A 72,089-nucleotide genomic window follows, 5' to 3' on the forward strand; every position below is an offset into this window, starting at 1 on the left:
ACTGCAATAAATGCTTTGTTTACATTTCAATTTGATTCGATGTCTTAGAAGGAGTGATAGAAAGTTTTAGGGGAAAGCTGAACACTTTTTAGCTTAAAGGCCTTTAAAAAACAGTCCTTCCCCATCTGCTGTTCCCAGCAGCCAATCCGGCTGGTGGGAGTGGAGACGTTGGGATGTGGATTTACCGTGTCTGGCGCTTGGTGATCCGGGATCCAGACAGTTCTGTGGGCTTGTTTTGTTTTCCAGTCTCCGGCCGTTTAGAACTGCTTGTTCTGTCCAGCACAGTCGACTGGTAATGTGAATCCCGACAAAGAAACCCTTTGCGATGGAACATCGTTGAAATTAAAGGCCATCTCTCCGCTATTTCAGTGAAGTAGACACTTAAATTAGAATCGGGATTAACGACCACTTTAATGTGTTTATCTTTAGAACATTTATTAAAATATTGCAACCTACACTAGGACTGCAAATCAAAACATCGGTTGGGTAGTTTCCATAAACCTTGTAATTTGGTTTTAATATGGTTTCATCCCAGTTAGTTCCCAATTTAATGACTTTATTTTTGCTGTCATTGGTTCATTGTGAGAGTATTCAGTAAACATTATGGTGAGACCTGACTGGGAGTGAACATCCACGAATTATTGTGCGAAACGCGTCTAGAACTCTCGTTGATGATAAGCATCATTGGTGACTTTGGTAAGGCTCTATAAATAAAATGGACACATTTTATGTTGCGGAGGCACTCTCCGCCTCCCATTGAAATACAGACCCAAACAAGCTTAACTTAACCGGAGGGACCCTTAATTTGTGCGTGGGAGGTTTTAATCTTCCAGTTTCTCACCACTGTAGAACTGGGTCCTTTTTTTGGACGGGGTACTGTTATAAAGGAAAATAAATTCTTATTTCTGTTTACAACTGACATGAAATCTAGTGTTTCTCTTTGAGTGCCGTGTTATTCGACAACATTGATGTATTTGAATGAAATGATTGGACATCTTCCCAGTAGAGTACATGGAAAATCATCCAGAAATGATTTGCTGTCATAAATGAGAATCTTTTCAAATGGATTTCAGAAACAAGTCAAAATTCGGTATAGATGGAGTACTTTGGATGTATCGGGATGGGGAAAGTAGCTATATCACAGCAAGGTTTAAGTGTTCCAACTACGTTTGTGTTTGTAACCCCTGATTTCTCCTACAAAAATAAGTTTCCAAGAGCTATGGGTCACAAGGCGTGGGTTAAGGGGCGTCCGGAGCAAATTTACAGGTGAGGGCCACAGTGAATGGGCCACTCTTCGTGGGATTATTGTGTGTGGTCACTAAGTGTGGGGTCATCGGGCGAGAGTTACTGGGTGGGCTCAGACTTGTGGATCACAGGACAGGGAGATGGGTGAAGGTCAGTAGGTGTGGAGACTAGCGAATGGTAGATCATTGGACGTGAATAGATATCAGCGATCTTGAAGCTTCTTGTGTATGGTAGTAAGTTCACTTGGAACAGAAATCGGTGAAAGTGAAATCGCGGAGTGTGGAGCCTACTGGATGTGGAAGTCAATGGGTTTGAAGGTCATTCAGTGTGGAGGTCTCTGGGTGCGAAGTCTAGCTCTGGAGGTCAATGGGTGTGATGACCTTTGGTGTGGAAGCCAATTAATGTGGAGGTCACTGCATGCAGTGGCCACTGCGTGTGGTCAGTGGTTGTGAGGTCAGTGGGTATGGAGGTCAATAGGTGTGGATGTCACTGTGTGTGGCCAGTGTGTCTGAGTGTGAAAGTCAGTGGCCGAGGTGATCACTGAGTGTGATCGGTGGGTGTTGAGATCAGCGGGAAGGAGATTGCTGGGTGTGAGGTTATGTAGATGTCAACGGGGGGGGGGGGGGGGGGTGGGGGGGTCAGTCAGCATGAGGTGATGGGGATTGAGTGGGGATTGAATCTGCTCTGGATTGATCCTAAATGGTGGGACATTGGAGAGCACTGACCAAGGGTCACTGAGTGAAGAGGTGACTGGGTCACTGTGACGTGAATACAGAAGACATTCGGTACCTAAACGGAGCTAACTGTAGGACTGGCTGGGAGGGTGGAGAGATGTCAATAGCTGGAGGGAGTCTTCGGGAGCGGGGTGGGCGAGTGCATTTATTAGGTGACAGTGTGATACTGCGGTCCACGAGAATGAATGGGGTTCGGAGGGGTGTAACTTGACTGGAAAAGGCACAGTGGAAGGTGAGGTTTGGGAGAGGGGCTGTTCTCCTGGTTGTAACTTTGATGCATTGTTAATTGGAGTGATTTCTGCACACGGTTAATTTTTGGTTGGGGTGAAGACGTCCCCGACTTTCCAGCAGCCCCCTCCCCACCTCAGTACAGGCGTATTGTGAGCCCGGGGGGGGGGGGGGTTGCTTGAAGTGGGGTGAACCCAAGAACATGAGTTACAGGAGCAGGAATCGGCCTTACCATTCCCGAGGCTGCTCTGTCGTTCAATAACACCCTGGCACATCTGATCTTGACCTCAGCTCTACTTTCGCCGCCTTCTCAAAGAAAAACTCTTGACTCCGCCATAAACCAACAACCTGCCTACCTCCACCTGGAACGTGTTCTTGTCTTGTTCTCCACTGCTCTGTAGAGTAGACGATCCTTATAAGATAAAACATTATCCCTCATCCCCACCTAAAGTGGGCGACCCCTCGGTTTATGCCCCTTCGTTCTAGACCCCCACCTGGGGAAAACATCCTCTCGGTGTCTACCATACCAAGCAACCCCCGACCCTCCACACACACAACCTCAGAATGTTTGTATGTTTGTGTAGAAACAACTTACGAGGATGTTGACAGGACAAGAGAGACTGAGTTACAGAGAGAGGTTGAGCAGGCTAGGAGTTTATTCATTGGAGACTGAGGGGTGACGTTATAGAGGTGTATAAAATCATGAGGGGTATAGATAGGGTGAATCAAGGACGAGAGAATATAGGTTTAAGGGGAGATGGGAGAGATTTAATAGGAGCCTGGGGTGCAACTTTTTCACCCAGAGGGTGGTCAGTATATGGAACGAGCTGCCTGAGAAAGTAATTGACGCAGGTATATTAACAACATTTGAAAGACGTTTGGATGGGTCGGTGGATAGGAAGGGTTCAGAGGGATATGGGCCAAATGCTGGCAAACGGGACTAGCTTAGATGGGAATCTGGATCGGCATGGACCTCCTTCCGTGCTGTACGACTCTATGACACTTCAGTAAGATCACAGCTCAGTTTTCTAAACTGCAATGAATGTAGACCCTCCATTTCAACCTTCTTCATAAGACAACCTCTTCAACCTTGGTCCCCGCTTATACAAAGACTAAGAATGCCACCGACCGAGTCATGGCTCCACTACATTCTTCACAACTGCCCCCCAGATAACTGCATCATACCAGAACAAGTGGCTGCTAATGTGCAGACTCTTGCTTTCCCTTACAAAACGTTTCCAAATCAGTGGAGACACAGGAGACTGCAGATGCTGGAATCTGGAGCAACCCACAATCTGCTGGAGGAACTTGGTGGGTGAGGCAGCATCTGTGGAGGGAGATGGACAGACGAAGGGTCTCGATCCGAAACGTCGACTGTCTATTTCCCTCCACAGATGCTGCCTGACCTGCTGAGTTCCTCCAACGCTTGGGGTGTATTTCCAAATCAGTAAACCCTTTGGGACGTTTCTGAGTAAGATCTGTTTTTCCTTAAGTGTTTTAATCTTAATATATGCCCCCTTCCCTCTCCTCCTAGCGCCTTCCGCGCATAAAGTATTATTTAGCAAATTGGGTCACACAGACATTTTTTCAAAACACAATCCTCATGCGTTAACCCTTCTCACCACAACCGTTTAACTCTGGATGAAAAACACGATGATGCTGGAGGAACTCAGCAGGCCGGGCAGCATCCGTGGAGAAAAGCAGGCGGTCAACGTTTCGGGTCAGGACCCTTCCTCAGGACTTTTCTCCACGGATGCTGCCTGGCCTGCTGAGTTCCTCCAGCATCATCGTGTTTTTCATCTAGATTCCAGCATCTGCAGTCCTTTGTTTCTCTCGTTTAACTCTGGAGCTGAGATAAGTTCAGATTTCATCAGTGAAACTATTGGGTCCACTTTTTATTTGGAGAAATTGATTGAGTGAGATGCCCAGGAACTGGTGAGTCTCTCCGGAAGTTTGCACAACCAATGGTATTCTAGAGATCTAAATGGATCTACAAACCCATCGAAAACAGTGAAAAGACAGATCCGATATGGCACCGGTCACTGTTTCGGGTTATGTTTATGGAACGTTTATACCGACAGATTGCCAGCTCCTTTAAGATCAGAAATTCCCAGCTCACAAACTTATCCCATCAACTCGTTCGCCTTTCTTCCAGATCCTGGAATTAATAAATGAAACAGTTCCCTCGCCCGGGTCATGGGATTGTCTGCAATGTGACGCCATTTCGTTTACATATTGTGCGAACAAGGAGGAATATAGATACCATGAATATATTTGCAAGTAGGTTAACAAAAACGAACAGATGAATTGATGCATACATTGGAATTAAGAACCTAATATTTAAACGTATTAATATTTTTAAAATATTAATGTGATACTGTGTGAAGTCTGTCTAAACCAGCATTTCTCGACCTGCTGTCTCAGTGGGATTGGTGGGATTACGGATCCTTCCGGCCTCTGTATAGATGGTGAAATCACCCAAAAAGATATTGAAGTAATTTGAACTCTCGCTTCCTGCCCAACCACTGACACACACCGGGGTTATCCGTTTGTTAGGGACTGTTAGTCTTGCTCTGTTATTAACAACTAGGATCTTTCTGAGTACTTCCTTTCGAAATAGTGACTAAAGATACGCATCCGACATTGAGTTTTCTTCCCAGAGGTAAAATGATTCCTTTAAAACCAAACTACCGGCTAAAGGATACAGTTTTATTTTCCGGGATTGGTTAAATCGGCCGTTGATTCCTGATTTTCTGTTTCAGAACAGACTTAGGACATGATCCGAAACAGGAAAATGATAAAAACAAGCGTCGTTTTGATATTTAAAAGATTGATACCCCGTGGATAAAACCAGCCCTTTATCCCTCCAGATCAGGAATGTGTGTAGCTCCTCTTTGAAGCATTCCGTGGAATGTGGCAGGATTATCCCAGAAATTTCCGGGAGGCGGCGGCGTCCCTTAATGCTTCACATCCACGCCCCAGGAAGAAGGTTGTTCTTTAATTAAAACATAATTCTTTAATACGTTTTTAAACAAAAGTGCAGATGCTGGAAATCTGCAATAGAACCAAAATGCTGGAAATATTCAGCAGGTCAGGCAGCATCTGTGGAGACTACATTTTCAGAAGAGTGAACTGTTTGGAAACATGAGTATGAACCCCAGCCCTGGAGCTGGAGAACTTTAATTAAAGTAAATCAGGGATTAAATTTTAAAAAAACAAATTCGGGAACAGTGACAGGGAACCCACTCCCTCCCCATCTGATTCACCCACATCCTCCAGAGAAGGGGATATATATCCATATTCCATCTTCTAGTCCTCCGACTCCACAATATGTGTTTTATTGTAGTACCCTTTCTCTTACCAGCGGGCTACAATTGTTGAAGACGGCTTCCCGACTTAGAAGGCGGGGTTAAGAAGGGCGTCTGTGAAAATTCCGGGCTCAGTTGGCAAATTGGTTTATTATTGTCACATGTACTGAGGTACAGTGAAAAACTTGTCTTGCATACAGATCAATTCATTACAACAGTGCATTGAGGTAAAACAATAACAGAATGCAGAATAAAGTGTTACAGTTGCAGAGAAAGTGCAGTGCAGGCAGACAATAAGGCGCAAGGTCACAACGAGGTCAAGAGCCCATCTTATCCTACTAGGAGACCGTTCAATAATCTTATAGCAGTGGGATAGAAGCTGTCGTTGAGCCTGGTGGTACGTGCTTTCAGGCTTTTGTATCTTCTGCCTGATGGGAGAGGGGAGAAGAGAGAATGTCCCGAGTGGGTTGCCCCTTCATTTGGACTGGGTCTCGGCCCCAAACGTCGACTATTTATTTCCCTCCACAGACTCTGCCTGACCTGCCGAGTTCCTCCAGCACTTTTTGTGTGTTGCTGCAGATTTCCAGCATCAGCAGTCTATTGTGTCAATATAAAAGTGAATGCGTGTGTGTGTGTGTAAACATACAAATAACATATATTCCACTTCATCGCTATCAGCACGAATAACCTCTCCATTCGCGCGCACATACATTCCATGCATACGTATGTGTGCTCGCACTTAAATAAGGGATATTATCGCATTGAGAGATCCACAGCTACAGGTTGCATGACCAATCGTCACCTCTGCAGAGAGTGTAGGTGTAGTTCGGGTGTCATGCATAAGGGTTTTTGGTGGTGGAAACTATCTGGTCCTCAGGAGCCGTGTGTAGGAAGACGGTAACTGCTTTAGAAGAGCTGATTAATCGACCGGGAGAAAAGCAATCCATGCCGTCTATTTCTTTTAAAAATATGAAGATTTATCAGCACTTTTCAAGACCTCGGTACAGACAATCGATTAACCACGTCAAGTTTAGTCAATGCTGTAAAGCAGACAATGCCTCGGCCAATCTGTGCACTGCAAGATCACACGCACAGCAATGTGATAAGGGTTAGACAATCCATTTTATTCAACGAGGCCCATTGAGGGATGACTATAGGCCGGGAGACCAAGAGGTTGTTCCCTGTAGAAGAGTGAAATGGGATTTATTTTTTACATTCACTCAAGTGGGCCGACGGGACGTAGGGATAATACGCTAAATCTGAGACCACACCCGGCGCTGTGTACCGGGTTAGACAAAAAATGTCCTTCAATATAGAGTGGGCTTGGAACCGCCTCCTTTAAACTGAAGGAGAAAAGTTTCTCTCTTCTTCTTAGACGGTCGTTGCAGTCGAAGTTGACTTGCTTCGCTCCATTTTTGTGGGTTGAGCGGCATATGAAGGGGTCCGTGCGGGGCCGCTGACTCAGCCCCAGGCGGGGCAGGCGGTGTGTCCTTGCAGACGCTGCGACCCGTTCACTACCATTTCCAGCCGTGTGTTCCCGTTGCAAAGCTTTCCCGCACTCTCCTTCTCCAATGTGAGGAGTCAAGGGCAGCAGATTCCCATGAGTCGGTGAGAATGTTATTTTTCAAGGACACTTTCGGAGTATCCTTGAAGCCATTTCCTCAGCCCTCTTGAAACTCTCCCGCTGTGACAAAGCGGGGGATAGAATTCCTGGTGCAGGAGTCAGAAACGGACTAAGCATAACTGTAGCCTCCATGTTGTGGATATTGGGTCCTGACCTACCAGTGCATTTGGAAGATTTTACCGTTTCTAGACTACTCCAAAAGCAGGTTAATTAGAAAGTTTGAAAATTAATAAAAATATTGAAAAAGAAAGAAAGTTTGAGTTCTATATGACGCAATATTGTTTCTATATGACGCAATGTGTCGATAGCAAGGGGTGGACCAGTAAGTAGAAGCAAGAAATGTGGGTTCCTTGCCAAGATGCTCCCAAGCCAACACCAGAAATCCGCAGCTGATCATGAAAACTGATCATGAGGTGCATCGAATGTTTACATCACAACGGCCAAGTCATCCGTGAGAATCAAACTAAAGTAGCCAAAAGTGAAACAGAGAGAGAGAGAGAGAGAGAGAGAGAGAGACTTGATGGCATTGTTCGTACAGATCAATTCATTACACAGTGCATTGAGGTAGTACAGAGTGTATAACAGAATGCAAAGTGTCACAGCTACAGGGAAGTGCAGTGCAGGTAGACAATAAGATGCCAGGTCTGATGGAAAGATCTACTGGCTCAGTCAGCTGAGTTCCACACGCTGACACAAAGACCGTCAGTGTTGCTCATTCCACGGTCTCTGTTAGCAATGACAATTGTCTATCGCTCTTGATTGTCAAGTGGGAAGAATAAAGGCGGATTGGAGGGGAAGTGGGGTGGTGAGGCTGGTGATAGGTGGGTTGGGGCGGAGGGGGGTGGAAATTGGAGGTAAGAAGCTTTCAGCCTATCCCACTCAACCTTACACAATGTGTCAACTTTCCGATTCTCATCCCTGTGTTCCAAAGCCTCAGTAGATTTTTGCACCGCCGCCCAAGTAGCTTCCCCTGCGTTCCCTGTTCTCCAGTTCTAACATCCTGACGGAACCATTCAGCGTGGCCGGGACTGAATCCTGGAACTCCCTCTGTGGGGGAGCCTCACCAAAACCACTGCAACGGCGGTGGGCTCACCACCACCATCGCAAGCGGCAAGTAGGGACAGGCAGTAAATGCCGACCTTGTCATCGACACCCGCATGCTGATCGTTAAGTCATTTTGCACTCACCCATTTCTTTCACCACACCATTGCCTGCACTGTTTTCCGTTCTCTAGGCCCTAACCCCTAGAATGCCATCCTAATTCCGCCCTCTATCTTCTGTTAAAAGGCGACTCATTTAAAACCCCACCCCAATCACCTGTTTAATAGGGAGATATTTTTGCCCAATTAAGGCCTTGCACAGGAGCCTGAAACTTTGAACGGCATTCACGCCTATAAAAACAAGTGTTGATATCCAACAATAAAAATGTGCATGCTAATAGCTAAACCAATACCCGCATTATCTGGTGCTCCATAAATGCACGGTATGCGTTTACCATTTCACTTGCTATATCAAGGCATTGCATTTCATCTTGCACAGTATTCAGAAGGACCTATAAAAATCGACGCTTTGTGATTTATTGGCTGAATTCTTCTTTAGTTAAGAAGGACTGCGTGCCTACTATTAAGAGGTGTATGCTTAAAATAACAGCAAACATTTTTGGCCCGAGGAGACCTTAACACACAATTATCGAGTACGGTTTCAGATTGTTTCTATAATCATCCGTTCGTGTTTCCCCAGCCGCTGTGATGACCATTAATTCCAACCTGTTGCAACTCTGAATTGGAAGTTAATGTTGTTTCTTCAACAAAAACGCGTGCGTTCTTCCCCGATAAATGTAAACGCGAGAGAACAAGAGATAGAAGGAAGTGCGGGAAATGGCATAAATCGGTTACACTAATAGGTAAGACATAAATCTCCAGCGTCGTTCTAGTCTTTCCTCCAATAAATTCTCGCGCGGTTAGGACGTAGAGGGAAATGACTGCAAATAGGCATGTGTTCTATTTACCCCCACCTCCACCCTTACAGGATATAAATCTAGCTCAGCCACAAATGATATGACCTAAATGTTTTGTGAAAGAGTGTCAGTGAATCTCAGTCTCCAAATCCCAGCCGGAATCAGCTTTCATGGGCTTCTGTAACCTGCCGGTTCCCGATGTGCCTGGTTGGGAGTTGGATTGAATGTGACCAGGGCAACGCAGCGGAATGATCCAAAACACTTCCCCAAACATACGGCAATAAAAGGACAGTCTGAACCCAACAAGGCCCCGAGCATTGGGGGCAATGTTAACACAGAAACCGCTTCAAAAGCTCAGAAGCATTGTTAATAATAATGAGGATTTTAAAGGTGTACCTGAGAAAGTAGCCAGTTAGTACCGTGACTAATTGTTCAAAAGCCTAACGGAAAATTGCTCTCCATGTATGTTAATAAACACAGATACGGTACCTAATTCGAACTAAACTCAAATATGCCAAGGAATTTTGGGAGTGTGAAGAGGATCAGAACAGATTAATTGCTGGTTCTAATACAAGCAAATAGGATTAGTGCAGACGGGCAAAAAGGTCAGCATGAAGGTGATGGGCCGAAGGCCCCATTTCTATGCTGTACCACTCTGGGACTCCAATTACAACCCATCCACTGCAGCACTTGATCATTCCGAATTATCCAGTCCTTGCTGGATTTACAATATTTCTTGGAGTCTATTTGTTAAGTGAGGCCTCTGAACTGGACCATCATAATTCGATTGCAATCGTTTTACACTTGAGCATTTTATTTCCATCACACTTTCGTTGTTAAATAATTGTTTTTAGTTAACGACTACCTGTGGAAGGGCTGCGTTACTCTACGGTCTGACATTAAAGAAGAACACTTTAAGTGAACTTTTGTCCCCCGCATGTTAAACCGGCACTGAAATAGGAGCAAGAGGAATTTCTGCTTAAGTTCGTAAACAACAGCGGAAAATGTGTGTGTTTAATGGATGACTATAACTACTAATTAATGCTTTGAATTAAGATTAGATCAAGTGCATGGCTGAAGGTCAATAGAGCATTAAACAAATCTTGTGATCGCAAAAGACGGGTAAACCGGGCCTGTAACATCAACATACACGAAATGCTGGAGGAACTTAGGTTTCTGTTTCCAGAAACTTAACAGTTGACAAAAAAAAAATGCTTTAAAATATTAATCTCTGTCATAGATAAAAAAAGGTAACGTTGGGCTCTATGGTTACCTATATAGGGAGAAATCTTCATGTAATTTTTGCATCAGTCTAAAAATGATAATAATTTCCTGTGTATTTTCTAACCATCTTTAAATTAAATATGTGTTAATATTCGCGCTGTTACTCTGCGCGGTGATGCCAGTGCAAACGGATTTTACAAATGTTCTCACGCGTAAAATATAAAGATAGATTAAGTTGTTGTTAGGACGAACTGTACAACATACTGACCACACCCACCATTAAAAACACATTTTAGAATGCATTTCCAAACACGATCTTTTACCACAGCTGCTGCAGAAGTCATTGAATGCAATTGCCGATAAATCTCTGGCACAGTAAAAAGCCTGTGGCATTTCTGCAGGTTAAAACATAATCAAAAGAGATTTGATCTGGCGTTCTTTATTCGAGATCAAAAATGCAGACCGATTGCAGATGCAAAAAAAAGTTCTAAACTGACTAAACAGTCCGAATTGCCTCAAGTTTTGTCATTCAATTTTCTCCAGTTTGTGTGCTGATGTGCATAGTGTCCATTCACCTTGCATTCCTGTAGAACATAAATAGTGGTATTCATAAATACAGAGGACAGGGGCCTTCTGCCTAAAATATATGAGCAATGTCTCCTTGATTTCTTTCCTCGTGAATCCGGTTTGAATCCCATTTAAAGTTACAACTCTTGCAATCAGGTTGTTGTTTCTCTTGGAGTCTGTGCAACCGACCTGTTGCTAGTGTTGTCTTTGTACTGTGGGTGCCTTCATTAAAGGGGTCGCCCATTGCCTACAGTTTTACTGGGTGCCATTTCATTAATTGACTGTAATAGTCAATTATTTTAATATATAAACAGGATTGTTTTTTAATTGGAGCTCCTGCAATTTTCCTACTGGAATTACAGTCAGTGTTTTCTTAACGAATATTAGTCATTAACAGAATAAATAAGGGAATTTAAAATAGTTAATTACACCAGTTATAGAATTAAAAACCAACTCTGAAACCTGAGAGCCAGAAATATCTCAAAACGTTTTCCAATACATATCCATCGACCGCCGACTCCTTCATAATTCAATTATCTTCACTAATCATTTTAATAGGTAATACAATTCATTTTGTAGAGAACTTTCTTCGTTTATTAAATGAATATAATGAAGCATTTTAGATATGAAAGTTATTTTCATACTGTGCACTATTAAAAATTAAAGCATCCTGTTTATTGCACCCGCATTATTTAGCAATCTATTTGAAATGTAACAGTTAAACTAATGTTTTGGGGTGATCCGGCAAAATACATTTAATTTATCACACACACACATATACACAACACACACTCACACACACTCACTCTCTCACACACTCACACACACACACACACCCTAACGGTTAGTTACATATAACCCGAGATCAGATGTTATATTTGTTATTTAGTTCGTAAGAAAGATCATTTATCCAGCTACATGTCCGTGTATTCTTGCTTGCTGTTGTATATTGAAGTAGATACATGGCAATTAAACGGCTCTAACGCAAATACAAATGTTAAAACACTGGATTCGCCTCCTTTGTTCCTTTTGACAATACATTACAATTAAAGAGAGGAATAAATCCCTCCACAGCGCACCAAGTGAAATGTTAACTGTAGCTGTGTTAATAGGCAAAATCAATCATTAAATATACAATAAAGAATAAAGTGATAGAACGCGAGGTATTCCAAGGTGGAGACACAGCGACTGATACTGTAATTGGTTCACAAAAGCTAATATAAAAAAACCTCACTCATTGAGACAGGATACGGCACAAGAAGAAAAAAAATACCATTCATGGATTTCAAGAGCGCCAGAGAAGCCGAAGGAAATTTTAAACTCTCAAGGACCACCAGTAACCTTTCCTACTGCTCATTTTATATTTCCAGGTGACTTGAAGTTGAAAGACACAGTGAATAGCTATAAAAGATCCCTTCCATTTCCAGCAGAATGTCCCTTTAAAAGATCCCACCGGTCTTTTGTACTCCGAAAAAAAAGGCGCGGTGAATTAACATCCTAACCTGTTAGGTGAGATATAGTGGAGCGGGTTAGATACAGGCGAGGAAAGATTTACCTCAACGGAGCTTTCTTCATTCCCCACCAAGTGTCTCGCTTCTGTTGATTTAGCGATTGAGTGGAGGTTTTCAAAAGGCATGATTACAAGCCAGACATTACACTCGCGCTAAGTGTGACTCTGTACGAAATATCGTATCAACAAAACACTACTTAATCAGATTGCCAATTAGGCGAATTCATTTGAGCGCGCAGGTTTTCCCCACCCCTTTGTTGACTGTCCTCTTTATGCCGCACTTGGAGTTAGATTGAGTTTGTTTTAGGCCGGGCGACCTTTCTGATGCCCGTTATCTGCTTGAACTATCGGCCTCCTCAGGAAACCTGCAGTCTCATGAATCACTCTTGATAGTAGACACGTGAATGGCAAAGAAAAGTTTGGAGTAATGCTGTTGATTAGCCTATTAAAACGTTAAAGCACAACAAACACTTAATACAGGGCGCATTAACTGCAGCAAATCGCGTGTATCTACACACCTGCTAATTAGGAAGTGCGACTCAATGGCGAAATCTTCACCGCCGAGAATAGGCTATTTTTTTAACCTAGGCACCCTCAACAGATACACAATGGGAGAGAAAACAAAGACCAGTCCCGGTGCCAGGTCTTTGTTTGTGAGAAGGAATGTGAGGCAATGAATAATTGCGTTGGCTGCAGGATGTCTATCTTTTGGGAGAATTGTTATGAGTCCTTTTACCTTCGCAAGCAAAAATAATAGAGCGCTTGGCTAATTATCGAAATGGCGATAGCATCAGTCTTTGCTGAGGAAAAAATTCCACTCATTGAATTGAAGCAGTTCTAATTTTAATAGCGTTATTGTGAGGCTGTCACTACAACACTGAGCTAATGGCTTTTCCTCTGTGCGGTAGGAGTTTACCAATACAATAATCTCGTGCCCGCCACGAGCAGAACATTTATAAAACAACACAGTGAAAGATCATGGTACTAAAGGTGCCATCTTTCTCTCTAACCTGCTGAGTCCTCCCAGCATGATCAAATTTTATGTCAGTGTTTTAATGTCTGCAGTACGTTGTTTATTAAGTAAATAGTAAGCCTGAATCTCAGTGTTAATATCTTATCCATTTGAGTATGAAGTTTGACCGGACTGGCTTTCTGTTTGGGGATGTTAGTTTTGTATGTGAAACAGACGTGGGAGTTTGCAGGATGTGTGTGTGTGTGTGTGTGTGTGTGTGTGTGTGTGTGTGTGTGTGTGTGTGTGTGTGTGTGTGTGTGTGTAGGGGCGGGGTGGAGAAGCAAAGGAACAGGGCAAATATTTACCATCTTACACACACACACAGGCTCTAAACGTGTTCTGTTTTGTTGGTGTGGTCTCAATGTGACCGTAGACCATCCTGTTTTGTCAGACTTGCAAAGGCAACGGCGAATAAACCCCACGGCAGGACTTTCGAAACAACCCAACCTCGGGGATGTTATTTTGAATGATGACAAATTCTCCCAGTTAATCGTGGGAGGTCCCTGTTTTCTCTATCGCCTCCCTGATATACGGAGTCGGTGTAAGCGTGCATGGCCAGTGTTAGAAACAATGTTTTTTATTTGACTGCGTTACTTTCAGTTTAAGGACATTAACTGCTCTGATGTTGTGAGGTGCATTTTTAACAGAAAGCAAAATCCAAATTAGAGATCACCAAATCGGTTCCACCGATTATTAGCAGAAAAGAGAGCAAAGTAAAAGTGTTTTAGCTTGTTGGTGCTGATGTATATATAGTGTTGCCCCTTTTTTTGTTCGAAACGCTAAGAGTATTTGTAAAGAAATGCCGACGTTAATATAAGTTTGGAAACCAAGAGTGAATTAAAACAGCAGAGTGGCGACGTTAGGCACATTAGGTTTTGCCTCTCTCTCTGAGTTGTGTTAACAATACTAGAACCGCCTTAACACAGAACGTTTTTGTACGCAGTGCATCATCTCTAAATATATATTCATGTTGCAATTATACACAGCCAGGAGTAATGAGAAAGTGTGGATGGAAGGGGGTGACGGATATGCCTGTCAAGTGCTTGGTATGGTCTCCTTACAATCCCGTATAAAGCAAAGTTCTCCAGAAACAATAATCGGTTCCGATTTTATTTTTCATTGCTGCACGCCTTAATTTAAAGGCTGTTGATATTTAATACTAGTTTAAGCATTTTCCCGTGCCCTCCTACGTCGCACCTCCTGCATCAGAGAGATGCATGCGCCGCTCGGACACCTGGCCTGGAGTCGGGACTGTTCCGATTTCACACTGGGATTCGTGAAGTGCGGTAAATGAACGAGTTGGATGATTCATGTGCCCAGCAGTTATCTGTAAAGCCTACTCTCCACCTCCCGCCCCCCCCCCCCCCCAATAACCTTCTCCCCCCCCCCCCCCCCCCCATGGGCAGGGAGATAGGTAAACACGTCAGCTGCACTACCTGTCAGCGCTGTCTGTCGCTCCATTCTACATGTGTTAGATTGTTATCAGGTAGCCTCTGACCGCCTTACATCTGCCATAATGTATTTAGTGTCAGAATAAATGACATATATTTAGCGCCTTGTTACGTTTCCTGCGTTAAATTCGCTATGGAAATCGATGTTGTTGTTGCTATCTTAGTCTCAAAGTACCAAGACTACACTCACGTATATGGCAAATACACAATGCAGTTCCATTAAAATGCTGTCCAGCCATTCGGGGGGACACTGAAGAGCGATATTACGTAGAAAATCGATGTATTAAAATCTATACTCATCAAGATCTCATAATGAAAAGGTCTGTCTGCCTGCACTACACTTCCTCTGTAACTGTGACACTATTCTGCATTCTGTTATTGTTTTCCCTTGTACTACCTCAATGCACTGTGTAATGAATTGATCTGTATAAACAGTATGCAAGACAGGTTTTCCACTGTACCTCGGTACATGTGACAATAATAAACCAATTTACCAATGATGTGCAGTTCATGACATACCCCTCTGAATTACGACATTTTACAATTTCTCTCCTCCCCCTGCTTTCACACACCAACACACACCAACTCACACCATCACACACCATCACACACAAACGCAGAGACACTGTTAGACTTAAAGCTCTGGAAATGTTCCTTTGGTGTGAGATTATCACCCGCCTCAGTTGAGACTCTTTGCGTGACAGTTTGGGCGCTGTCTGGAAGGGGAAAATTTAGTGTGAAGAAATGTCAGCGAGCGACATATTCTCAGGAAGTACTCTTACCAAACCTGCAGAGACATTTTTCCTCGTTGATGCAAGGATCACCCAGGGGAAGTGTAACGTGTATTGACAGAATATTTGAGAGGACTGTTTTAAAGTGTGTATTGGGACCAATTCATCTTTTTGTCGTTCGTTCTCTCATTTCCTTGCCCTCTGTTTTGGAAACCTCGAACCAGTTATTTTTTTTAAAAAAAAGCACAGGTTGAATTGAGAATTATCAAACTTGCTAAGTAATCGAATGTGACGGAGAACAATAAGGTAAATTGGCTCTTGCTGTGTACATTTGGGCAGTCGTTGAGTGTTCCCAGCAGTCTGTGGGATAAGCACGGATCCATGCCACCTATTATCCTTCTCTTACCCCTCTATTAAACACTTCCGTCCTTCTAGGATGTGTAGGCGGTCTTACATTGTACCGTCCGCCTCCTGAACCAGAGCAGACTTTGTCGTTAGCCGTACTTCTCACGATTGTTTTATCTATAGTCAGCCGCCTATATGTACATTGGGGTTCCCTAAGAGATGGGGGGGGGGACTGACTGTCCTTGACAGGAGAGGGTAGATATAACAATTAGGCCGTAAAATGTTACGGCGACTGTGATCAAGGTAAACTCAAACACTTAGCACGGGCACCCAGCGGCAAAGGAACGCGGGCAGAAAGGTACCTGCAAAACCTGGAGAGTGAGGGGGGAGGGGGAGGGGAGGAGAGGGGAGGGGGAGGACAAATTGCAAACATTTGCCTATTTTCATGTCTGTTATCTGGAGTTAAGATTGTCCCAGTCACCGCGTCAAAGTTAACAGCAATCCTCAGGACAGTAATGCAAGCTTTCACTTTTTATTTAACCTAGAGAGTTGGTGCCCACGGACATGTCGCCAGAGAAGAAGAAGGGAAATACTAACGTCCCTGAACTGGACGTTTAATTCCCTCTCTGCACTTCGAGTGAGGTGTCAGTGTGTGAGAGAGAGAGGGGGCGGGGAGGGAGGAGTGGGCGTAACATGGTCCGCAGTCCACATCTGAATTTACAGCTGGGAGATCCTACCCGGAGAACTTGCAGAACTTGAAGAAACGTCCCGAAATGGCGTGAAAACAGAAAGAGGTTGACACTGGTAATCAGTCATATGTTCACTGAAAGCAAAAGGGATCCTTTTCATAAACTTTACATGCGGAAAGCACATGTCCAGTTCTTAACCATTCACGTAAGTATCACATTCGGTGAATTTTCCTCTTGTCTAAGCTCGTGCTGAAATTACAAAGCAGTTGGGTATCTCCTGACATTATTTAAATCCTGTTGCTCTGATATACTGCCCGGTAGATTGCGGCTGTTCGATCCGAAAGGATGGCGCGAGAAATCAGTCCAACCTGAAACGATCAAACGTTGTTGGGTAGGGTTGTGGCGGGCTAGGGCGAGGTGGTTCGGGGCTAAGGGAAGTAGGTGACTGTAAGCGATCGGAGATCACACGCCGACTTGGAACACGCAGTCACTCAACACTCGGTCAAGTTGGCACTCCCTGTGTTTCAATACATAGCAACCACGGGCAAGCCCGGAGTTAAACTAACCCCCTGGTTATCGTCCACGGTGACTCACTTTCATTTGCATTTGAAGTTCATTAAGGGGTCGAGCTAAATTTCTGCGCGTATTTACAAGAGAGGTAGAATTGGCGATTCCAATTTGTGCTCAGACTTGCCTGTGAGTTTGAATGTAAACCTTAAAAATCTCTGCACCACTTTTTTGAACGGCAATTGAGTCAGGCAGAGCGGCGAGCCTGCGAGGGGTTGTCAGTGAATTGCCGATTTGACAGATATTCGTTAAAAAGCCAGTATAGGCTTGACCAGACCGTTCTGCGTATTCCTGACGCGAGTAGGCTGAGAGCAAACCTCTGAGAGTGGAGTTTTAACTGAGGGATAGTTCTATTAAAGACCCCCACAAACTGCATTAGAACGATAACAAAATTCGGAGAAATAATCCCAGCGTCCCAACGGCAGTTCTCCACCTCCCCGCCCCTCAATAATTTGGGCAAATCTCCTCCGTTATAAATGAACGCCCCACAGTCACTTTTCACAATAAGGCCTCACTTTATTAGAGAGCTCCCGGTTCCAACAAGGTAATGTTTTTTTAAAAAAAGACATTGGCCCATTAATCAAGCTCGGCTTTCAGTTTAAAGAATTCATCTATAAAGGCCCCGTGTCAACATTGGGAGTTCCATTCGGTGTATGCGTTTGGAGACAGAACAGGGTTCACATTAAGGCAAATTTAGACAGATTGGATATACGCTGTGAAGGAAGGCCACGCGTTTAACAATGTCGCGTTAACGTATAATGCACTTAGAATCTCAATAGCAGCTTAATAATGGACCTTAAATTTAAACTTCAGAATACACATTAAGTGTCTTTTTAGTGCGTTACTTCTGCAACATTAGCTTATTTTGCGTTATAGTGGGAAAGTGTAAGAATTAGACTGTAACCCACAATACCATTAAACTGATCGTTAATGGGTCAGTTCAAACGTTGCGCTGAAGCTAAAATTAATGCGTCACCGGAGGCGAACGCATAGTCTGCAGATGCAACACTTTAAGGATACTTGGAGTGCAAACATTGAACAGGAGAGATTGGAACAAAATCTGTCCCAGCAGAACTATTTATAGATCTCCAATTGCAATGTAAGTAACGCTTATTGCTTTCAGCAAGGCAACTGTGTCTGAATTAAGGGTCTCATTAATAATCATTTCCGTGCATTGAGGCGGTGTTAGAATATATTTCACAGTATTCTCTTCTAAAAGAGATTGCCAAAGAGAGAGCTTGTATTTAAAGACCTTGTCTTTTGTTTTTGCATGGAGTTTCCTCGGGAGATCCTCGGTCACCAAATCACTCTGTACAGAAAAAGATTGAGCGCAGAGAGTAAGCACAAAAAGAATTAAAACTAGTCAGAAGTGCAGGGTGACTGTAAATTTTAAATGCACCCTTTATTGTGTCTAGTCCCTGACCATGTGTACTTGTCGATTCGGATTTTTGGCCATCCGGCCCCAACCTGTGGCAGCTCTCTAACCGGTCGGAGTTCCCTGGGGTAATCCAGCAAAAAGACTGGTTAAACAGCTCCTCTTTACCCAGGCGATGCATTTTATCTTTTAACGCCTGCAGAGTCGGAGAAAAAATGACACTTCCGACACGGCAATGATTAAAAGCGTCGGCCTTGGCTCGTACATTAGACAGACAGAACATGAATCACCTTGTCTTTCTTATCTGTGGAGTTTTGCTTTCAGCTACTTTAAGGAGCAAAAAAGTGCGGATTTAATTTCCTTTTAAATCAGAATAAATCCCCATGATGTTATAATGGGCAGAGAGAGAGCCGTAATTTTATTCCACCCGCCCTGACCCCCCCCCCCCCTTCAGAAGCCGACCTGAAAGTATATCAACTTTATTCCCTGCTTCCAGACCCAGGACAACGAGAATCCGGTGACACGGAGATTTTCGACCATGGAAGGAAATCATCTGCCGTCCTTTTAAACCATTGCAACCGCAGACTCAATGTCCCAGTCCGTAGTAACTGTCGAGCACACTACAACAGCAGCCGAGAGCTGGACATGTTTAATACTCTAATCTATGCTTAAAATGATTACGATCTCTTTTTCTGAAAATATATAAATTAAAATAAACGTGGTTACAAAACTTTATAAGCATTAAGATCTCTATTAAATAAAGTCATCTTGATACGGCCAGACAGCAGTCTAGCTCTTGATAGGCAACTGGCTACATTTGTATAATGCAAAACTCAAGGACAAAAAAGCGCCTCCTAAATACAAATTTAAATGAGTCATTTTATTCTGACTGAAAGCTTAGAACATATCCTCAAATTCAGGACGATTTCTCCGTCCTCTCTTCTGTATGATGAGTCCAGTAACGAGTCCTGCCCGCTCTCCAAAAGTAAATGACGGGAGCATTATAGAACTTGAAGTGGTCGCTATCTTTCGGACAAAGCTGAAAAATTATTTTTATATACATTTCCAGATCAAACACGACCCCCATTTACAGGCCAAATGCTTAATAAGTATCAAAGCTAACGTTTATCGATATTTTTAGATCGTGTTAACTTGTTAATGGAACGGGAATGTGGATTGAAATTCGCCCACTGAGTCAGTGTAAACAGTGGAAATGGCGAAAGAGAGTAAACACCAGGAGGTCGAGGGTGTGAAATCTCTCAGCTCTGCTATTTAAACTGAGAGACCCTCTATTTAAACTGAGAGGCGATCTATTGCTGTCCGTTGTACACATGGTCATAACGCTATAGGCAAAGGGAAATAGAAGGCAATTTTAAATAGGGCCAAAAATCTCCAACACTGAGCTGAATTCAGATCCTTGAGACTGCATTAGGGGAGGGGATGGGTGGAGATCGGGGTAACAGGCAGGATCTGGGACCATTCCTGGTATGCGCCCTCCTTCGGTACCACCGATTGCATGCCGACCTTGTTTATCTCTACAACTCAGCGTGAGTCGAAACTCCCACCAGGAATCGCCCGAGCCAGGGCTGTGTGAAAAACATGTCGGATTTGGGCAGTTTTATTACTTTGCTTAAATAGGAATTCAGGGGAGATGGACTCACAATGACCTATTAACGGATTTCTTATTGGGGAATGGATTGGTATGAAAGAATAAATGTATGTGTTAGTTACAATGTTCTGCGTAAGTGTACGTACTATATATAGTATTATATATACAGAACTATATATAGACAGAGATATATATATACACACATAAATACATACACACACACACACACACACATATACGTACTGTATAGTGCTCCACACAGGCAAATGCATGTAGTATTTGTAGTGTTCGACGCTAGTAAGATTATATACTAGTTATAGTGCTCCACACCAGTATGTGTAGGTACTGATTACAGTACTTAACACAGTAAGTTTATGTATTGGCTGCAGTGTTCTACAGAGTAGGTGTATGTACAGGTTACAGTGTTCTGCACATTTAGTGTATGTACAGATTACAGTGTTCTACACAGTTAGTATATGTACTGGTTACAGTGTTCTACACAGTGCATGCACAGGTTACAGTGTTCTACACAAATAGTGTATGTACAGGTTACAGTGTTCTACACAGTAAGTGTATGTACTGGTTACAGTGTTCGACATAGTTAGTGTATATACTGGTTACAGTGTTCTTCACAGTTGCTGTATGTACAGGTTAGAGTGTTCTACATAGTTAGTGTATGTACAGGTTACAGTATTCTACACAGTTAGTGTATGTACTAGTTACAGTGTTCAACACTGTTAGTGTATACATTGGTTAGTGTTCTACACAGTTAGTGTATGTACAGGTTATGGTGATCTACACAGTTAGTGTATGTACTGGTTACAGTGTTCTACGCAGTTAGTGCATGTACAGGTTACAATGTTCTATGCTGTTAGTGTATGTACTGGTTACAGTGTTCTACACAGTTAGTGTGTCTACTGGTTACAGTGTTTTACACATATAGTGTATGTACTGGTTACAGTGTTCTATGCAGTTGGTGTATGTAATGGTTACAGTGTTCTACACATTTAGTCGATGTACAGGTTACAATGTTCTACACAGTTAGTATATGTTCTGGTTACAGTGTTCTACACAAATAGTGTATGTACAGGTTACAGTGTTCTACACAGTGTGTTTACTGGTTACAGTGTTCTACACAGTTGGTGTATGTACAGGTTACAGTGTTCTACATAGTGTATGTACTGGTTAAAGTGTTCTACACAGTTAGTGTATGTACTGGTTACAGTGTTCTACGCAGTAAGTGTATGTTCTGGTTACAGTGTTCTACACAGTTAGTGTGTCTACTGGTTACAGTGTTCTACACCACTCTCTGTCTGTGCCGGTTACAATGTTCCACATCAATCTGTACTGGTTGGAATGCAGTTGTAAATATGTGAATTTTAAAACGAGCTCACGTGTACAGAGGAGCGGTTTTGATTATCGCTCGACTAACTTGCCCTCTATTCTTATATCCTTGCCCGTTAAACATTACGAATTATTTAAGTTTAGCATCGGATCAGCAGATTCAATGAAGTCGGCTCGCCGGACATCCGCAGTGACGCAAATTCTCTCGCTCGCTCGCTGTCTCCGGGCTGGATCCAAACTGTTCCCCCTCTGATTGACAGGACCCTGCTCAAATTAAAGATCACATGTGAGGCACATTTGCAGCAGGGCACGGCGTGGGTGGAGAAGGCGGGAGGGAGCCGTCAGTTTTGACATTTTGCTTCCAGTAGCTGGGTCATTTCGCTTTGCCAGCTTCATGTGACATCACCAGGGCCACTGTGAATGGGGGAGCCCTAGAGGGAGGGGGTGGGTGGACAAACCAACGGGATGGGGCTGCTAAAACACACTCATTCTCCCCTCTCCCCGCAAAAAATAATGAAGGCATCTTTTCGATGAATCGGCCAACAAATTGGAGCTAATAACGGAGACCCCTCCCGCGAGAGAGAGAGAGAGAGACTAACTGGACAAAATGCAAAACATTAGCGCATCGAATACCCGGAGGCCCCACACCTTGTAAAACAAAAACCAGCAGAGGAAAGTTTCTGAAAAGCTGCGAGGTTCGTGGCTGAAACAAAATTAAACTCGGGTCCGTTCTGTTCTAGGGGAGTAGAGGAAGGGAAGGGGGAAATTCCAGCGCTGTTAGAACTCTTCTCCTATGGACGAACGCAACGCTCTCTCTCCCAAGGCGACTGCTTTCAGAATTGCCTCTCTAATTTCAGCGGCCGAGCAACCAGGAAACGAAGCGATTCTGCAAAGTATTGCCCTCGGCAAACACTTCGAGCTCGGCCTAACGTGCAGTAGGATGCATTTTAGCACCGTAACAAGAGACATGGAAGGTAAGTGACTGCCGGTGTGTCTGTCTCCCATTAAAACAAAATCGACTCGAGTGCAAGAAACCTGTGTTCCCGAGAATCCCACTCGCACGAGTCTCTTGGCCCGATTGCGTAATTTACAGACGAGTTCGCCTCGCACACTTGGGGCTGCAGTAATCAACGTGCTCGAATTCTGTGTCATCGATTAGTCGGCATGAAAATAGCATTTGCTGTGTGACATTTTATTTCACTGTTTTAATTCGCCCTCCCCTTCAAAAATACAAGTAAGCAGACTCCTTTCAAACGTCTGGTGGGTTTCAGTTTGCGAGTTATTCTGATAGGCAACACATTATCATTTATACATTGAGAGTGTTTGTTGCCGTCTGAACGGGGTTCTAATGCAAACTGAGTCTCCATTGTTTAACTGGTGTGTGTGTGTGTGTGTGTGTGTGTGTGTGTGTGTGTGTGTGTGTGTGTGTGTGTGTGTGTGTGTGTGTGTGTGTGTGAGAAGTCCACTACCACCAACGCCCCCCTCCCTCCCGACCACCAACCCCACCCCCACTTTAAGTCATGGGTGTCAGAGAGAGAGCATTAAAGCTCGTTGCTTTGTCAATCAGACCGTCAGGGCCACGTCCCAGAGCGAGGAAACCCACATTACCTGTGGTCTTTATCTAAGTAGGTGGGGGGGGGGGGTGGGGGTGAGCCGGTTCCATGGCGAAGTATGCACTCCGCTTAACATAAGAGCTCCCGGGAAGAGCTGTATAGCACAGTGTAATAGCGCGCCGCGCTGCACAGAGCCAGCCAGCTGAGCTCTCGGACTGCAGGAGAAACTCGGAGAGGGAGCAGCAGGGAAAAACAGAAAAGCGAAGAACTGATTTGTTTTCTCAAAGCGCCCGGGAGAGCGAGGAATAACTCGGGAAATGATATCGGCCATCTCCAGCCCTTGGCTAACGCAACTCTCCCATTTTTGTGATGTCGCAGCTTTTACTGCCAACAGCATTAGTAGTCTCAACTCGTCGGGCGGTTATCACCTCTCCCCTTCACCCGGGGACCCCGGCGCCTACACCCAGGAAGCACACTACGAGCCGTGCCCGGCCGCACAGCACAGCAGCTACAGCAGTTTTGGGAACAGTGGTTCGGCGACGTCCTCAGAGGCGGACACCGGCCCATCCAACTGCGGATCCGTCGCCGCGCCGGGCAAAGCACCGGTCAAGAAGAACCCGAAGGTGATCAACATCACGGTACAACTGGAGATGAAAGCGCTGTGGGATGAGTTTAACCAACTCGGGACCGAAATGATTGTCACCAAAGCGGGAAGGTAAGGCAACTTTTATTGAACCCACAGCCGCCATATTTCACATTGTGTTCAGTTCCTTCCCCATTTCCCAGTGCAAATCTTTCTCTGCCGAACGTAACCTGCGGGAAAGTTCCCATCTTTATTTAGAAAACCTTTTTCTCTCTCTGTGTATGAAGTTTAGATTTAGCCTGTACAATTATAACTTCTGCAAAGTTATTAATGGTTCGCCTGGATACATTTCATTGGTGATCCCGTCAGGTTAAAAGTCCAGCGCGTTATTTTAAGCTCTTAACACAGGATCGTTGATGGGTTCCCTTCCGTTAAACTCATTTGCCAACCTCCATTCGGTTCCCGGCGCCTGCTTATTGAAGTCGCGGCGGTGTTAATTTTGAAGTTCTAAATTAGACCCGGGCCTCGCTTTGCGCGTTAAGTAGTGGGAATGGGTTTAAATGCGACTGAATCGAAGTGCAAAATGAACACAGTTAAACTATAAGATTTCGCTCGTTGCATTACTGACACCCTGCCCCGGCTGATTAATAATTTTACGTATGAAGACCGGTGCCAGAGAGGTATCCGAGTGACTGATTACCTCGCGGTGAACTCTGAGCAGGAGGTCGGTTAGAAAGTAGCCCTCTTTCACTTAATCAGATGGCCAGGTACGGGCTTTTTATTTTCTCCTGTCCCTCTCTTTAACCCTTCTCTGTTCAAGAGAGGCTGTCACGCCAGCGATAGCTCCCACCTGGGAGATCCTGAAGGCAGATAACAGCGGGGCATTGCGCTGTTCCGCGCCCGACCCGTGTCTCCCATTGTTGGAGAGCGCCATCGGCATTCGGGTAGATAAATTCGGCAAACATACGAACCGAGTTCAGGGTCTGAATTCACCAATTCAGACCACTAACTCCCCCAACATTCCTCGTCTACCGCGATCCTGCAGTGGGTCAGGGAACGGAACACGGGGCGAAAGAATGTTGTGGTATTCGCATTAAAAATGTCTGTGGAAAATGCGGTTCTGCAAGATGTTTATAATACTCCGAACAAGCTAAACCTTTGTCGATCCCTGCACATAATCTGCTGATCTTTAAAACTTGCCGATGTTGATAGTTTCCGAAACAGTAAATATTCGTCGTGTAGACAGACAGAGAAACGGAGAGTTCTATATTGAAGGAAAGAAATTAATTTTACGACGGCAGAAAGCAGTAGACAGGACACCAGAAAACTAAATTTAATAACAAAAGTTTCCCTAGAGGATGAGATCGTGCTACATTAAAAAATAAATAATCGTGTGTTTCAATTTAGCAAATCAAAATAAAGTCTTAGGCGTTGGTAGACCTTTTTATAACTTCGGTTTAGAGTAAGTTTATAAACAACAGGCCGTGAATCTGAATCCAATGCCACAGACACTAAAAGATGAACACCTTCAGTCATGTACAAAAGTGTCAAAACTAAAGCGGCGCACAGCCCAGAACAATCTGAACCGGGTAAAATACATTATTTTTCACCCGAGCCCAGCAGCAGCTGAGTGGAGAATTCTGTCCTTATTTCGCCGGCCTCGTCTTGTCCATTTGGTCGGCAGAAAATGGCGGTTTCAAGAGTTGTAAAGATTAATACTGAATTGATATTAAATCTTACTCGAACTGTAGAGGAATCTAACTATTCTCCGGGGCTGCGCTTTCTCTTTAACTTACCCTGTATAAGCTTTTAGTAAATGTGGATGTGTGTGGGTTTGTTCTGCTTTTGTACTTTGAGCTGTATGCCATAACAACAATCACTACCATGGCACGGAGTCAAACCATCGTGGCTGTTTAATGAGCAAAAAAGTAATGCAGATGCCGACTGTTTGATTTTTTTTAATATAGCTTACATTGAACCTGACACAACATCGGCCTCGTCCGTTTAAGTTTTTTTAACGAATTAGAAATGTACACCCTGACAGTTGTTGCTGGTCGTTCTGTCCACAACCCACCCTCAGAGCCTTCCTCGCCCAGCTCCACTCGTTCCTTCCAAACAGAATGCAAAATGGCATTTGAAGGAATCGGAGAGTGTGAGTTTGTTTTGAAATGATTCGGCCGCTGACCGTGGATAGGACGGACAATGAGATGTTAAAATTCCGCTTTCTGTGTTTAGTTCCGGCCACTGGTAGTACTTTCAGTTTTAAAGAAATCTCAAAATACAATTCTTCACTGTTCCCGTGATGGGGGAAAGGACCTTGAATTTTTAATACCGTTTTAAGGGTTGGTTAATAAGGTAACTGACCCGCTTCCCAATTATCTCTCTGCTTTGAGCCAGTTTGAAATGCCATGTAAAATCAACCTGAAAGTGAGACTAAAACGTGGTTTAAAACATTAAATTGGGTTCAGCATGACCGTAATCCAATACACGTACACATTACATTTTATGTGTGAACATAGGATTCTATCACTCCCATTTACATATGTGGGGTGTGTGTGTGTGAGCATATGTGTATGTGTGTGTGCACGCGTGTGCGCACGACCGCACATACATATGAATTGCGCGTATGGTTTCAACATATGAGACCATTTAAAAGTCACAGGGCTTTTCACCTAGTTCTTGAAAACGGTGAACCGGGAGCCAAGTTTACTTTCTCTGTGGCACGTTAGCTGCAAGTTTCATTTGACAAGACATGTGAAATAAAAAAGGCAAACACATCAGTCCTATGTATACCTGACTGAAATCTCGAACATGTACAATTTTAAACCAATAGATTCAGAAAAGTCACAGGCTAATTCTAAATAATCTCATTTCCCACAGTGATTTTAAAAAGTGTAAAGAGGATGTTTATTGTCAATCTCATCTGCAAAGCCGTACAAAGATATTTGTCCTTCTTTCATTGGTGAACATAGGTCTCGGGTTGTAATGAAAACAGTAAAGGTAACCGAATTCTGAAGCTAGTCTTGTGTAGGTTGTGTATCTGAGCGTGTGTATGTGTGTGTGTGTGTGTCTGTGTGTGTCTGTGTGTGTGTGTGTGTCTGTGTGTCTGTGTATGTATGCGTGTATGTGTCTGTCTGTGTGTATGTATGTGTGTGTGTCTGTATGTATGTGTGTGTGCATGTGCGTGTATGTGTGTATGTGTGTGTGTATGTGTTGTGTGTGTGTCTTGTGGGAGGGGGAGAAAGAGAGAAAAAAAGAAACTGGTTTTCACTTTGAAGTCTGCTTCTACTAAAGCAAAAAGTAATAATGAATGTGCAGGAATAAATTGTTCCAGAGAAAGGCTCATGCAGGAGGAGTGTAGTGTGTAAACTCGACGAGATTAATGAGGTTTGTCTAGATATAAATACCGGGGCATTTTTAAACTGTACTGGAGGATCACTACCAACTAGGCAAGGAGAGAGGAGGTCGAGTTGGGATCTTTTGTACCATAACTTGTGTCTGTAGTAAACACCGTGATATTGTCTGTTGCAATTTCCAAAACGATTGAGCAAGATTGGAGCAATGTGTATAACTCACAACTAAATTCGAGTCAAATATCAAACTTCAGTGAACGGTTTTAATCCATCACCAGCCCTCACAAAGTTCGGGAGAGGACGTTGTCCGCTCCGACCCAGTGTGTGGCCACCACGATGTTTAGCAAGAAACAAGGAAAGGGTCATCAAACGCCACAAGTGACTGATTTCAGATAATATAACCTTCGCCAGAATTGGAGACCTTAAAAGGTGTCCTTACATGTAACCCAGGCGGAAAATTAACGCGCGGAATGTTACAGCTAAAGAAATACAGGCCATCTCGGCGAATCCCACATTATCACGTACTATCTTTCCGTTTAATAGGAACACATTTTTCCCCTGGAAAATATGCATTTCGTTTTCTTCAATTAAATGGGCGAATATTTTTTTTAATTTAGCTGTGTAAAAATAAAATGCAGAACCTCACGCTGATAGCTCAAGATCTCACGATCCCAATGTGGCCGCGGTCTGAAATCCCCCTCGTTGCTGACCAGATATAAATGTTCCTCCGAGGCATTTGAAAGAGTTAAGGTCGAGTTATCATAAATTCGTGTTTTAGCCGAGGTGGGAATTTAAGAAAACACTTGATCTGCCGCACACACACTTTCTCTCCCTTAAACATACTCACATATTCATATTGTGTCTCACACATGCACCTTAACACATACACATATATACAAAGAGTCTCTCTCATACGCACACACTTGCACGCAAACATTCCCATGCATGCATACATTTGCACACAGATTTCCCCTCTTGCACATGGAGACATAATCACACGCGCACGCTCGCCTTTACACGCGCAGTCACAACCCCGGGCACGTCGTTAATGCGGTTCTGTTCCTAAGGCAGAGAACTACTTTAGAATCATGGTTTGGTGCAGGATCAGGTGATGTCAAAACTTCAGCAGAACCTCCAGATAACTAGCCGACAGCAGCCATTCATTTTGTGTAGATATATTTTGTTTGCATCTAAACCGCAGGCCAAAATAGAAAACCCTTAAATTATTCCTGCAGGTAACTGACCGAACGTTGAATCTAAACAGGGGCATTCATTATTCATTTAATATTGTGTTGCAATAATCGGCGTTGCAGTCTCTCATTTTCAATTATTCACCTGCCCGGGTCATTTTATTGAACCTCCTGTTTCGTCTTCACTGTTTATTATAGAATTATTTAGTTCTCCCACATTAAAATAACAGACAACCACGGTCAAATGTGTGTTAAATCTTTATAACGGAATTCGAATTAAGTCCTGCTCGTTTCTGCATTAAGTATATTTTAATCTGCGAAGTGTTTGATGTCCACAAACCTTCCTACATTTTTCTTAGGAAGGCGCATAATAATAAGTATTATGATCGTTCTTTATTGAGCCATTTTGTTACGTTAACTTTGGAGGGAGATGGGGGCTGCAGGATTTTATAGTGAGACGCCCCTCCTGTTGGTCCTATCGTTGGCTCATTCTGGAGGGCCAGATTATTATGTACGTTATTGGGACATTATTCCGTCAATGTGCCGATGAATGTGTTTCGCCCTGAATCCGGCTGAAGTCAGATCCCGAAGAGGCCGTTATTCGTACAATGCATTGTATCGGGTGTTAATCGAATAATTAAAGACAACGATTTGTGCCACAAGTTGTAGAAATATCTGCCAGGAATCTGGCGGAAAGGGATGTCTGTACCAGGGAGAATGAGGGTGAAGTTGCTCCCTGTGACCCGCCGAATGTCGGCGAGTTGGGTTATACCGAGTTAAATGACCTTCCGCAATGATTGACGCTGTGGTTTAACCGACTCGCTCCTTTTCCCCGTCCACAGGAGAATGTTCCCGACTTTTCAAGTGAAGCTTTTTGGCATGGATCCCATGGCTGACTACATGCTGCTCATGGATTTTGTGCCGGTCGACGATAAAAGATACCGGCAAGTAAAATCAAACTTTGTCAACGTTTTATTTAGAGAGACGATAAAAGGACAGAAACGCGAAATGCTTTTAGCAAAGGCGGTGAAGCGGTTTTAGATGGACATTTCCTCAGGGTAACAACAGTTTGAGATAAAAATAGCCAGCGTCCATGTCCCTCCAGCACAATCCGACACATCTCATATGTTCTGCACGATATATTGGCCCAACCACACCACCTTAGCACCCTCTCTACCACCTCATAACCCTCTCATAAAATGTATTTTTAACAGTTACGCAGCGAATTACATTGTTATCGCTTCGATCTAAATTCAAGTGACGCTAAACCAGTATGAGCCTAGATATACAGGTTATAAGGTAGAGTCTTACGTCTTAGAGACTGCAGCTTGTGGTGACATTGTCAATGAACTTTGGTTTTGTCTCCCTTATCTAAGATTATTCATACCCAGAAGCATGTTGTTCCATTTAGATAATTTCTTGCCATAATGTACCATGAGTGCAGCACTTAACACTATCAATTTGCCTCTCAAGAAGATGTTTTATTGTTGTGGTTAATCTAAAATCGCATTTTTCTTGGTCTATCTTGTAACCAAACCCAAATCCGCTGGTGGGGCAGTTCAGCCAAAATAACTGTGTTAAATATTGAAGGGGGCAACTGATTTACATGAACGGGTATTTGCGTAGATTAAGCAAGGTGCGTCGTAGAGGGCACGCTTTTAGTAATGATCTGTAACTTCAAGCAGATTATTCAAACGGAATAATTGTCACCCAGGACCGAAATCTGTTGGAAATGGTTTTGAACATCGTAAAAGAAAAGTTAAAAGAATCAACACGGAGCAAAGAGAGTTTGTTGGTTTATCCATCTAAAAGTCTATTACGAGGTTTCAACGCAAAATAATCAACAGACCGCTGTTAAAATAAAGCTTTCCACTACACTCCATCGACTACCGACCTTCCATAAAGTAGATGAAACACGTCCTTGGCCCTAAGTGGAACCTACCCTCCTGAACAATGTTTTAATATGAAGTTAGGAATGTGTTTTTCTGGTCATATGTGGTTTAGACGTTATCTTTCAAAATGCTCAGCACCCATATTAGTCCCTGCGAAGGGAAACGAGGAAGGGGAACAAGAGCCGTCAGGGCTGAGTCGCCTCAGCTTCCCCCTCCCGCCTATCCTCTGAAACCCTGAGTCCAAATCTGTGCTCCAATCTCCGAGTTTGTAATCAACAAGGAGATCATTCCCGGGCTCCCCGGGACAGGAAATTCCAAGGATGGACAAGAAATGTATTCTCATCCCAGTCCTAAATGACCCATTCCTTATCCTGAGACGATGCCTGTAATTCTAGACTCTTCGTCCAGAGAAATCCTACTTCCTCCCCGTTCACATGCTAAGCCCTGGTACATCTTGTTCCAGAACACGAAAGGAGGTGCGAAGCTTTTGTCTTCCATTAACGTATTTGCTCTGATTTTACCTTAAATACACGCTTGTTGAGAACTACGCAACTTTCCCTCACAAGGTTACAAAGCTCTCTGCCCCTTCTTCCAACCCCCTTGTCTAATTTACAAATAATAGTTTATGCTTTGAACTGTTTGAAGGAAGGCCAATCTTTCCAACTAACACTCTGGCACCACTCATAATATTGAAGCGGTTTTGAAAGGTGCAAGTGACGTACACACACACACAAACACACGCACGCACACACACACGCACGCAAATACATACACGCACGCACACACGTACACACACGCATACAAACACACACACAGACAGACAGACGCGGACAGACAGACAGACACACACACACACACACAGACAGACGCGGACAGACAGACAGACACACACACACACACACACACACACACACGCACACACACACACACACAGACAGACGCGGACAGACAGACAGACAGACAGACACACACACACACACACAGACAGACGCGGACAGACAGACAGACAGACAGACACACACACACACACACACACACACACACACACACACACACACAATCTGACCATTGCAAAAAGGCTGAAAGTTTCTCATTGTGTCCAGCTTATAAATCCAAATATTTCATCCAAATATTTCTTTGGGAAATCAGAACAGAGGGCTGGCTACTCAAAGGACTTTTTATCGTCTGTGCTGGGCCGAGGAATGATATCGAACGCTCCTACACCGACTTGAGTTGAGATTGTTCTTCTAAGGGCGCGATAAGGGCAGCTGCGATATAGTGGCCACACAATCAAACCGTGGGATGTTTGTTTGTTTAAGCAATGCAGATTAGCCGTGGCTTTTACATTCTTCCGATTCTGTTGTTTTATTCACGAATAAACCGATTCTTCTTCCTAAAAGATTTTGAACCAACTCGGTTTGTCCAATTTCACCTCCAATTTGATCTCAATAACGGTGCCGTAAATACACGCACACGCACACACACTCAGAGGAACGCTCACACACACACTCGCACACACACACACGCAGACCCACAGACACACATAAACGAAAGTAGACAGACAGACACACACAGACGCACACTATATAACAGTAAATACTCCAACCACTCAGCAGGTCAGGTAGATTCTGTGGAGGGGGAAACAGTTAACATTTCAAGTCAATGACCCTCTATGTACATACATTTACACTTTTACATCGGAAACGCTTCAATTCTGTGACTAGGACATACGATCTGGATCGTGTAAAGCGGCGTTGTTCATTTTTACAATTTAATTCACTTTTCCGGGGCGTTAATGATAAGTAAAGATTCCGTGACCCTTATAAATCGGTTTATCGTGTCGTTGTTGAAATGCGAACTTTATATATTTTAGGATCAGTAAATGAATAGCCCGGACTTCTTTGTTTATTTGCTATGCGGATTTATTCACTCTTGCGCCCCTCAGGTATGCCTTCCACAGTTCCTCCTGGTTGGTAGCCGGAAAAGCAGACCCAGCGACCCCGGGAAGAGTGCATTATCATCCCGATTCCCCAGCCAAAGGCGCTCAGTGGATGAAACAAATTGTCTCCTTTGACAAGCTAAAACTAACCAATAATTTATTGGATGATAACGGGCATGTAAGTAGGCTGAAGATTTACGCCCGGTTTTCATTATTGTTTCTTTTGGGATGCATAGATTTTCGAATAATCTATTTTTTTTACTCTTCACGCAGATTATCCTAAACTCAATGCACAGATATCAGCCACGGTTTCACGTCGTTTATGTTGACCCGAGGAAAGATAGTGAGAAATACGCCGAGGAGAACTTTAAAACGTTTCTATTTGAGGAGACCAGATTTACAGCGGTCACAGCGTATCAGAATCACCGGGTATGTGTATCTGGCGATTATTATAATTCATTATGGGATCATCCTCGGCCCCCGTAACTCTGGGCTCTGGGATTTGCCAGACTTCATTCTTCAAAGCTGCGGATGATCGATAGCAATCTGGAAACTATCACTAATTTATTGCTCTTTAAGCCTGGATTTGGGCACAGTCTATCGCACTTAAACTGCGTGCTCAAAATTGATAAGCGTAAGCTTGTTAAATAATAATGACTCCAAATACTTCGCAAGCTCTGAATAGCGATTAAATTTGAAAATTAACTGAGCACTTTTGAAATATTGTGGGTGGAACGGAATACAGAAGATCTTCTTGCACGTTGTCGTTTATATAAACGTTTCTAACAATTAGAGAGAATGCGTGCCTGTATTTTATTAACGCTCTGTAATCTTACAGCAATGCGCTATTTGCAGTGAATTGACTGAAGTAGATTATTCGCAAGTTCTTAAAGACACAAAGCTCATCTGCAAACCACAAGGACTCAGATGGACAGAGAGGGAAATTAAATTTATGGTTCCCTTTAAATGTATTGAATCGGCACAAGGCGTGTCGAAGCAGCAATAGGAAAAAGTTAAAACAAGGGGATTCATGTGTTGTATTGCCGTGCATATAAAATTGAAGTATGTGAATGTGTCGACAGTGTCATGCCTTCGGATCTTCGCGCTAAATCATATTGTCATCTGTTGTACATCTCTGCCTGGCATGCATGAACCCTGATTACAGGGAGCTCGGCCATGAAGCAGATTTTTAAAAGGCAGCTTTAAACTGGGAGCTCCTGGTTGCCGTTTGAGAGTTAAAGCCTGTTTTGGAAAGTATCAGGGGAGCAGCGTACCCTCATTCCACGGCATCTGCTCAATTCATTCCCAAAACTGCAGCCTGGAACCTGATAGCTCAGGAATCTCAGATCTAAATCCATGCGACTAGCTCAAGGACTCCCGACCTGCAATTATGACTATAGAAAACTTCCTAAAACCCACTGGGATGCAATTATCTGTGTAAATTCAAGGCTCCGGTATTTTTTTTTACAAAACCAAAGCAAGTATCCCAACAAGAAGTGTCAATCAAAGGTGGCACGTCTCAGTTACAAATGCAGCAACTGAGCCGTTTTCCACTTTTAATGGCAATGCATTCGCCAACCCCTGAAATATTGAACCAAAATATGAAGAGATCTCTCACTGCTGGCTGCGGCTGTAAATCTGTTTCAGTTGTGGGGTTCTTTTTTTCTAATGTAATACCGATGTGTAACACTCTTGGCATGATCCTGATGTCTGAGAACAGCTGTTCTGAGTCTGTCTGCCGTACCCTTCTGCCTTCCATCAGTTGACCTTTTCGTCTGCAACTGTCAATAACGGATTAAAGTTTGCTTTACAGCCATTCCGGACATTTACAGGGGCATATTTTAGCAATGAATTAACAACAATATAACATTTCGCGCCTGATCCTTTCTGTATAGGACAACGCTGTATATGCGGAGCGATCATTATGTAATTTCTTCTACATTTGTTTAAAAGCAGCGATATCTGCCTCTCTGGCGTGTTTCCGTGCGCGCAAGGAACAAAGCGGCAACTGACCGAATGTTGGCAACCTGTATTTTATAGACTGTGACAAACTCAGATATATCAGCAAGATTTATAAAGCGCCACCCTGTTCCAAAGGCGTTTAACAATACCAAAGTAGCTGTTTATTTACGGTTTGTTTGTAACACGCTGGAAAACGATCAAGTCACTCACTCCAAGTGAACACGCATTTAATTAAATGCCACTAAAATATTTCAATGTTGCATTAAAATGTTTAAGATGGGGGCCTTTATTTATACCGAAAAATTACGGATGTCAAACCTTTGCTTAAAATTGCGTGCAACATTGAATTCCACCGTTGAATCAAGGCCTGATTGAAGTTAAGTACAGTATTTGTTCTTAATCCCCTCAGATAACACAACTAAAAATCGCAAGTAATCCATTTGCAAAAGGATTCAGAGACTGTGATCCGGAAGACTGGTGAGTCACGGAAGGGGCGGGTGAAATCAACTTGATAACATGATTAGATTTGTTAGGGGTTTCGTGATTTAAAAAATTTGTTTTGCATGCTCAACATTTTTAAAACAAGCAAAACTCACAGGGTTTGATCTAAATGTTCTCGAATGAACAGTTTTGTACCATATTGTAGGCCGAGGAATCACAGACCAGGCTCTTTACAGTTAATCAGCGCTTTCACCAGAAACCGGAACCCGGTGTCTTCACCGCAACAGAACGGCAGTGATAAAGGTATGAGTACCTTACCCTCATCTCGTGTGTCAAATGCACAGCCAATACCACCAAGAGTCGTGGCTTTTCCAGTCAATCCAACTATGTGCAGCCTTTTAACATTTACTTGGAAACATTTATAAATGTTACACAAACTAGGATTGTACTCCCTGGAATTTAAACATCGAGGTGATCTGATGGAACTTTTAAGAGAAACTGGTAAACTAGGTAGAAATAATTTTCACCGCTTGTGGAGAGCCCAAAACGAGGCGGCAGAGTCCAAACAACGGAGCCCGGGATTTCGAAAATGAATTTAGGAAACATTTTTACACCCTCAGTTTAATAGAAATTTGGAACGCTTCAAACGGCAATTATGTTTTGGTAAATTGGTTTATTGTTGTCACATGTACCGAGGTACAGTGAAAAACCTAGTTTTGCATACCATCCATACAGATCATTTCACCACATCAGTGCGTTGAGGTAGTACAAGGGAAAACAATAACAGAATGCAGAATAAAGTGTTACAGTTACAGAGAAAGTGCAGTGTAGGCAGACAATAAGGTGCAAGGTCATAACGAGGTAGATTGTGAGGTCAAGAGTCCATTTTATCGTACTAGGGGATCATTCAGTAATCTTATAATAGTGGGATAGAAGCTGTCCTTGAGCCTGGTGGTAAATGTTTTCAGGCTTTTGTACCTTCTGCCCAATGGGAGACCAGTTGTTAAACTTACATCTCGGATTGATTGACTTTTGTTTATCTGCAGCATTAAATGATATAGGGGAAAGGCGAATAAATGGAGTTAGGCCGCCGATTAGCAATGATCTCACTGAATGGTGAAACAGACTCCAGGGGTTAGATAACCTCTTCGTATGGTTACTCTCCTGTAACAAATTCAGGACACGTCCTCCACGTACCAGGGACATCCCAGAGCGCTCTGCAGAGCCAATTAATTTTGCTTTGAGGTACAGTTGTGTAGATAAATCTGCGACCAGTTTGAACACAGCAATCTCCTACTAATAGTACATAAGATGAATTGCCCTTAATGTGATTTTTATAACGTTGTCTCTGATGACTGTTGGCCAGAACTCTGGAAAACCTCTCTGGTCTTCTGGGAACCTTTTGCATTTAAAGTTTATCAAATGTAACGTTTCCCTCTTGATTTTGAAGAAACGCGCCTTCTCCCCTTCTCCAAACTGTGTGTATTTAGAGGACGCATCTGGATTATAGAGAGAATAACTTTGACATCATTGTTTCCGAAGCGCTGGATACTAGAAATGAAAGATTAGGTTTCAATTCAAAGACGCGGGGTTTATGGATTAGTTTCAACACTCCTCTTTCCAGAACTGTATTTCACACGATCAAATAAAAAACTCCATTGATGTCAACATCAACCGTGTTCCATGCTCCCTTCCCATTGTCCAAATTAAACTGTTCATACTGTATAATAAGCAAGCTACTCAACGTGAGTAATGGGATTGTCGCCTCTGAGTCAAACCCTGTTCGTGAGATCTGAGCACAGATCCAGGCTTCTGCTGGGCAAGTGATGAACTGGCGCATGGGATGTGTCCGCCTAAGTGGCTGGAGGAAATGCCATCTTCTCCCACGGCATGAGTTCTCCTACCTGCCCTGGCAGATATTTGTTCACCCATGAATAATGTGTAAATTGGTTTATTATTGTCATTTGTACTGAGGTACAGTGAAAAACTTGTCTTCCATACCATTCGTACAAATCAATTCATTACACAGTGAATTGTACAAGGTAAAACAATAACAGAAAACAAAATAAAGTGTTACAGTTACGATAACAGAATGCAGAATAAAATGCTACGATAATAAAATGCAGAATTAAGGGTTACAGTTACAAAGGCAGATCATCTGTGGGATTTTGTGCGTGTGAACTGGCTCCCTTGTTTCCCAACACTAGCGAATTTACCCCAAATGTGCATCATTGGCTGGGATGTACTGAGGTCCTGAACAGCGTTAAATTAAAAACAATAACTTTCTCAATCTTCTGCTTTACCAATTGGATAGAGCGACTGAAGCCCATTCCAGACACTGGACATTTTAATTCACATAGCGGCCATGTTAATGGTATAACTGTTTACCGTGTTTTCTTTATCTCAGATCTAAATGCAAGAACGGAAACTTTTGCCAGGGATCAACGTTCCCGAAAGTAGTTCAGTGCTCAGATGCGAGAATTCCTGTGCATTGTACCTTAACCTTCCGTCCTCCCGGCTCCCCGCGTTGAGAGGAATTAAAACTAAATGATTCCACTGTGCTAGAGCACGGGGCGTGGATGGGATTTGTTTGTCCATCGTCTCCTTAGATTGCCCAACAGCATGAGCCAGATTCAGTGTCAGGGAACGTCGAGGACCCTGCAGTCTGAACCCCGGAATGGATGATAGCCTGAGTTCGTACCGCGGAGTTGGAACCCAAAGTCCCATTCCCCCAAACCTCGACCTATCAACAACTACCTTTGTATTTTTCTTTTGAGAAAATGCATTCACTTTTATACTGGGTCCTGCAGGCGGCTTCACTCTGAACGTTCGCCCGGGTGTTTTGGAGACATAACAAAGTGTTTGCACTTGATCGCAGAAACGTTAGGCAGTCGGTACTCTGTCGCAGTCATGAGTCATGTAGCGCCGCCTGTTCCATTCCGTTTGTACTTATTCCTATGTAAGGAGTGTATTTTCTGTCACTTTGGGGGAGTGCGGAGAAGCTATTCCAAGCAGAAAAGGAAGAGGTTGCATAAAGTTACATAGAACACAACACTGAAACTGGCTACTCGGCCCATCGACCTGTTTGTGCTCCACTTGATCCTTTCCCTTTCATCATATCTATTGATCAATTTCTCCCCCAGTTGCCACTCTAAATGCAGCCATCCACATGATGCTTCAATCATTCTCCGTGATAGCAAGTGCAAAATTGTTTATTGTGAATTTCTTGTTTCGGTCACCAGTAATTACCTTGTAATTATTCAGAATAATTCTGGATTTCTTCTCAATTGAAAACGTCTGTTTAATCTCTACCCTCGCAAACATCTTTCATTCGCGATTTGATAGGTTGATGTACCGTGAGTGAAGTTTTAACATAGCGGTTTATAAATCCAAGAGAAGATTATTAAAATTATGAGAGGCATAGATAGAGTAGACAGCCAGTATCTTTTTCCCCAGGGTCGAAATGTCTAACATTCGAGGGCATGGATTTAAGGTGAGAGGGGGAACGTTCAAAGGAGATGTGCGGGGCAAGTTTTTTTTACACAGAGAGTGGTGGGTGCTTGGAACGGGCTGCCGGGGTGGTGGTGGATGCAAATACAATAGAAGCTAAGAGTCTCTTAGGTAGGCACATGAATATGCAGAGAATGGGGGGATATGGGTATTGTGTAGGCAGAAAGGATTGGGTGTTATTGGCTTAATTAGTTGGGCACAGCATCGTGAGTCTGTTCCAGGGGTGTGCTGTGCTGTTCTATGTTCTATGTTCTTATCCTTGGTGCGTTGTATCCGTAGATGCGGACACCAGAAGCGACTATGACCGGGACCCTAACCGGACAGCTATGCACGCGGAACATCCACATCAGCAGCAGATCATGTCCAGGGTGCTGAGTCCGGCTCTCCCCGGTGGACTCCATCCGCTCACTCGCCCAAGCCCCCCTCACGAACTGCGACTGGACCCCCACACGCAAGCACCGGACAGCCTCCACCACACCTACAAGTACCGCTCATACCATGACACCTATATCGGCGCCAAACCCAGGCCGAGCCCCTACCCGCTGCCTGGTATAGCGAGTCACGGTTACCACCACATGAACCCAGCTGCGAACATGTACCCTGGGAGCACTGCGCCCACTAACTATGACTATGGGCACAGATAGACACAAGGATTTTCTGCTATGTACTTACAATTTTTAAAAGGAACTACTAGTGCTGCAAACTAAAGAAGATGCACAAAAATGGGGAAATATCTGTTTGGTTTCTTTAATTGAACTGTTACTACGGTTTGCAGTTCAGGAAAAAAAAATCCACCTTGGTGAGACTGGGACACGCTCAGATTGAATGACTTTGCGGGGTCAAGTTGATTGATAGCCCACTGACCAATCACAGTGCAGCTAGGTGGAGGGCGTTGGCGGTGATTGGATTTTAAGTGGGCGGGTCTAAAGCAAGAGTTTTCTTACTCTGGAGTATGATTGGTTGGTTTATTTTTTTGACTGTTTGATACAGTGGTTCACCAATCACTTGTGCATCGTGGTAGATTGACTGATCTGGTTATCCAATTGGAAGATGGTGCCGGTTACTTCTAGCATCCCATTGGCTCCCGGGGCGGCCTAGTCCCACGTGGCTGGTTGACAAGTGGCTTCAGCGAACTGACTGCACTGAGAACTGTGGAGAAAACGCGTACACAGGCAACTGGAGGTTAATTTTATTTTCTGTGAACGGCAAAGGTGTCGAGTTGCACTTTCAGCTTTGAGAGAAGCCATAGATTATTTAGAATGGAGACAGCGGTGACAATTTCACGATGGCACGAACTTAGCCACGTAGTCAAAAGTTTAACATCGTTTCATTTCAAAAAAGTGTGCATTATCAATGGCTGTATCATTAAGTTAGTACAGTCGCATGAATGTGTGTTGATACCTGTTGATATAGAGAAATAAAACCGAGCGCAGTACATCATATTCACAGTCCATGTATTACAGTATTGTGGGGCAGGGTAGCAAAGCGGTTGCGTTACTGGAGTAGTAATCCAAGGCCCTAAACTTTCATGCATAGACATGTTCGAATCTCAACACGGCAGCTGAAGAACCTAAAAAGTAAATGCATTCTTGAATGGAAAATACTGGTAATGGTGACCATGCCACCTTTGGATGATCTTTAAAACAAAAGTCCTATCCATTTAGGCAAGGAGGCTGCCGTCCTCAACTGGTTTGGTTTATTTGTGACCCCTGTCCCGAAGTAACGTGGTTAACTCCTTAACTGCCCTCTGAAATGGCCCAGGCAGCTTGTCAGTACAGGGATATTTTAGGGATGGGCAAGAAATGTCAGCGGCGCCCAAATCCCACGAAAAAAACTCATTTCAGAACACATGGATATATTAGCTTCAACATAATATGCAATGCAACTATAAAGCTACCTACTGATCCAAGCATTTGTAATATTCTAATTTAAAACTATATATGTATATATATATTTCTCTAGTTTTGTGTGCAGATTGCAACTAAATATTATATTTGGGAAATGGATATATTTACATGTATTTTGTGTTACTCTCAACATAGAGGCAGGTGCGTTAGACAATTCTAACCCAGGTTTCAAGGCATTGTTTCCAAGTTCAGATTTTAAATCATTTGTATTTTCTGTCTATTCTGGTATCTTTCAAAGGATGCCTTATTTTTTGCATGTATTCTAAAACAGGAGGAAAGTCAAGAAATGTCTCCATCTAGTCGGTATTTTTCTGTAACGCCGTGTTGTTATTTGGTAACACAAAAGGTTGGATATTAGCAATTTAAATTAGTGCCAAAGTCTGGTCACGCTGATTTTATCGCGGAATGAAGTTAGTATTTATTATTCCTTGTAACTTGGACGATTGATATGATTATATTATAAATACAGGGACTCTGTGAAGGAGTGAACGATGCTACCAACGAGCAGGAATAATGTAGATACGTGTAGATATTTAACCTGTAGATATTGTATATTTAGCTAGCAACCGTTACTTTTTAGTGGTTAATAATGTTTAAATGTGAACACGATGTTTGTTGTAAAATGGCTTTCGTATTTTTTAAAAAAAGATCGGCGTGTTGTAATTTTCTATATAAACTGGTAAATTTAAAGAAAGATTAAATGCTCCCTTTTGACTTCTAGCGAACGGAGTCATTCTTTTCAAATTCTCAAATATACCCGCATGCAAATTGAAGCTTCCCTCTATCGTGAGTTTATATAAACACGGAGATGGATTAAAACAGAAAATATGGGAAAAAAAACTGATCAAGTCAGGCAGCATCTGTGGAGAGAGAAACGGAGTTGCGTTAAGTGTTTCACTTTCCACAGATGCAGCCTAACCTACTGAACGTTTCCAGCATTTCCTATTTCTATTTCCGATCTGTAGTATTTTGATTTTCAGTTACTGTGATGGATTACCTTGTTTGCCACGTTCACGGGCTCCCTACTTTTATGGAGACGCGGCGGGTGAGCACCGACCGTCTGTTAATAAAGGTTGCCTGAAGAGGCTCGACACACATTCCAAAATGTGTAAAGCAAAAAAAAATGTGGGAAGGAACGAACGAGCCAGTTCTCGGACGCAGGTCAGCATCATTCCACAATTTAATAACTAACACAGGAGCGGACTGTCCTTTAAGAAGTTAACGGGTTTACATAGACAGCAGAAACGGCTTCCAGTTGCCAGTCTGTTTGCTTCTTTATTCGTTATAAATTCTTAGAGAGAAAAAACATAAGGAACTGTTGAGCTCGATAATCTCTCTGAAGGTGCCCTCGAACAACCCACTTCCACCATCTACCTCCACCCCCCGCCGCCCCCACCCCCCCCAACCCTCTCTCTGCCACTGACAGTCTGCACAATGTTAGGTGCCGTTATCTTTCCACAGGAGACATCCGCTTTGAACGCTGGGTTAAGAGATAACGCCCGAGGGATCCGACCTTAGAAACATAACCCAGGAAAAAAAAATCAAGGGAGCAACGTTGATATTAAATCGAACCCATTCTGAAAGGTTGATGTAATATCTAGAGCAGGTTCTCATTCAGAAATATTTGGAAATTCCAGGAAAACTTTAAACCTTTTACGATAAACCAGCCACACAAACCTATCCGACGTCCACAGTGATGTCAAAACTTAAAATTACCGAGTATCTATTTGACTATATCACGTGTGGCGCGGAATCCGGTCATTTAAAAATAGGATCGTAAAGTGTTGATAGTTGTCAACAACGAACGGCGTTATAGTTAACGAGTAAAATCAGGAATTGTTGGAAATGTCCGCCAGGGACCGCCGAGTGTGGACTCTGCCCAGAGCTTAATGAAGTAGGTCATAGAGTCATAATACAGCACTTGGATAAAGTACAGAGTGCCGCTGAATGGATTTTTAAAAATCATGTTATTATCCCACATAAATAAATTAACTTTCATCATCAGTCTAGTTCTGTTTCATAATGTATATAATTCAAACCAGGAGTGAATTCAGGAAATATTCTTCCAGGCAAAATATAGCAAATATTTGGACTCGTGCCGTAAAGTGTGGGGGGTCAGAGAGCTTCGGGAGTGAGATCAGCAGTTATGTGTTGGGTAGAGTGAACCCTGGTAAGAAACGGGGAGGTAACGGAAAACTAACCCTGCTCCAACCGTTAACGCACATTTCGAACGCAGATTCAAAGAACAAAGGAGTTTCAGGAAAACAGACCAATTCTAAACCCGAGCGATTGCTTCCTTAGTGTTCGCCCGCTCTCCTCTCCACTGAAAAAATAACTCAGTTTGGGTCTGAATGCGGGTCAAGAAGTCAAAGACACATTCAGTCTCATTACACCTCGGGAGCTTTGGGAATCCATTTAAACGCGTTTGCAATTTTCGAACTAATTCGAGGCCCCCATTGTAAAGGAAACAACTTCAGATTCCAAGCTCCCACTTCGGCCGTTTGTATCTAAGCTCACATGTCTCCCCGGGGATCTGGTAGAACTAAATGATCGTGAATATAATCTAAAGATTTAGCAGCAGCCCCTCCAGCTTCCACTCCCACCCATCTCCCTTCTAAATAGTTTCCATATTTCCAGCCTAGTTGAACATGTTGCGGACCGAATGTATTGGTTCGGTTTGTGAGGTAGGGGTTGGCTCCCGTGGTACATTGAACCGAATTAGGAGAACACCGAGTGCATTCACCGAAGGAGGGAGGGAGGATTATTGGGAATGAGATGAAATGTTAGCCCGTTGGTGGGAATCACATGTCCACATAAAATGTAATTGCAGCACTCCACAGCGGCACCTGCAAATTTGCTGAGATCGGACGCTAAAATTGGGGGACAGTCTCACTCTCTCCCTCTCTCTCCCTCTCTCTCTCTCTCTCTCTCTCTCTCTCTCACACACACACACACACACACACACACACACACATGGGCACACACACACACACACACACACACACATGGGCACACAGGCACACACACACAGAGGCACAGGCACACACACACGCACACAGGCACACACACACGGAGGCACAGGCGCGCACACACACACGCACACACACACGGAGGCACACACACACACACACACACACACACACACACACACACACACACACTTTAACTGAGATCTGTACACCGGAGATTGATATGAAAGAGTTTCATGCCATTTCCTGGCACAGACACAATGGGCCGAATGGTGTCATCCATGATTCCCGGCAGATTTCTCAACAATAAAACTGATGTCCTCAACTCTTCCATTTACGGAAACAAGGAGTGGTTTACAGAGACAACCACAGTATCGGGTTACTTCGGCTCCCGCACATTCTCCACCGGCGAGGGTGTTGGTGGCGGTGGTTTGGTCGCTGTTTGAGGCAGTGGTGAATTCATCTTTTGGAATGGGTTGCAGTGGCCCAGAGGACGAGAAAAGGCTTCACTAGGCCTCGCTAACTCAAGGTGGTCCATGCTTGGTTGGAGTAAGACCTGGGATTGGACACGGTAATGTCGTGGTTTAAGTGGCCGGACTAACAGTCAGAGGGCAAGGCCATTGAACCGTGATCTTAATGCATTATCCAGCGACAGAAGGCAGTTGGGAGTTAAAATTCAGGTAATTAAATAAACTTGGGTTAAAACATAATACACTGCTCTCAGTAACAGAAAACATGAGTCAACCGGAATGTCCTAAAACGCCCAGAGAGTGCAAGCAGGCAAATCTGCCATCCTCACCCGGGTGTGACTCCAGACCGCCAGTGGGTTTGACTCTTCAACTGCCTTCTCGGTTCAGGCACAATTACGGATGGGCGGTCGCCAGTGGGGAAGGACTACAGTTCAGGGTTCTTCTGCCACAGGAGAAGGAGGGACGGGGTCAGGCGAGGAAGCTCCTTAAATATTGTAAATACCGGATTGGGGTATCACCCCAGGGAGCCACAGGAGTGGCATCGGTGCTGTGTTTTTTATATATAGAAAGGTAACACTAATGATTGATCCGTACACGAATGTGAAGGTTTGCACTGTTTTATTGTTGTATATAGTTTGTTTTTTTATGATGAACAAAGCTTATTTTGGAATTTTAAAAAAACCATCCCATCACCGAACCATAACTGAATATTAATCAGCCATGATGTCATTGGAATGGGCTTCTAAGCGACAATATTGTTGCCTGAACTGGAATCCAGCTCGCTGTGGGCCCTATAGAAGACTATGTCGGTGTGTCTCCACTAAGAAATTGCCTGATCACCCTGTAGTGAGGTAAATAGTGGAAAGCTCTTCCTCGTCTGAGTGACGGGGGATAACTCACACCACCCTCACTTCACTCCACTCAACGCGATTACTCAATTATTTATATCGGAGCTATCTGCTCTCACATTGCAACTTTTACATATCCGCCTTCCCCTGCTCCCATTTTAAAAAATTACAGAACCTCCCCACCCCCCCCCCCCGCAACAAATGTGTAACTGAATAAATGATTCGTGAAATATTATTAATACGACGCAATCGAGTCTTTGGAATGCAAAACAATTTTCATTATTGAAGTGTTTTATTCTCTGTTTATTGGTGCAAGTGGATACAGCGGCCACAAAATAAACTGTCAGCTGGATTTACATCAATACAAATCCAACCACTCACAATCACGGTCTCCGGCTCCGAACAGAAATAAAATATTCCAAGGTTTGCATGAAGTTGCCGACCGCAACTGGGCGCATCATTTCCAACAGATATTTGAATAAGATTGGACTGGATAGGTTACGGCCCACGACCGGAGAAACGAAACTGTTTCCTTCTTGGCCACTGATGGGGGTTCCGGGAGGATTTCAGCGAGGTCTACACAAATATCGCCGGCCCTGTTACATCAATCTTTTTATGATGTTTAACAGAGAGAGTATGGGGAGATAATGGAGGCCGTCAATGTCGGATGGGACCGAGGAATATCTTTGTATTGGAAGCATGGCCCGATAGATTTAGTTTCTTTTTTTTTGTAAAACAAGGCGATTACGTTGGGTCCCCCCCCCCCCCCCTTGTCAGCGAAATACTGTAGCTGGTTACTAATTTGTTTTCAAAAGATTCCCTCCACCCAAAACTTGAGGCTGTCAATCATCTTGTGTCGCCCAGTGTGGGGTTGTTGTTTTGTTAAAGGCGCTCTATAAATGGAAGTTGTACCCACAGATAGAGCAGCGCTTACTTTATATTTTGTACGGATTAATTAGCCCCTTTCTTCTTTATGTCTGCAATATATTCGACCCCAGAAATATTATTACATTATATTGATTTAATATCATGTCCGATGATCACAAGGTTTAGTATCAATTCAATTGGGCCGGGCACCTGTAGGATTAGCTATCGACCTGATTATGCGTGCGAAGGAAAGATAACTTGGCGGAGATGTAAAAGTCCTCGGAAAATATAAAAGCAGCAAAGTATCAGCACAGTAGAAGGAAAGTCTAGAACCAACGAGTTGTCTATAACGAGAGACTAACTCGTTGGGGAGAGATTTCAGAGGCGTGCTTGTTTGAGAAAGAGTTGGGCGGGTCACTCGTCTAATGGAGATATCACTACGAGGATCTCTCCACCATTATTGCTATCTTAACTCGTCTATTAGTGATCAGACGTGTGAACAAGGAGCCGGAGCGGACTGGGGACTGAGCCATTCTCCCCGTTCAGGATTATCCAGTGGTTTATGTTTCTGCGTGTCTACGGTTGCTGGGCAATTGGATCTCAGTTGTTGAAGAACTGAGGCCAGAGATATAAATTCACGCAACTCCATCGACCGCCATTCCACATTAAGCAAGACCTTGTAAACTCTCCAGACCTCGCTCACCGTTTAATCTTAACATTGTTAAGCTCCCAAAACTCTCCAACTCTTTGCTTCCGGTTACTCGCCTGGGTTCCAGAATTTAATACAACACAACTGACACACATCGCCGATTCCGGGTGTTAGTAAGGCGCCGTGAAAAATCCGCTGCCTGATATTCATTTCAATTATTTTCTTTTGTTAAAAGAACGGGGTTTGTGTGTGTGTGTGTGTGTGTGTGTGTGTGTGTGTGTGTGTGTGTGTGTGTAACTGACTGTATTTGGAAGAATAGCATAACATTTCCATCCCGATCCAGGCCATTCAGCCCAACAGTTCCATTCTGGTCATCCCATACTATCCCATGTTCTTTTTGGTGCCCTGTTGGTACAACCTTGGTCCAGGGCCCAGTAATCCGCGTCATCGTCGAAGGATATTGGAAGGGAATTCATCTGCAGAGGTTTATAGGAAGGGCGGAGGGAGAGAAGACGGGGCAGGTGTGCCTGGTGGTGGGATTCTGCTGGAGATGGCGGAAGTTGCGGAGGATATGTCGATGCTGGTGAGGTGGTCGGTGAGGACTAGGGGGGCGGAGTGGCAACGGAGTGCGGGAGATGGAGACCTTGTTATGACAACTTTAGCATCATCAGCATAAGATGATCCAACTACCGAGGGATTCAGGAGATCTTCCTTCCCCAGAGAAGGTACAACTCAGTCCCGCACGGGAAGGTTGCGGCTTTATAGCAGAGATGCGTTTCAGGGGCAGGCAGAACTGGACACAGAAGGGAACATGGGATAGAATAGGTTGCCAGCATGGAACGGTTGGGCTGAATGGCCCGAATCAGCGGTGGAAATGCTATGTTTGTCTTTAAAAATGCACCTGAAAAATAATTGTAGTCAATACAGTCACATATGAAGAATTCTTCCCTTTTATATTGTAATAATGAACATTCCCAATTCCGAAGTCCAAGCTGGTCTAGGTCCATAACCCGGGATCTGGGTGTTCCCAGCAAGGCCGCACTTACGGCCCATCCCTAACCGGGCGGTGGTATCAGAGGGACAGGACCGTCAAACGCGACCACGTTGCTTCAGCTCCACACCTCCCGGCTCAGGGTGAGAATCCTCCCGGCCCTTCCACTTCCCATCTTCCCTGACGTGAGCTGGAATCACTCAAGGTGAGCTTGCCCCCTCGCCTACTCAACCTCCAGCCTCCAGCTCCTCTAGTCCAGGATAAAATGTCGGCACAGCATTGTGGGCCGAAGGGCCTGAACTGTGCTGTCGTGTTCTATGTTCTAGTCCCGGGCCGCACGCGGGTTCGAGGGTTCTTTCTTTTCCAATGTTTTTAAAATTAATTCCAGATAGAAAATACAAAGTACATGAAACAAAAGAAAAGACAAAGTGTTGAAAAATACGTTGTATTGAATCACACTTGAAATCACAATATATTGATAAACAGGAATGATAACTAATTAATATTAATAAATTGGAATGATTTTATTATAAAAAAAAATCTAAACCCATTACCAAGACCGAAGCTGTTTGGTTAAAAAAAGACAAAAAAAAACCCTAAAGACATAATAGTATTAGCCAGTATCTGTACTTTAAGCACCAAATCAATGGTTATGAAAGTAGTTCAAAAAGGGTCCCCACAATATTTGAAATTCCAGATTAGATCCAGAAATTGAACAACGGATCTTCTCTAAATTTAGATATGACATAAAGGGTTCGGGGTTTAAAATTGAGGATCAAACAATTGTTTTCGCTGGTTACGAATTTATTTTCAACAACCCCCCCCCCCCCACCACCACCACCCCCCGGAAAAAAGCACATCCTGCTTCCCTCCCAAGTGCGGAAGACGGCCATTCGGCCCATCGAGTCCATACTGGCAGTAATAGCAATCCAACCACTGCCCTCTCCCTCTTGAATAACACAACTGTATCTGCCCCCATTGGTACCAAGCACTCACTGAGCAAAAAAATCTTCACAACTTAAACCAAACACGTCAAACAAAATGCCATTGAGCAACAGAGTCATACATCACAGAAACCTGCCCATCTCTACCCATCCAATGTACCAGGCAGGCACTTGGCTCCCAGCCTTCCCTGCCGGATTCAAGTACTCGTCCGGATACATCTTAAATGTGTGCAACGGCTAGGCAAAGGATTGCCGAGTTGTAGTTTGTCGAATTCGTTGGTGTTCACGTTCTGGAGGCAGTGGGCAGTGAAGAGAGGAGGGCCTGTTATATATAATACCTGCTATACAAGATGCACTATCTTCCCTCGAGATCATACTCAAACGTGCCCCCCTGCACACAGACGTGACACATTGTCTCTGAGGAATGGACATCCGGATGGAGAATTATTTTCCAAAGCCTGAGTGGAGAGAGAAAGAAAGTGGGCAGTGAGAGGGAGATAATAAGCGTGCAACACACACACACACACACACACACACACACTGCGAGAGAGGGCTAAGGAGGTATAACACACACAGGCAGAGAGGATGAGGGATTCTGAGAGGAGGCAGGGAAGTGGGAACCGTTTGAGCAGTAGGATACAAGAGTACGGACGTGGGCAGGAAAAACGGTGAGACCAAGGGAGAGATCGATAGCAGAGTGGTAAAACGCAGATAATCCAGTTAATCGCAGCATGACGTGAATGGGAACTCAATAGCGGACTATTACGTTGCAATCACACAAACTAAACCTCAAGACTTGACAGAAATTGCAGGGAGATGAGGCACCGCTCGGTAACGCACCTGGAACCACTGTCCAGGGACTCCATCGCTCAGGCACGGCTCCCGGCTGCATTCCTCCCCCCACCCCTCCCTCCCTCCCTCCCTCCCCCCACCCCTCCCTCCCTCCCTCCCTCCCCCCCCCCCCCTCCCCCACGCATTCCCCGCTCCGATGAATAGTGGGAAAGTTGATGTCCTGCTGCCAGCTCCTTCCTGTGAAGGGAAAGGCAAACGGGAAGCCGGGGCTGGGCCAGCCGTCCCTTCGCGTGAGATGGAGCCGGGTCCCATTTTCTCGCCTCAGGAAGGTAATCACGTTGAGAGGGACAAAATCTTCCGTTGCTGCAACCCAGCTGTGCGTCCGTCCTGCGTTCATTGCTCAGCTGTAACCGAAAGAACACAGCTGTAAGAGGAACAACATTAGGCTGAGATGTAGTCCGCGCTGCAGTGAGATGTAGGTGAGAGACTCCCACTGATGTGTGGAAATTCAAACTCCATCAGCTGGGCCCATGAGACTGACAACACGAATTATTACCAACCTGATACATGACTGGCCTTGACGTATTGTAAGGGAATATATTGATTTGATGGAACAATTAATTTAGAGCAAGACATGTAGCGATTATATTTCCTGTATATATTATTATGAATTATATTTTTGTAATTAATAATTCCCAATTATGCTAAACTGTGTTATAACCGCGAGCATTTTTAAATGGCTTCTATCGCTATAGCTTTTTTAAACTTTCCTTCTTTAAAAACGCTATGGAAGTACATTTAGTTACAGCCGAATAAACTGCAGTTAATTTAGTTTTTGTAGAACACTACAGCACAGTACAGGCCCTTCGGCCCACAATGTTGTGCCGACGTCTTGTCCTGCTCTAAGATCTATCTAACCCTTCCCTCCCACATAGCCCCCCATTTCTCTATTATTCATGTGTTTCCCATTTCCCTTTATTAATATTTAAAAAGGGCAGGTACATGGATAGGAAAGTTTCAGAGGGATATGGGCCAAACACGGGCAAGTGGGATTGGTTTAGATGGGACTAGTTTAGATGGTCGGCATGGACCCGTTGGGCCGAAGGGCTGTATGACTCTATGAATCCCAGATCTCAACCCTACCCAAAGTATTTTACACCCAATCAATTACTCCCGAAATGTGGCCACTGTTGTGATGTAGGAAACGCCGCCGTCAATGTGCGCGCAGTAAGATCCCACCTGCTATTCTGGTGATATTGACTGAGAGATTAACTATTGGTAATCCGGACAATTTCCCTGTGGTGAGCGGCGACTCTATAACTGCACCCTCCTTCCAAATCCAGACAAATTCCTGCCGGGACAACATCTCCCAATCGGAGAGGCTTCAGTGATTATTTGTCTAGTCCAACAGCAGGAAGCCGCGGGTATAAACCGGGCGAATCTCACAATGGGTTCATATTGATACCCCCAGAAAACACGTGGATGATGGCGCATGTTGGAATAATTAGAAGGCTTTAGATGTAAAACAACATGTACAGAAACCGTATAATACCAATTTGCAACGCGGAGGTTGTCTGTCCATTGGCGAGTCAGCGCCAATTTGTAATTGCTCTTATTAGTAATTCTTCTCCCAATGCACTTGCCCTGTTTTCTTTATAACTCGCGAGACCGCTCGAAGATATAATTAAAAACAAGCAACATGGCGAGAAATTAAATGAAAGCGAAACGCCGTCGTAATGCAGAGAACTAGATTGAGGTTTTAATATTCAGTAGCCTCCGATAAGAGGCGGGAAGGAGCGGATTTGTGCTCAAGGAGATACCTAATCCGTGGCCGTCGATGTTACTCCAGCGCACTTATTTACACCACTTTTTGTTACAACGTGGGATCAATTTATTTTTGCAGAATTTTGTTCTAAGAAATTACGCATATTTTTACATCCACGGCAAATTCTCGTTAATTCACTTAACACTGGATGTTCCTTTCAAAGCATCAGTGATCGAAATTACTTTAAATCCTTACAGAACATTGCAAAATCCTTATTTTATTGATCCTATTTGGTTGTAACCCAGTATTTGGTGGGTTGATAGCCAACAAAATCCGCGTAATTGATGGAAGGGGTACACTTTTCCAGTCCGCCCCGCCTTTGTACACATGGTCCTGAGGCAGGTCGAAGTGTTAAATATCTGGGCAAACGAATGTAAGGGGAGAGAGAGGGTGTAAAATCACAGATATGGAGGGTATTTCTGACCCGGGACTGTCTATAGGGGAGAGTTAATCGGGGGGGGGGGGCGTTCAAACACCGAAGGCGCTGCCAATTACTCTACAGATTGGGCAGCGTCTGTGGTGCGAGCAACGAAGTTAACATTTCTTCAGATGGGCATCTGAGAGGGAAAATGTGGCGAGGGAAGGGTCTGGTGGGAGTGGGCGACCAGCATGGCCCCGATGGGACGAATGGCCTCCCCCGGCGCCAGAACCCTTCCATAATGCCACCGGGTTAGCGACACGGGTCCATTCGTTCCCGTGGGTAGCGCTCCCGCCTCTCTCTCTCTCTCTCTCTCTCTCTCTCCCACTCTCTCTCCCTCCCTCCCTCCCTCCCTCCCTCCCTCTCTCTCTCTCTCTCTCACTCTCTCCAGTGTCTGAGCTCACAAGTGGAATTGAAAGATCCCAGAGGGAATCCCCCGGGTGTCCCCGACTAGTGTTTCCCAGACGCTTTAGAATTACAACCTCGTCGGAGTTGGTGAGCGTTTTGTACAAAGTACTCCCCACCTTACAACGGCGAGCGTTCATTTGCACCGAGTTGGGCGTGATGGGCGCTGCACAAATGCAGTAGTTTGTAGCAGGGAGTCAGATTGGCAAGTGGGCCCCCGAACGTGAACAAGTGCAGAAGAGACTTTTGGTCCGCCAGTGGTGCAAGGGGAAACGCATGGTGTAAATGACCAGGGAAGGAACCGCTGCCGGAAATCTAACCAATAAATCAATTTACATCAATTGTCAGTGTCTGTCGCAATCACGCTCTCTGTTTAAATCAGAAATAAATTCAGGATATTCAGTGCAGAGGGAAGGGTGCAGAGAGATCGAGGCGCAAGTCAGATGTGGCGGGTGTTTTAATCCGTCAAGGTGACATTGTATATCCGCGCCTACACTTTCAGTGGAGTGAGTGCGGCGAGATTCCAGAGGCAGCAGACACCGCGTTTGTCTGGCGGGAGCTGGAACAGAACTCTGAAATCGACCCAGAGGGTGCGCGGTGTCCGAAGGGAACCTCGGTTTCCCCGAAATTAGCCTGAGAACGGACCCAGCCTCTGGGAAAACGAGGGAGGGAGTTCACGCCCAGATCTATAAATAAATGATATGTTAGTATGTTATCCGCAGATCAAAGCGAGGGCAGTCTTTGAAGATGTGCAACAATTAGTTAGTTGTATGTCACTTGTTGCAGTTCCTAGGGACGTTCTAAGTGAACTATTTATTTAACTATTTAACAACAGCTCGTTGTTTTGAGCACATTTCTGCAAACGACCACTTCACCCGCTGTTAGAATTACCCGCGGCCGCCATCTAGCGGCGCGCCCGTTTCCTGCAACTCCTTCACCGCAACAACAGCAGCAAACTTTCATTTGTATAACCCCGTCCCAACAGTAGGGTTACCGAAACAAGAATGAGACTTGGCCTTTAAAGGAGCTATTGGGACCACGTGCCTGGTTACGGGGGTATGTTATCAGCGCTGTGAAGGGGCCGGAGGAATTCGAGATGTAGGCAGAGGCTCCTCCAGTCAGGGATGACCAAGAGGTCTGTCTGAGTTAGAGGGGGACAATGAAAGCTGTTGTAGGGCTGATTACAGAGGGAGGAAGGGTTGGGAATGTGGAGGGACACAGAAAAAAGAATGTAAACAGCATTAAGGACCGAGCAACAGTCTTCCCTGAACTTTCAGGTTTTCATTACTGGAGACCAAAGTTTGCGGCTGAGAGTGTATAGGCTGGAGACAATGACAATCTCCAACAGGTAGTGTCACTGGTCAGAGCTGAAGTGAATATTACAGCAGTCTCTGAGGGAAAGCAAGACATGAACCCGAGAAAGAAAGAATTAGATGGTTAGGTTGATTAAAAATAGGTAAATAAGGAAGGCAGGAGATTCATGTGGCGCCCAACACTGATGCAGAATGGATTAGCTGCTTCCAGACTGTAAATTGTACTTACAATTGTCTACGGAACAGAAGTACCCTTACACACCAAATAACATCTAACAATGTCACTCCTACACAGTATACAAACACTTGTAATGTGGCTACAGATCACTTCAAACACTGGAAGTGAAACTCCCTGAAGTTAAACGGTTGCAGAATCCAACTGTAGATCAAGTTTAAATATGATTTTTGGGGACATCTATTTAATATTGTGATTTCCATGTTTAAAAAATCAAAAGAATTCAAACTGACATCAAAATCAGGAAGATTCGTATTGGAAGAGCTGGATTAAAATGGTTAGCTATCAGTTTACTTGAGGAAGTGAAAATGTGTGGTTGTATATTGCAAAGGTATTTTCATAATTCCCCCGCACAACCATGCAGACATTTCTTTAATTAAAGCTCAGTTATTCCTCCCACACCATCTTTCTATTGACAGCTGCACCTCACAACTAGATCTTCTCAATAAACACAAGTCAACATCATTTTCCCAACAACTAAATGCGGATGTTCTTGTGAAAGCAGTAAAATGGTCCCGATAGTCAGCGGCCTTTAAGAAATCACACAAACATAAAATCTTGCAGCTAGTATTTTCAGATCACTCCAGATCTTCAGCTTTGTATAAAAATACCGAATCATAAGCAAGCAATCTTTAACAAACAAAACAAAGAAAATCAGTTACTTCCTGCTGATTTTTCTGATGTGAGATAATGGAGCTTCTCTCTAAGGAAAAGAGCCAAGCAGCTGCCAATTTAGAGAACTATTCAGCAGAAAGAGCAATTAGCCACTAATTGATCTTGGGCTGTGCCTGCTACAGAGAGGAAGCATCTTGTCAGTTTTGCCTTTGTTTTTATCCCCCAATTTGGTCATTGTACAAATCGGGTTGAAATACCAGATTCACTTAAAGAAAATATCCAGCTTTATTTTCATACACAATAGCAACAGGGTGCCTGTATTAGATAGGCAATGGAATGGCCAAGCCATTCAATGCAGTTACCAGAATCCTGTGAATCTTGTTTGGACAAGTGGCAGCTCTATTTAGAGATACATGTTTAAAATTCCTTTCACCAAGGCTAATTTAAAAATACAGTGTTCAGATTAATAAAAGCTTGTAGGTCGGAAGGAAACCATTTGGTCCATCTTCCCCCTGTCAGTTCTTTCAAAGTTTAGTTCCACAACTCAGCTCTTTGCTGTAACCACAAGTTGGCTGGTTTCAGGTCTGACATCTAATTGTCTTTTAAGAGTTTCTCTGGAATCTGATGCCACCAATTTGCTCATTGAAAAGTTCTGGGAGAAAAAACATCTCCTAGTTCTTTCTCGGTCTAGACAGGTTAAACTGGAAGGAGCTACTTCCCTTGCAGTGAGGTTGAATACCAGGAGGGCATAGATTTAAGGTAAAATGATTACAAAGAAGTTAAGGAAATTCTTATTCATCCAAAGCTTACTGTGGATCTGTGGAATGTAGGAGGGAGAAACCCTTATTAAGAAGTACCAGCATGAGCAACCTACAAGGTTCCAAACCCAGAGCTGGGAAGTAGGAGTAACTGCAGAAGCTTCAGCTTTGGCAGTGTAGACACAATGAGAAATTAATTTTTAAAAAACAATCCTGCAGATGCTGGAAATCTGAAATAAAAACAGAAAATGTTGGAAACACTCAGCAGGTCAGGTAGCATCTGTGGAGAGAGAAACATAGTCAACATTTCAGGTTAAGAAGCCTTCATAGGAGAAGATGTAATGGGTTGAACAGCCTACTGTGTCATCAATTTTTATGATTCTAGGATTTTTGACAATTATTTCATATTTGTATTTTTTTTAATAAATCCAACTCTGGATTTCATATGATGTTTATGAGCCATTCATTTAGGTTTCTTTAAATAACTTAGCAAAAGCATTTGTGTAATTATTATTTCCTAATCTTTCCTGACTATCTATTCCAATTCTCTATACAAGCAAGAAGTATCTATGCCACACCATCTTACAAACCACTTCTTAGCCAATGACTTACTTCAGAGGCAGACTCAGCAGCTACTTTGGATACAGCCAAATCTTGCACTAACATTAAATAAATGACCAGTTGAGTTGTTAGGATGCTGTCCAGCCAAGAGTGAAGACAGGGTCTTTGTTTAACATTTTCCACAAGGATGATGTCACCGGCTGTACTGTACTGTACTGGGGTGTCAACTACTTTACTGTAAGATGCAAGATGACTTACTATTTTCTGACTCAGAAGTAGGGGTGTTACCCACTGAACCAGACTGGGTATCAAATACTGTACCTCCACTTGCCTGGATCAGTGCAGCTTCAACAACACTCAGGAACCTCATCACCATACAGGACATAGCAGCCCGCTTGATAGGCACCCCATCCACTCACTCCACAATCGACACACAGCAGCAGCACTTTGTACCATCTACAGGATGCACTACAGCAACTCATCGAGACTCCTTAGACAGCACCTTCCAAACCCGTGACCCCTACCAGCTGGAAGAACAGGGGCAGCAGAAGCACGAGGAACACCGCCCCCTGGAAGTTGCCCTCCAAGCCACACACCATCCTGACTTGGAAATATATCGCGGTTCCTTCACCGTCGCTGGGTCAAAATCCTGGAACTCCCTCCCTGACAGCATTGCGGGTGTCCCCACACCTCAAGGACTGCAGCGGTTCAAGAAGGCAGCTCACCACCACCTTCTCAAGAGCAACTAGGGCAATTAAATGCTGGGTCAGCTCACAAAGCCCACATCCCTTGAACGAATATATTGTAAAAAAAATCCATCCAGATCACAATTGACACCAGCCACATTTTCACTGACATTGAACCAACAGGATCTCAGGATCGAACATTGATCTGTGCTCAGATTCTTCAATAAAAATCTGCCGTGTTAGCCCTGGTTATAGTAGATGACTGGTCAAACCATCCATGCCATGTATGACTCTATGTTCATGATTCACAAGACGCACAGAGCTGCCGACATCCACCTTTTCCATGGAGAGGTAGGTCTCAGCATTTCAGAAATCTCCCCGACTTAAAATAGATTCCAAAATCTGTGTCAGATGTGTCAACATCAAACCTGGGCCATATAGTTACTAATTTACAAAGAGTCTTTCTTTCAGATGTACAGTACTATAATTGAACATTAGAAAATAAGTTGCTTCAGATATGAAATAGGTTTGTTTTTCTGGTAGGCCTAGTATGTAGAATTAAATGAGGCTTTCTTGCTCAACTTCCACAGTACTTGACTCTCAAGAATCTAAGAAAATATTGTTTTTATGTTTCCTATTTTCATTCACATATGGTTGCTGTCTGGCCCGTGATTCATTGCCTACCCTTTAGAAAGTGTAAGCAAACCTCTTTTTTGAACCTCTGTATTTACTGTAATGAAGACAGCCCCACAGTGCCATTAAGGAGGGCATTGCAGGTTTATGTCCCTGCAATGAAGCATGAATAGCAAGTTAGGATAGTATGCGGTTTGGTGGAAATCCTGCCCAGAAATTTCTTTCAATAATAACATCAGTTCTTAAGCACTCTGATCACAAAAACATTCAATGACTCACTATCAAGGATAGAGAATGCAGAGTTGAAAGGCATATCTGACCCAAGTATCTCTCCTGCAGCGATTATACTTCCTGAACTTAATAGATCTGTGTTTTCAGAAGTGAGTGGTTTTCAACATATAATCCTGCTAGTTCCCAACTTCACAATGATCTGCTCTCTGGGGGAATGCAACAAGCACATGCTGTACAACATTTGACTCTTCAGACATGCTCTGTCACAACACAAGATCATTGCTGATCTTTTAATCAGCTGCATGTTCCTGCGTCATTCCGAATGTCTGTGCCATCTAACCCTAAGGTCCAGGTTAGAGAATACTTGGTGCCAAGTCTGTTTGCCTGTATAGACAGGAATTGTTTTCACTCTTGCGGCTGGAATTATTGGAGAAGTTGACATTAGATACAAGTCCATATTTCATCAAAGCAAATGATAGAGATGAACCACTTTGCAGTGGAATGATCTAATCATACAGGAATATCAGTTGAATTGGAAATTCCTTGTCCATTCCCTCCCTTTTCCTGTCCACATATTTTGGTGCTGTCATGTTGATGTATACTATTATATACCACTGACATCAATAGGCAATATACCAACTTTACACCTGAGGGTATTTGCTTTCAATTTTTGATGAGTGGAAATAATGATGTGTTCTTTCACTTTTTGCTTGGTCTATTGCAGCTGGACTGAACTATAAAATATTATAAAATAAAGAGACTGGTTTAGGTGTGGTACAGGATGGATGTTACAATGTGGGCAGTTCCCCAGCGGTCTTTACTTGGGGTCACAGCACAATGCTTGTTAGCAGACCCTTATCTCCAATGATCTGAAAGCCAAATCCCTGTGCACGTCACAAGTGAGATAGATAGTTTGTTGGAAGTGCGACAACTACATATTTTTGTGGCGTGTTCAGCATTGCAAGTCGTGAAGCTTGGCCATTCCAAAAATCATTATGCTTAACTATAAAATTCAAACTAAAATTAGTAATTAAAATTTAGCTAAGTATAACTACATAAATCCAAAAACTGCATTGCTAATAATTTTAATCACTGTTTGATTTATACAGACCCATTGAATACAAAATTAAGAATCATAATCACTGGATATGCATGTTGCTTTTCAGATAATTGGCATCTTTTTTAAGAATGCGAGCTAGGTAATTATTTGAATCCTTTCTAATTCATGCAAATGTTGCAGTTGTGGAACATGTTGGTGAGGCCGCATCTGAGTATTGTGTACAGTTTTGGTTACCCTGTTATAGGAAAGACGTCATTAAGCTGGAAAGATTGCAGAGAAGATTTACAAGAATGATAACATAGAACAGTACAGCACAGTACAGGCCCTTCAGCCCACGATGTTGTGCTGACCTTCTAACCTACTCTAAGGTCAATCTAACCCTTCCCTCCCACATAGACCTCCATTTCTCTATCATTCATGTCGCTATCTAAGAGTCTCTTAAATGTCCCTAATGTATCTGCCCCCACAACCTCTGCCACCCACGCACCCACCACTCTCTGTGTAAAAAAACTTACCTCTGATATCCCCCCTATACCTTCCTCCAATCACCTTAAAATTATGTCCCCTCGTGTTAGCCATTTCTGCCCTGGGAAAAAGTCTCTGACTGTCCACTCGATCTATGCCTCTTATCGTCTTGTACACCTCTATCAAGTCACCTCTCCTCCTCCTTCTCTCCAAAGCCCTAGCTCACTCAACCTATCCTCATAACTCATGCTCTCCAATCCAGGCAGCATCCTGGTAAATCTCCTCTGCACCTTTTCTAAAGCTTCTACATCCTTCCTATAATGAGGCGACCAGAACTGAACACAATATTCTAAGTGTGGTCTAACCAGGGTTCTATAGAGCTGCAACATTATTTCGCGGCTCTTGAACTCAATATCCCAACTAATGAAGGCCGACACGCCATACGCCTTCTTATCAACCCTATCAACTTGTGCGGCAACTTTGAGGGATCTATGGACGTGGACCCCAAGATCCCTCTGTTCCTTCACACTGCTAAGAATTCTGCCATTAACCTCGTATTCTGCCTTCAAATTCTACCTTCCAAATGGAATCACTTCAGACTTTTCCAGGTTGAACTCCATCCGCCACTTCTCAGCCCAGCTTTGTATCCTATCAATGTCCCATTGTAACCCTCGACAACCTTCTACACTATCCACAACACCACCAACCTTCATGTCATCTGCAAACTTACTAACCCACCCTTCCACATCCTCATCCAAGTCACCTATAAAAATCACAAAGAGCAGGGGTCCCAGAACAGATCCCTGCGGAACACCACTGGTCACCGACCTCCAGGCAGAATACGCTCCATCTACAACCATACTCTGTTTCACCTCAGTGCATCACTGTGCAACAAGCAAGTAGCAGTTGCATTATTTGAAGAATGCCCCAAAAGTTCAAAGCAACAAAGTAGCTTTGTGCCTGTTGATAATGTTTGTCAATTAATTTTATAATTCAGGTTTAGAGCAAAAACTTGGTAACCTAGTAGGTTTGTAGATATTAAATCAGATGTCAAAACAAATACCTGATTCCAAGAATAACCCCATGATTTTCAACAAGTACTTACATGACTTGCTTGCACTTAACAGTCAGAGCAACTACTGATGTAATAATTGGCAAGCACCTATAATGATTTCATAACAATGAAGAAACAGAAATGGACTATTCAGCCTCCTCAAGACTGCCTTGCCTTGTAATTATATCAAGGTTGATCAGTGCCTCAAGCTCTCCTTCATAAACCCTTAAAACTCTTACCCACTTCTAATCCATTGATCTCAAGCCTGAAGGCTCTAATTATCCACTAACATCCATATCCTCTTGGGGGAGATAGGTATTGGATTTCCAGAACCCTATTTCCAGCTTCCTTTCTCTAATGTCTCCAGCTGTGATATATTTTCATGGTAATACCATAGTCAGAGTGCAGAAACAGGCCCACCAGCTCATTCTGTCCATGTCGACCATTGGAAGTACCCATCTATACTAATCCCATTTACCAGCACTTCTGTAGTCTTCTGTGCCTTGAAGATCAAAGTGCTTGACCAGATACCTCTTAAATGTGCTGAGAGTAACTGCCTCCACCATTCCCTCAGGTAGTGCATTCTAGATTCCAACCACCCTCTATGTGAAAAGGTTCTTCCTCAGGTCTTCTCCAAACCTCCAACACCTCACTCTAAACCTATGCCCTCTAGTTCTAGACTCTTGGGGAAAATTTCCTCTTATCTACCCCATCCATGCCCCTCATAGTTGTCTCTACCTCCATCAGGTCCCCTGTCACTCCAAGGAAAACACACCCAGCCTACGCAGTCTATCCTCAAACCCGAATTATTCCATCCCAGACAACATCCTGGTGAATCTCCTCTGCACCCTCTCCAGTGTAATCACATCCTGCGTTGACCAGAACTGCACACAGTACTCCAACTGTGGCCTATCTAATGTTTTATAAAATTGAACCATAACATCCCTGCTCTAATATTCTATGCCCCAGCTCATAAGTAAGATCTTTATTAGTCACATGTACATCGAAACACAGAGTGAAATACATCTTTTGCATAGAGTGTTCTGGGGGCAGCCCGCAAGTGTCGCCACGTTTCCGGCACCAACATAGCATGCCCACAACCTCCTAACCCATACGTCTTTGGAATGTGGGAGGAAACCAGAGCACCCATAGGAAACCCACACAGACACGGGGAGAACGTACAAACTCCTTACAGACAGCGGCTTGAATTGAACCCAGGTTGCTGGCGTTGTAATAGCGTTACACTAACCGCTACATTACCGTGCAAGGCAAGTATCCCATATGTATTGTTTAACACCTTATCTGCCTGTCCTGCTACTTTTAGGGATCCTTGGACTTGTACACCAATGTCGCTCTGTTACTTGTTACTCCCCAAGGCCCTACCATTCATTGCCTATGCCCTACCATTATTTGACATTCCAAAGAGCATCAGCTTGCAGTTATCAGGATTAAATTCCGTCTGCCATTGCTCTGCCCGTCATAGCAACTGACCAATATCATCCTGTAGCTAAAGACTATTCCCCGCACTACCAACAACACCAGCAATTTTTGTGTCATCTTTAGACTTACTAATCATACCCCCTTAATACTTACTAATCATGTACAACAGACATTAAAGGTCCCAGCACTGATCCCGGTGATACACCACTGGTCACAGGCTTCCAATAACAAAAGAACCCTCCACCATCACACACTGCCTCCTATAACCAAGCCAATTTTGGACACAATTTGCCAGCCTACTCAGGATTCCATGGGCTCCAGCCTTTTCGACCAGTTTTCCCTGTGAGACCTCAGCAAAGCTCCTTACTGAAGTCCATGCAAACTACATCAAATACACTGCCCTTATCAATATATTTTGTTACTTCTTCGAAAAATTCAATCAAATTTTCAGCCAGGATCTCCCTCTAACAAAGCCATGCTGACGATCTTTGATTAATTCTTGCCTTTCCAAGTGTAGATTAATCAAGTCCCGTAGAATTTGTTCCAATAATTTCCCTGTGACTGACATTGGACACACAGGCCTGTAATTACCTAATTAATTATTCCTGCTGCTCTCTTTGGATAGGGGTACTATATTTGCTGACTTCAAGTCATCTGACACTTCACCTGTGGCCAGTGAAGATTTAAGTACCTTCACCAGGACCCCATCAATCTCTTAACAGCCTGGGATATATTTCATCAGGCCCTGGGGATTTATGTACCTTTAAACCTACTAATACAATCAATATCTCCTCCTTCTTCATGATAACATGTCCATCGTTCCTGTCTCTGAATTCTCCAAAGGAATGTCCTTCTTAGTGAATACAGATGATTTATTTAAGACTTCACCTAGTCCTTCGGCTCCACATTTAATTTGCCACTGAGATTCCTAATTAGCCCACTCTTTCCCTGATTACCCACTTGCCTTGACGTACCTATAAAAAGCTTTGAAGTTTTCTTTAATTTTGTCCGCCAGTGATAATTTGTGGCCTCTCTTTGCCCTTTTAATTTCTTTTTAAGTACTCCACCAGTTTCTATAATCCTATTCTATAATTCCATTTCTTTTTATCTCCATCTGCTTCTTTTACTTTCCTTTTTTCTCTTGTGTCTCGTTGATCCCAATCCCTGTATCACAGACCAGGCACAAAATTGTCAGAACTGATTTCACGACTCAAACTTTCCAAAATAATTCCTTGTGCTCAATAAAAAAACAAATTCCTTCAGGGCAAGCTAGAGGTTTCTATTTATTAGAATCACAGAGAGTTATAGAGTCATACAGCACGGAAGCAGGCTCTTCGGCCCAACTGGTCCATGCCGACCAAGATACCCCATCCAAGCTAGTCCCATATCCCTCTAAACCTTTCCTATCCACCTGTCCAAGTGTCTTTTAAATGTTGTTAATGTACCTCAACCACTTCCTCTGGCTGCTCATTCCATATACAGACCACCCTCTGGGTGAAAAAGTTGCCGCAGGTTCCTCTCACCCTAAACCCATGTCCTCTGGTTCTTGATTCCCCAACCCTGAGAAAAAGGCTGCGTGTATTCACCCTGTCTATGCCCCACATGAATTGTCGGATAATGCAAAGTTAACTGGAAGCAGTTTCCTCAACCGTGGAGACACAAGAGATTCTGGAGATGTTGGAATCTGGAGCAACACACACAAAATGCTGGAGGAACTCAGCGGGTCAGGCAGCACCTATGGAGGGAAATAAACAGTCGACGTTTCAGGTCGAGACCCTTCATCAGGATTGGAAAGGAAGAGGGGAGAAGCCAGAATAAGGAGGTGGGGGAGCATGAGGTGGTAGGTGATAGGTAAATCCAGGTGAGGGGGGGGGGGGAAGGTGGGGGGAGTGGGAAATGATGTGAGAAGCTGGGAGGTGATAGGTGGAAGAGGCAAAGGGCTCAAGAAGATGGGAGGTCCCCAAGCATGGATGTGTTCATCGCTTCCTCATTTCCTCACCCCTGTACCTGTGTAACTTCCTGGCCCAATAAGAGCCAACAACAGGCTAAATGACCAGAGCGGGTTTACTTGCAATCTTTCAGAGAATGAGCACTGCAAATTTTAAGCTAGTTCAAGCGACGCAAACACTCAAGAAAAGTATAAATGGGCAAGACCTCCTTAGAGATCACTTTTTTGGAAATGGAAATATTATCCAATTCCTACCATTTAGAATTTTTTTCTCAGAACTGCAGAAACATTCATACCTATGTAGCTGCCTCTGGCCTCCACAGCTGGTATGGTCAGGTAATAACCAGTTACATCAGATACCTCTGCTCATAAATCTCTTTCAGATACTGTCATGCCTTTACAAAGTCACTTCTGTGACAGATGAATGTCTCTTGAACAACAGCATAATACATGCATGAGAGCAAATCAATGGCATTTTAGTTGCTTGTGTATGTGAGAGAGATCAAGGTGCAGTTAACACCAATGTATCAGCCAATGAATTGGAGGATGGTTGGCTCTTGTACATAATCTCTCAGCAAAGTCTGTTTCATAACATATGATGTAATATTCAGTGCCCAGTCAATGTAAAAGAACATAAAACAGTGTACAGAGTATATGTTAACAAAAACGGACTGCAGCAAACCAAACTCATAACAGAAGCAGTGAACTCACCTTTGCCTATATAAAGGCAATTTCTCAAGCTAAATGCAGTGATATGTTTAGCCTATATTTGCTAGATTAAGGCATTCTTCAATGGCCCATGCATGTTAAAACTATTTCCAACAGTACAATAAACTCACCTCACTTGTTAAACAGCAGAGTAATAAATCTGTTCTGCCTCTTCTTACCTGTTTCCTCAAATATAATTACTGACAGCGGGGAAGGAAGGGAACATGGAATCTCTCCATTAACATAGACATCAACTATAGTGGACAGGATTAAGTAATCCAAATGAAGAGACTCACTGTAATCGGCGTAAACAGCTTTTAAAAAAGCTGCAGTATTCATCAATGGTTGTATCTGACAATGAGGAGTCTATTTTTTCTGCAGATCTTTTCACATTTGCTTTATTTCCTATGGTCAAACACTCTGGCCTCAAGCACTGCTAACCCACACCTTACCAAGAGTAGGTGAAATCTCCCAGTTCAGACCAATTGGAAAAGCCATAGAAATGTTGCAAAAAGTGGCTCAAATGCAGAAAAATCACCCATAAGCTTTCACGATAAATCAGTTTTGCAGTGCTCTCTGGAATCCTTTCCATGGTCTCAAAGCAGCCATTTCATCTCCTCTGACAGTTCCTCCTCCTTCGACTGGAGTCACCTGTGGTCTGCGCCACCAGGGACTTCATCTGCCCTCTTCCCATTTATCAATGACACACTGTTTCTCAGGAACATCACCCACATGCATAGGATCAGCAGCCTGATCATTCTGACCTCTACTCTGTACCACCAATCATTCCACTGTCCTACTGACCTTCCGGCATTAAGTCCTGGCCATGCTGACTTTGCCATCTGCATGACTTAAACAAACGTTTGAGTGTCCCCTATTACCCCTTGCCTCTGGTTCCAGTTGTATTTACTTCTTCAGGTTAAACCAGTTGGCCCACACTCTCGTTCTCTGCACTGCCACAGTTGAATTATTCTGTCTCCCCTTCTGGGAAATGGTCTCATGCTTCTGCCTCACTCACTCTGCTGAAGTTTAAAGCATTACCTTTTATTGCCTACAGAGCATACTACATAAAGCAGTCCTCACGTACTCCAGTTAACCAAGATTTTGAACTCCCGGTCCTTCCTCACATTAGTCTTGCCCTCGTTAAATTCACTTCACATTCCCCAATACATCAGCATCAAGGTCCAGATCCCCAATTCCAAACTCCTTTACAGTCTGGTCCAGCAAAGCTCAAAGAATGTTGTGGCTCTTGGGGTTGTCCAGGGTATTGTTCATCAGCTCAGTTCTACTCGTGGGTCAACACCCAAACCACTGGAGGAACTCAACAGGTCGGGCAGCATCTATGGAGGGAAATAGTCAACATTTTGACGTCATCAGGACTGATTTTAAGTTTAAAATTCTACCCGAACTGACAGGTAATCAAAACTGAAAAGGTACAACTACTGTACAGCACCAGTGACCCAGGTTCGATCCTGACCTCCAGAGAAGTCTGTATGAGGTGTGCATGTTCTCTCTGTCACAGTGTGGGTTCTCCCCAGCTGCTTCACTTTCCTCCCACATCCAGTGAGGGGCACGTTTTTTCCTGAGAGAGTGGTGGATGCCTGGAATGAGTTGCCTGATAGGGTGGTGGAGGCAAATTCATCGGGGGCTTTTAAGAGGGGCTTGGACGGGCACATGAATGAGAGGAAAATAGAGGGATATGGGCATTCTGTAGGTAGGAGGGATTAGCTATGTCGGCACAACATTGTGGGCCAAACAGCCTGTTCTGTGTTGTACTGTTCTATGTTCTATCACAAACATGTGCTGGTTGGTCACCAGAAGAATTACCTCCAGAAGAGGTGGGTGGCAGGAAAATTAGTTGGACCTGTGAGTGAGAATACATTAGAGGGAACTATGTGGGGCAATGAACAGAGGGGAATTCTCTGAGAGCTGGCATAGATTAAATGGCCAAATGACCTCCTTCTATCTCATTCAGAAATATGAGAAATAATATGAGAAAAAATTAGGATTGATAAATGTGCCACGGTCTTTTTTTTTGCTGGAAAAGAGGGGTTCATTGTCATAAGAGGGCTGCAAGATGATGAAAGGCTTTGACAGGATTGACGTCAATAAAACAGAAGGTTTGAATATATGTCATTAATAAATATTGTAAGGTTTCAAGGGGAAACAACTTTACCCAGAGGGACCACTGAACTTGCTGCCAAATGTAATAGTTGAGGCAAAAAAAAACCATAGACACAGCTAATGAGAGGCAGGGAGAAAGCAAGGATATATTGAAAGGGTTGGATGAGGTACAGTGGAAGGAGGCTTCAGTAATGCATAAACACAAGAACTGACCATCAGAATCAGGTTTATTATCACTGACTTGTATGACATGAATTTGTTCTGCGGCAGCAGTACAGTGCAAAGACATAAAAATTACTGTAAGTTACAAGAATAAATACATAGTGCAAAATAAAGGACTAACAAGGTAGTGTTCATGGGCCGTTCAGAAATCTGACGGCGGAGGGGAAGAAGCTGTTCCTGAAATGTTGAGTGTGGATCTTCAGGCTCCTGTACCTCCTCCCTGATGGCAGTAACGAGAAGAGGGCACGTCCCAGATGGTGAGGGTCCTTGGTGACAGATGCTGCCTTCTTGAGGTGCCATTTCTTGAAGACGTCCTCGATGGAGGGGAGGGTTGTGCCCGTGATGGAGCTGGCTGAGTCTACAACCCTCTGCAGCCTCTTGCGATCCCATGCATTGGAGCCTCCACACCAGGCTGTGATGCAACCAGTCAGAATGCTCTCCCCCATACATCTATAGAAATTTGTAAGAATCTTTGGCGACATCCCAAATCTCCTCAAAATCCTAACAAAGTAAAGCCACTGGCGTTCTTTCTTGCATCAATGTGTTGGGCCCAGGATAGATCCTCTGAGACGTTGATGCCCAGGAACTTGAAACTGCACCGGGGCTGAATGGCAAACTTACTTTTCTGCCAATGTGGTGCAACACAGTTTGCTTTCACACTCGCAAGCAATTAGTGTGGCGAGGAAACAGAGCGAAAGCTGACACCGACTCAACACCAATGAGGAACAAAACTGGTTCTTCCAGGGAGTCACACTCTGGTCAACCTTGGCATCAGGTCAAGCACTTTAGTCACAAAAACAGGAATTCCAGCATCTGTGGAAAGAGGAAAAGTTCTGGCAAAGTTATGACAAAGGGTTGCAAACCCAATACTTGACTGTTTCACTCTCCACAGACGCCGCCTGACCGGCTGTTTTTTCACATTTTCTGTTTTGCATCAGTTTTTTCATGCATTGCATTTGCATAATTAGGGTTGCTGTGGTGAAAGGAAGAAAATATTTCCACACCACCTATCCTGTACCTTTCACAATGTTCCAATGTAATTTGCAGCCAACGACCGACTGTTGAAATGTTCTCACTGTAGGAGACAAAGTAGCCAAGTTCCCATCAGAGTTGACCAGATAATCCATTTGTTCAACCATGCTGATTGATGGATTAATACAGGCCAGAACGCTCTTCAGAGAGTGCCAAGTTTAACGGAGGAGCATTGGAAAGGTGGCAGCTACTCAAGCCTCCTCAGTGGGATTGGATTGGGAATTTTGCGACTTGGAAAGCACTGAGCCACCCACTGACCCTCACATGTTAAGGCCCAAGCCAAACAATTTCCACTTCAGTAGGGAAAACCGAGCCCCATATCATCATTCCCTTTCAAATAATAAATCATTGTTAACACTCACCTGGGACCTGGGGCTGCCGCTCAAACTGCAGCAAAGAATTCCCATTTCTACCCTGGCTTCCCTTTATTGACTTCCCAATTTACCTCAAATGATTCTCGGCACTTCCTTACTCATTATGTTTTCGTAAAATCTCTCCCCACATCTGTTTGCAATATTAAAAGAATTCGATTTATCGCAGAATGGACGGAAACCCCATTAAACGTCTGTTCTATTGCAGAAGTCTGACTCAGTGATGGCAAACTGTCAGGGCCTCAAGGTCGGAGCATCAGAGCGGGGTAACTTTAGGATTTTTCCACGACCGAACCGCTCCTATTTTTTTTGAAGCCCAAAAGACTTTGAATTAATTTCCTTTCCTGTCTGCTGACCGTCACTGCGCGACAGATGAATGCGGGCAAAGACGGAGAGACAGACATACGGCTGTAACAAGTCAACAAGACAACAACGGATACCAGGCACCTCAATAATATTCTTCTGGGAGGAAGGGTCGTGTTGAACAATAACCACTCATTAATATTGCTTGTCTGCAGTTTGCATGCATGACAATTGTTCCACTTCAAAGTATTTCACTGTGTGCAACAAACATGGAGCGTGACAGAGATGTGATGGACGGTGGATGTGTACAATTCCTTTCTCCGGACAGCGATATAGCTACAAGCCAACTTATGCAGACGTATTCACTGTCCATCGATATAACAGTTATTATGAAAATGGCTTTGTTGCTCTGGGTTATTAATTATAACCGCGTGTTTCTCACTGGGATGAATTTCTACGCAGTCTTTATACATCAAAAAGATAAACTACTATCTGAATAATTTCAATGTACTTTTGATAAATTAGTGGACCAGATGTTTTAATGCAAACTTCAGCATATTTCAGTTTCAACACAGTCTGAACAGTTTCTAGGATAAATTAGTAATCCTACAGCATAGAAAGAGGCACTTCAGCCTATTGTACCTGTGCTAGTTCTTTGGGGGAGATGTTGAATGAGCCCCATTCTTTCCCGATGGCCTTGTCCAATTTCTCCCGATTGAAATCTACTGTATCCACCGTGGGGAGGGTGAAAGAGAAGGAACAACACAAGGACGGAAGGGGGGAGTCAAAGAGAGAAAAGTTACCCTTTAATTGATAGGAAATTGGAGCAGAGTAACGTAACATACAAGGGAAAATATTAAGAATCCAGGTATGTGAAAATATTATGCTCCAACAGGAGGTTAGTCATTTTCTAATCTAGTAATCTGGTATCTGCTTGGACAACGGAGATAGAATGTAGCCACTCCATACCCCAACCATTTACTTACAGACATAGAGCAATACAGCACGGATACATGCCCTTCGGTCCAACCAGTCTATGCTGACCACAGTGTACTCCAGCTAGTCCCAATTTCCTGCTTTCAGCCCATATCCCTCTAAGCCCCTCTCTTCCATGTACCTATCCAAGTGCTTCTTAAACGATACTATTTTACCTGCCTCACCCACTTCCTCTGGCAGCTCGTTCCATATACTCACCGCCCTCTGCATGAAGAAGTTGCACCTTAGGTCCCTTTTAAATCTTTCCCCTCTCACCCTAAACCTGTGCCCCCCAGTTTTGGACTCCCCTACCCTGGGGAAAAGACTTTTATCATCCAATTTATCTATGCCTCTCATAATTGTAAACATTTCTATAAGGTTGCCCCTAATTCTCCTACGTCCCAAGGAATAAAGTCCTAGCCTGGCCAACCTCCCCCTATAACTCAGGCCCTCGAGTCCTGGCAACATCCTCGTAAATCATTTCTGCACTCTTTCCAGTTCAACCACATCTTTCCTACAACAGGGTGACCAAAACTGTACACAGTACTCCAGGTGCAGCCTCAACAACGACTTATACAACTGCAACATAATGTCTTAACTCAATGCCCTGACTGATACCTTTATTTGCTTCAACACCATACCACCTGCTCACATGTGCATCAACTATGACCACACCACCTCACACCACATCTGTTAACCTGCTGTTGAAACCCTTATTCATAACTTTCTTACCTCCGGACTGCTTCACTGCTCTCCCAGAAAGTCTCCTATATTCCACCCTGCAAAACCTTGGGTTCCTCCTGAATCACGATGCCCTCACACAGTCCCAGTCATTTATTAGCTCGTTGCTCTCTAAGCTACATTAAGACCCTTCCCAGTGACATCTCAATTTTCCAATTCAAGGATGTAATTGGAATCCTTCCCTTGCCTTCACCCTCCCTACTTATGTAATGTTCTTTAGTCCTATGTGTCTCAGATTTCCAATTCAAATCAGCAAGTCAGCAGCTTCAATTCACCTTGTTGGCCCTAAGTTCTGGAGCTTAGGGGTTCCAGAACTTGCTCCTTAAACATTGCCAACTTGCCCTCCTCCTTTAAGGTGTACCTCAAGAAGAATACAAGAAAATAGGAGTAGGAGAAGGGAACCAGGGCCCTCAAGCCAGTCCCATCATCAAATGTGATCATGGCTCATCTATTCTGGCCTCAACTCTTTTCCTGTGCCAGTTCCCCACAGCCCTCATTTCTTCGATCTTTCAAACAAATTATCTACCTCCACCTTGTATGCTATTACAGCGCCAGCAACCCGGGTTCGATTCCGGCTGCTACCCGTAAGGAGTTTGTACGTTCTCCCCGTGTCTGCGTGGGTTTCCTCCGGGTGCTCCGGTTTCCTCCCACATTCCAAAGATGTGTGGGTTAGGAAGTTGTGGGCATGCTATGTTGGCACTGGACATGTGACTAGTAAAGATATCTTATCTTATCTTATATCCAGTTGCGGAGTCACGACATCCTCATCACAACGTGCCTTTGCATATATTTTTGTGTCATTGACAAACTTAGCTACCTCACATTTTGCCTCCTCCTCCAGGTCATTAATACAAACAGTAAATAATTGATGGCCAAGAGCTGATCCCTGGAGTAGTTCACTAACTACATCCTTCCAACCTGAACAGTACGTATTCATTCCAACTCTCTATTTTCTATATGATAGCCAGTTTTCAATCTGTGCTAGCACACTTCCTCCAATGCCATGAACTCTTAATTTATGTACCAGCCTCTTTATATCAAATGCCCTTTTGGAAACCTAAATATGCTACATCTACAGGTTCCTCTCTATTGCCCCTCCCTTACTCCTTCAAAGAACTCAAGAGAATCTGTCAAACATGATTTACCTTTCATAAAATCACACTGACTTGGCTTGATTACATTAAGATTTCTTCAACGATTTTTAGTTATTTCATCTTTGATTATTTACTCCAGCATCTTGCCAACAATAGATGTTGATCTAACTGGCCTATGAGCAGGATAAACCTGTATAAAAACTGGCTCAGCCACAACGGGGGGTACTGCTTCCAGTCTGGGCACCACACCTTAGGAAAGATGCAAAGGCTTTAGGCAGAATGGAGGAGAGATTTACCAAAATTATTCCTGGGACAAGGAACTTTATTTATGTGGATAGACTGGGAAAATGGGGTTGCTTGCCTTGGAATAAATTACATAGAGTGGGGTTCAGATAAAGGCATTTAAAATCATGAAGGGTATGGTCAAAGAGAGACAAACTGCTCCGATTTGTAGATTGGTCAAGAACTAGAGGACATAGAATAGTGACCGGTAAAATATATATAAAAAAATTATATGAAAAAAAGTAATTTCTTTACACAATAAGTGCTAGGGTCTGTAATGCACGGCCAGGGGTAGCTGTGGTGGTAGATTCCATCATAGTATTCAAAGAGGCTTGGTCGAATATTTCAAAGGAAATAACTTGGCTATGGGGAGCGTGAGCAGAATGGGGACAGCTGAATTGTTGTTACAAAGAGTTTACACATACTCAACAGGCATGGGTGTTGTTGGCAAGGTGGCTATTTAGTGCCAAACTTAATGCACCTTTGGGGAAAACACACACTGAAACCAGTACCAACCACTCAGAACACTGTCATCTGTCCTGTTGTGTCTCATTGAAAGAATGGCCATGCCTAGTTCCACATTCCTGCTTTTTATCCATTACCCTGCAAATTCCACATCCAGTATCTAACTGCCTTTATTAAATTATTATGGACTTAGCTTCCACCATCTTATCAACTTGGCGCATGTGCATCTACACTTTCAAAATCATGCTACTTGCAGCATTCTTTGCCTTTCCACATCCATCCTCCAAAGATGGATCACATCACGGTTCTCTGCATTGAACCTCATACTTACTGCTTCCTCATCATCTTGAAACCCATATGTTCTACTTTGTCAAGTTGGGTATCATCTACAAACCTTTAAGCTGCTTTCTACACCCAGATCTAGATCACTTGCAACAATTATTGTGCCGTGGATTCAACATTAATCATTGGGGAAGATCAGTAAAAACCACCTCCAATCTGAAAGATTGTTCCACTGCTTGTCCCAGTCACTGAGATATTTTGTTTCCATTTCATCACATCCTATTAATTATGGAAGTCATTTTCTTTATTAGCCTCCTTTGTAGTACTTTATCAAATGCCCACTGAATGGCCAAATATACAAGATCAATTATACCATCAGGAGCAACTTTTAAGAAGATGTGCTGTTTGAACAATAGCTCCATGTTTGGTCTCATTTCAGAGATGTAACCACCTCTGAATATTCGGACAAAATGCAATCCATAATCTGGCATACTTGGGACTGGACAGTCGGATCTTCTGGACTATTGGATGTGACTTCTGTTAATACCCCAACACACCTTTATTTCACTACGTTTAGTTGTTACATGGTATTATAATACATTTTCCAGTGAACAAAGCAAGTTTTATAGGGAGCTTGGGAACCAGGTCCTGGAGAGACATCCATCATTAAGGACCCCCACCATCCGGGCCATGCTCTCTTCTCATTGCTACCATCAGGCAGGAGGTACAGGAGCCTGAAGACCCACACCTCAAGGTTCAACAACAGCTTCTTCCCCACTGCTGTCAAGTTCTTGAACCCACCTGAAAAATCCTAATTCTACCTTGGACTATATTTCCCTCAACTTGCACTGATGCTTTCATGTCTATTATTTGTTTATTTGTCATGTAAGTTATCTAGAACTTACATTAATTTAAGTTTATGTAATTTATGTTTGTAATGTACTGTGCTGGTGCTGCAAAGAGCAAGTTTTCATGGCATTTATACCCTGGGTATGTATGCCCATGACAATAAACTTGAACTGGAGTTAAAATTAAATTTAAACTTTTTTAATTAAATTTTTTAAATTTTAAATTTTTAAAAAAAAATTTATTTACAGTGTGGTAACAGGCCCTTCTGGCCCAACAAGTCCGCACCGCCCATTTTAAACCCAAATTAACCTACCCGTACATCTTTGTAATGTGGGAGGAAACCGGAGCACCCAGAGGAAACTCACGCAGACTTGGGAGAACGTATAAACTCCTTATAGACAGTGACGGGAATCGAACCCCGATCACTGGCGCTGTAATAGGGTCATGCTAACCGCTATGCTGCCGTGCCGCCCAAGGAGCACAGGAACCAGGGCACTGATTTGAGAACATGGGAACTGCAGCTCAGTGGGTGGGAAGGGAGCACGTTAACCAGGGCCCTTGTTAGTGGGAACTTGGGCCGCAGTAAGTGGGAAGCGAGCATGGCAAACATCACC

At 43.6% G+C, this 72,089-nt stretch overlaps 1 protein-coding gene across 6 annotated transcripts; it reads left to right on the forward strand.

Annotated features, from left to right (window-relative positions):
- The first annotated feature begins 16,685 nt into the window (after nt 1-16,685).
- tbx1 (T-box transcription factor 1) lies at nt 16,686-40,492 on the forward strand. Of its 6 annotated transcripts, none has more exons than XM_052032164.1 (9): nt 16,686-16,830; nt 22,261-22,494; nt 23,452-23,788; nt 29,042-29,143; nt 32,037-32,208; nt 32,304-32,459; nt 34,402-34,469; nt 34,621-34,736; nt 38,223-40,491. In XM_052032164.1, exons 2-9 carry the CDS (start codon nt 22,314-22,316, stop codon nt 38,585-38,587), a joined length of 1,497 nt encoding a protein of 498 aa, XP_051888124.1. In that variant the 5' UTR covers nt 16,686-16,830; nt 22,261-22,313; the 3' UTR covers nt 38,588-40,491. The 6 variants fall into 6 exon arrangements, with proteins under 6 accessions (XP_051888124.1, XP_051888126.1, XP_051888127.1 ...); XM_052032166.1 differs by having other exon boundaries at nt 16,692-16,830; nt 22,378-22,494; XM_052032167.1 differs by lacking the exon at nt 16,686-16,830 and adding an exon at nt 18,251-18,291 and having other exon boundaries at nt 22,378-22,494.
- Nucleotides 40,493-72,089: the final 31,597 nt, after the last annotated feature.

The sequence above is a fragment of the Pristis pectinata genome, chromosome 17, assembly GCF_009764475.1.
Source record: "Pristis pectinata isolate sPriPec2 chromosome 17, sPriPec2.1.pri, whole genome shotgun sequence".
In the NCBI taxonomy this organism is placed as follows: domain Eukaryota; kingdom Metazoa; phylum Chordata; class Chondrichthyes; order Rhinopristiformes; family Pristidae; genus Pristis; species Pristis pectinata.

Bases quoted from the DNA above. Each gene is read 5' to 3' on its own strand.
- tbx1 (XM_052032169.1), top strand. From the start codon at position 22,314: ATGGACGAACGCAACGCTCTCTCTCCCAAGGCGACTGCTTTCAGAATT. The intron at 22,495-23,376 runs GTAAGTGACTGC...CGGGAGAGCGAG, and splicing joins CGTAACAAGAGACATGGAAG to GAATAACTCGGGAAATGATA. The intron at 32,209-32,303 runs GTAAGTAGGCTG...CTCTTCACGCAG, and splicing joins TATTGGATGATAACGGGCAT to ATTATCCTAAACTCAATGCA.